Source organism: Rhinoderma darwinii, chromosome 3 (assembly GCF_050947455.1).
Source record: "Rhinoderma darwinii isolate aRhiDar2 chromosome 3, aRhiDar2.hap1, whole genome shotgun sequence".
In the NCBI taxonomy this organism is placed as follows: Eukaryota; Metazoa; Chordata; class Amphibia; order Anura; family Rhinodermatidae; genus Rhinoderma; species Rhinoderma darwinii.
Window position 1 is genome coordinate 161586493 of NC_134689.1, and position 72089 is coordinate 161658581.

The following is a 72089-nucleotide window of genomic DNA, read 5'->3' on the forward strand; positions in this document are numbered from 1 at the left end:
ATTAACGTGCAAAATGACCCGGTCATTAAGGGGTTAAAGAGAACCTTTCACCTGCCCATACATGTGCAGCTGAGTGCACCATGTAATAGGCAGGACTGCACAAATCCTGAGGCACCTTACATTTTTTTCCTATCCTCCTCCGTTATTTAGATATTGGCACAGTTATATTTGGCGCCCGATATTTACATACCCCACTTGACTGTCAATGGGGCATATAATTGGCAAGAGGGCTTGTTACTATTGCTGTGACACTGTCCAATCAGCTACGTACAGTGTCACAGCAAGAGCTGGAGAGAGGAGCTCCGTCGCCACCACTGAACAGAAGAGGAGAAGAGGAATGTGAATCTTGGAATATCGTCAGCTGAGCTCGCGAGAGATCACACAGTTTTGTCGTCCTTGTCTGCTGAGAGCTGAGGAGTGAGAGCATGCGCGCACAGCTCCGACGCCGCTGCTGACCCGCGTACACGCTCTCCTCTCTCTAGCTCTTGCTGTGACACTGTCCGTAGCTGATAGGCCAGTGTCACAGCAATGTTACACGCCCCTTTGCCAATTACACACCCCATTGACAGTTCAGGGGGTTATTTAAATATTGGGCGCCAAATATAATGGCACCGATATCTAAATAATAGAATTTTTTTTAAAGTGCCCCAGGATTTGTGCAGCCCTGCCTATTACATGAATACCCATAACTGTACGTGTGGACTTATCACACATCCAAACCGGAATAAATACGACAACATGTACAAAATTGTGCCTTGTAATAATAACAATACTTTATTCAAATGCACATAAAAACATTCAGCACTCAGCTGCACATGTATGGGCAGGTGAAAGTTTCTCTTTATGTAGCAGATGATTATGAACCCCTCAGGCACCAGGGACCAAACTGGCAGTTTGTAGTAATTACCTATAATGACCTTTCATGTTTTTATGTGATTTATATGAGTTAAGAAAACCTTGACAATGTAAAGCTGTCACATTCAGAAAGTGAAGGGGCAGCTATACATATAGAACTCTAGTGCTGGCTGTAGTGTATATATTTTCTCAGTGAGCAGTTTTAGTACTAAAAGTGGGACAAGCTCTCTTGGTGTTTCAGAATGCGCGCCCCAACCCTTAGGTCCCTGAAGTTGAGTATGAAAGATGTTGGATGAATTTTTGTTCAGTTGAAAGCTATCAGCCCTAATTCACCCAGTTACTGGCATGTTAGGCTCTGCTGAGTATGCATGTTATGTCTGTGCATGTAACATTCATATATGTATGAATATTTATGGGAAAACAAGGATACATTTCTTTAATTCTATGTTTTGTGTGGTCCTGCCCAAAATCTATTTTTCTCCTTTACAAGAGTGTACAGCAGCAGCCCGGTGTTACTAAGCAAATGCACAAGATTAGTTACTCATCAAGAAATGTGACTACTTCTATAAAAGAAGAACTTTTGGCAGTTTGCTGCTGTGGAGCACTCAGGTGTGTTGCTACATAATGCCAATATGAAAGGACATCAACCATGACCTCAGAGAAGCAGTTGTAGCTGCTCATCAATCTGGCAAGGGGTACAAGGTCATCTCCATACAATTTGAAATTCACCATTCAGCAGTGAGAAGCATTGTTTACAAATGAAGAGCCTTCAAGACAGCTGCCAATCTTTCCAGGAGTGGGTGTCCCTGCAAATTCAGCCCAAGGTCAGACCATTATATTCTCAGAGATATAAGGAAAAATCTAAGAGCTACATTACGTGAACTACAGGCCCCTGAAAGCACATTAAATCTTTATATTCATGACAGCACAATTAGAAAAAGACTGAACAAGTATGGCTTTCGTGAAAGGGTGGCTAGGAAAATAGAAAATAACAGCACGACTTAGTTTAAGACAAATTAAGTCTTACCAATTCTTAATTTTATTTTACAAGTTACAAAAATACAGAAGGAAATAAGTTATTATCCATTTTAACTCCTTAACGCTATGTGATGTAATAGTATGTCACAGGCGTTGTCCTGTTAACGCAAACTGACGGACTATTACGTCATGGCATTAACTGGCACCTGTATCTCCAGACACAGGTTTAGAGCAGTGATAGCTGCTGTCCTGGACATCAGACTATCACTGTTTGATGCTGAGGGACCCATCACAGTGGTCCCTCAGCGGTGATCATCGCGACAGGTCAGTAATTACTGACTGACTGTCGCCATGTTGGAGGCGGTGATCGGGTCTCGGGGGGAATGAAGCGAAGTGATTAGCTATATAGCCAATCACTATACATCACCGAGGGACCAATCAGACTGGTCCATCATTGGCGATTGCTATGATTGGTCTCTCTGTTGTAACAGACCAATCATGTTATACTGGTGGCCATTTTCATTATGAACCCGCTCTGTACCCTTATTGCAGTTGTTCAGAGGGAGCAGAGCGGGTGTGTCATAGAGAGCTGTATGCATATATATATATACTACTGTGTTCATATCTATACTACATACCACTATCCCCATCCTCCACACTTTACCCCCTGATCACCCCCCCTAGTGATCACTTTCACTGGATGTTTGTTGCTCCAGTTGATCAGTAACTGAATAAGTTGCTGATCACTGTTCAAAACCCTTGCTACAGGTTTTTTCTCCCACTTTCTTTTTTGCCATTTATAATATATAACTTTTATTTATTTTGTAAACACCTGGAACGAGTATTGCTGTTCTGTGTTCTGATCAGTGACTTCGTCATCACTGATCGCCTAATACAAGACTTGCTCTAGCAGTTTTTTTTCTTTTCGTATAAAAAAAACAAACCTCACAAAAGCGACGAAAAAAAATTGAAAAAATATAAAACTCAAAAAAAAAATAGGATTTTAGTTAGGTGGTTTTGCTAGTGACGCAAACTCGCCTTCTGCGTCCCCTGGTGGATCAGTGACATTGCCATAGCTGATTGTGTAATACAAACCTTGCTGTAATGACAGGGATAGGGAAACAGACAAGTGAGCCCTAATCTACCCGCCACTCAGTCCCTGCCTACTTGCAACGACCCGCCCTAGGCGACGGGGTACAACTGGGCGACGGTCCCTACACTCAGTAAGTGCACGACAGGCAACCAGACAAGGAAACACAGAACAAAGGGAAACAGGGCAGTTGCCCACGGCAACACTGTGAGCAACAAGAGAAGTAAACGAGCCGAGTCAAACCAGGAGAGTACGAGGTGCCAAACGCAGAGCAGGAGAGTAGTGAACAAGTCGAGTCAAACCAGGAGTGTACGAGGTACCAAACGCAGAGCAGAAGAGTAATCAGTAAGCCAGGGTCATATGAAGCAGGGTCAAATAGTACAGAAGCTGCAGCAGGGCCAGGAAACCAGCAGAGAAGAATCACAAGCAAAGGAGGAACAGGAAAGGCAGGTATAAATAGACAGAGGGTGGGAGCTAGCTCCGTCTGGCCAGGCTGTGATAGGCTCTCCCACTCCTAAGCCTGCCATCCTGAGTGGTGGAAGATAGAGTCAGTCTCACAGACATAGAAGCAGGTGCAGACTGATTACCTATGGGCGTGGATACAGAAGCTGTGCCTGGCAGATCCTTAACACTTGCTCTAGGTTTTTTCTGAGCACCTGGTTTTTTCTTTTGTTATAAAAAATTACAAAAAAATTTAAAGAATATAAAACTCCAAAAACAATTAGATCTGTTTAGTTAGGCAGGTTTTGCACAACATACCTATCTGATAAAGAGCATAATGTCCTGTAGAGTATGTACGGCTGAGGAGGCATATGCCATTATTACTTTGGACATCGAGTCCGGAAGTGACATAGAAACCCTCTTCTATCTCTCCTCTTCATCCTCATTAAGTGGAGATGAGGAACCGCCAAGACGTAGCCCCTGGACGTCTACTACACCAGCCCCCCAAGAGTAGTTAGCCCCTGTGGACGCCAATCCCCGAGAACTACGAACCCCAGGTCCCTGGGCTTATGGGCACCCCAGGGAGTCAATTTCAAATGGCAGGGTTACAGGAAATATACTTTTTTAAAGTTTATTTCACTGACGAATGTATTGACTTAATCGTGACCCAAACTAACCTATATGCCCAACAGTTTATCGCCCAGAATACCTCATCAACAGATGTAGCCGTCTTTACCTTGACTTTTAACGCATTAAATAAACAATGGCTAGTTCACCTATCTTGACTTTTTCAATGACTTTTCAATGGCTTTTGTTGCGTGATATCACGCTGCAGCAAGTTATCAAAGTCAAGTTAAAGATGGCTACATCTGTAGTTACACTAAGCCCAACAGGTGGACCCCTGTAGAAACCATGGAAATTAGAAAGTTCTGGGATATTGTGCTCAGTATGGGGCTTCTGAAAAGGCCATCCATAACAACATACTGGAGCAGAGATATACTGTACCACATCCCCATGTACCGCATGGCGATGGCCAGGACTCGTTTTGAGATAATTCTCTGATTTTTTAATTACAGCGATAATGCACAGTGCCCACCCCAAGGTGACCCCAACTTTGACCGCCTATTTAAAATTAGACCCCTATTAAACCATTTCAGTGCCTAATTTGCACAGGTATACACCCCCAAGAAGTGCATTGCTGTTGTCGAGTCCCTAGTTCAGATTTTAAAGGGAGTCTTCGATTTCACCAGTACCTGCCGAATAAGAGGGCAAGGACTGGCGTAAAGATATACAAGCTGTGTGAAAGTACATAAATGTACACCTACAAATTAAAATTATATGAAGGGAAGGACATCACTATTCCTCCCCCAGAATGCCCCCCCCTTAATGGGAGTTAACGGCAAGATAGTGTGGGATTGGGTGCATCCACTGCTGGACAAGGGCTACCCTACCACCTCTAACTGGATAATTACTATTCTAGCGTACTACTTTTCAAGAGCCTCGCTTCCAGTAGTACAGTGGCATGCGGCACAGTTCGCAAGAACCAGGGAAGCCTCCCTAGGTCGTGGCTCGGGCAAATGCTCAGAAGAGGTGAGAGTAGGGCACAATGCAGCGTCAAACTATTGTGTGCCCAGTATAAGGACAAGAGGGATGTCCTTGTATTGACAACAATACATGACTATGGCAGCACCCCCGTTCCTATACGAGGTACTAGTACACAGTCCTTCAAACCCAATTGCATTCTTGACTACAATAAATACATGGGAGGGTTTGATCTCTCAGATCAAGTGCTGCAGCAATACAATGCAGAAATCAAGGGTGTGGTACATGAAGCTGGCCGTGCACATCATGCAATGATTACATGCTGTTCAGATCTTCAGGCCAGCAGGGAACTTTTCTGGAATTTCAAGAGGTGGTAATAAAGTCCCTTATATTTGGAGATCAGGAAGGGAAGGGCCCCAGAACGTCTGGAAGCGAGGCCACACGCATTGTGCCAGGGCAACATTTCCCCAGTGAAGTTCCCTAAACTGACAAGAAGGGAAAGAGTCAAAAACGGTGCAAGGTATGCTTTAAAAACAGCATAAGAAAAGATACCATCTATCAGTGCGACACGTGCTCCGAGAAGCCAGGACTGTGCATGAAGGAGTGTTTTAAAATATACCATACGTTGCTGAAATTCTGATCTTGTTGATGAACCGCCTTTTATATTTAGCCTGAGGTACTTCACACAGCTACAGTAATATTATTCCGCATGCCACTCTTTCCCTTCTTAGCACTGCCATGTGCTCAAGCTGTACCCGGCAAGGCCAGCTTCACACAGTTGCACATATATCAGTTCTGCATCCCTCTGGCTTATCAGAGACATTGCCATGACTGATTTATAATCCAGAACTTTCTCCCCAAAACTTTCTAATAAAATTTCTTCTTAGCCCTGCCGTGTGCCTAGGCCGAACCCGGGAAGACCAGCTGAATACAGCTGCACATATTTTAGTCCTGTATTCCTGTGGCTGATCAGTGACTTTCATCCAAACATTATCCAAACTATCTAGATTTCGAACTTTATTCAAATTTTCAGCAAATTTATACAAAGCTATATAAACTTTTCAGTATATATTTTATACAAATTGTTATACTGAAAACCATTCCAGCATAATCTAAGCTCTAAAAGCTAACTGGTGCTCCTTCCATTCGAAGCCCTGCCATGTGTCCAGGCAGCAGATAATGTCCACATGTGGGGTATTGCTGTACTCAGGAGAACCTGTGTAACAAATTATGGTGAGAGTATATCCGATAACACAAGCCGGGCACAACATATTGGGAACTGAAATGGCATAATTGTGAAAAATTTGTAATTTTTTATTCTTTGCATCAAATTCTGAAAAACTTCTGTGGGGTCAAAATAATCACTACACCCCTAGATAAATTCCTTGAGGGGTGCAGTCTCCAAAAATTGTGTCACTTCTTGGAGGTTTCCACTGTATTGATACCTCAGGGGCTCTACAAATACAACATGGCGCTTGCAAAATATTCCAGCAAAATCTGTGCTCAAAAGCCAAATGGTGCTCCTTCCCTTCTGAGCCCTACCATGTACCCAAACAGCATTTTAGGAACACATATGGGGTATTTCTGTACTCTGGAGAAGTTGCTTTACAAATGTTGGGGGGCTTTTTCTTCTTTATTCCTTGTGGAAATTGTTGGTTTTTTTCGTTAAAATTACATCTTATTGGGAAAAATTAAAATTTTTCACTTTCACGTGCAAATTCTATTAAAATCTATGAAACAGCTGTGGGGTCAAAAACTACACCCCTAGATGAATTCCACAAGGGGAATAGTTTCCAAAATGGGGTATTTTTTGGGGTGTTTCCTTTATTTTGGTACCACAAGACCACTTCAAACCTGACATGGCGCCTACAATATACTCTAATGAAAAAGGAGTCCCCAAAATCCTCTAGTTGCTGAGGTCTGTGTTTCAGTTCATTAGCACACAAGGGCCACATGTGGGATATTTCTAAAAACGGCAGAATATGGACAATAAATATTGAGTTGTGTTTCGTTGGTAAAACTTTCTGTGTTACAGAAAAATAGGATTAAATGTTAATTTCTGCAATAAAAATGAATTTGGAAATTTCACCCATACTTTGGCTTTAATTCTTGTGAAACGCCTGAAGTGTTCAGAAACGTTCTAAATGCTGTTTTGAATACTTTGAGGGTGAAATTTTTAAAATGGGGTGACTTATGGGGGTTTGTATTGTACGGGCCTCTCAAAGCCACTTCAGAACTGAACTGGTCCTTGTAAAAATAGCCTTTTGTAATTTTCTTGAAAATGTGAGAAATTGCTGCTAAAGTTCTAAGCCTTGTAATGTCCTAGAAAAATAAAAGGATGTTGGAAAAAATGATGCCTATCTAAAGTAGACATATGGTAAATGGTAATTAGCAACTATTTTGTGTGGTATAACCAAGCAGATACATTTAAATTTAGAAAAATGCAAATTTTTGCAACTTTCTTTTACATTTTTGTGTTTTTCACAATTAAATACTGAATGTATTGACCAAATTTTACCAGTAACATAAAGTCCAATGTGTCATAAGAAAACAGTCTCAGAATTGCTTGGATAGGTAAAAGCATTCCAAAACTATTACCACATAAAGTGACACATGTCAGATTTGAAAAATGGGACTGCGTCCTGAACGTGCCAACTAGTTCACGTCCTTAAGGAGTTAATCCCCCAAAGCAGAGGGGAAAAAAAGAGCATTTTATTCCAAAATATTCTTGAGACAAAGGTCTAACATCAATGGATTAAGGCAATGCTATAAAGAACGTGGACTAAATTTCTTGAAAACAATGTGAGAGACTGATAAACTTCTACAGAAACTTCAAATTATTGTTCTAAAGGTGGTTCTACATGTTACTGAATTATAGGGTGTGAAAAAAAAAAAAAAAAACATCCAGGATATATCAAGCACTCAGATGGGTATGTAATGATAAGAATATATAGTTTATTAATTAAATAGTAAAAAGGGAAAGTCATATCGCAGGCCAATTCCCATGAGGAAATACCAAAAAGTTATATAAAGAGAGCACAATTAAAAAAGCTACCTGGCCAGGAAAAATATTATATAAAGCATAAGGGAACATTGGTATTACAGTTCATGAAAATGTAACCAGTGAATGCAATAACCAGACAATATATGGAAACAAGGTCATATAAATTAAGGAAATCCCCCGTTACGTACGGTTAAATAGTAATGTGATCACTAAAAGAATTGCATCAACATATCGAATGAAAACATATGCGGTACATAGATAGGGGATACATATATCACCCTTTAGGAACTAGAAGAACGTAAGCACACTGAACCTGTCAGTCATATTTGAGGGTTAGATGAGTAGAGGAGCCAAATTATAGCCAGCAAGCAAGAGTTGAAGAGAAGCGTATATGTAATCCAGATTAAATTGAATATACTCATCTGGTTATGAGATCATAAGTCCAGAGTCCATCTGTTAACACTCTCAAAACTTGCTGTGGCTACATGAAGATATCGGTCTTCAATAGGATTTCCTGACCCATAGCAGGGCTCCCAGTTGTTTAAGGAGTAAATCTCCCTCCTCACTTCAACTCAGTAATGAAGTGGATCAACTCCGGTGCTCAAGATACAGGTGGATGGGATTGTCATTACCGCATGCATGCTGGTCCGTTCCCTCAAAGTATGGAACCACGGGTTAATACCCTTTTAGCAATGGTGCCTCGTTCTTTGTAGTATCAAAGCATCAATTTCCCTCAGGTTCAAAGGCAGAGTGTATATCGTAAAGGCCAGTAGTAGCTTGACTCTAACAAACCAAGCATGGTTTGTGGCATGGCGCTACAAGCAGCCACTTCGGAAGTGGACGCAGGTCAAAGTCTATAGTTCGTATAGGGTACCTGTGGCAGCTCAGGTAGTAGCGAGGCAGGCTAGGCAGGAACTTGGTAGCAGGTGGACGATAGGTGTGGAGAGGCAGGTCAGGCGTAGAATACAGCACGGCTACAGCAAGCACAACACTAGTTTCAGGATACAGGAACAGGAAACAGGAACACACTGGGAGCAGGAAACACTAGGGGGCCATTTGCAAGACAGACTAGGGATACAACAACAAAGCTCAGGCACAGAACTAGGGGTCTGGACCCCTCTTATAGTCCAGAGTACTCACAGGTCAGAGGTCAGGAACGAGGTCCGGTGCGCGCGCTGCCCCTTTAAGAGCGGGCACAAGCGTGCACGCGCACCCTACGGGATCCGGCATTGGTGAGTAGACGCGAGCGCTGGCTTCTCCTGAGGAGGAGGCTGGGGCCAGCGCTCGCCGACTCGTGGCCGCGGAAGGCAGGGGAGGAACGGAGCTGACAGCCCGCAGCCACGGACATGACATGTACTTATATTTTACATCTGATTTTTGAATGGTCTTTTTTATCTTTTTGATGTAATGACTATCTATTGAAATCAGTTGTTTTTTGGGGGTTTTTTTCACCGAATCTTAGCCACTCATATCATAACATTGCATGTTCTCCTTGAGGGAATTTTAATAAATACATCCTTTCTCATACAATTCTTTAGGCACAGTATTTGATTGGGTCCATCAACTACTCTCTTTCTTGCTTTGTATATATAGCGTCCAAGAAATCCCCTATTGAGTATGAAATCCCTTGAAATAACAAATCCTTTTTCTCCACTTTTACTGTTTCTTAAATGTAAGTGAGGACCACACAATAGTTATTTAGACCTTGATAAATAAAACCAGTACTAAATGTGGGTGTATTTTCTTTTTCCCATTATTGTATGGTTGTGTCCCATCTCTGTGTACAATGGTCAAGCAAGACTGATTTTTATTCTATTTATTTATTCTTGTTAATCCCACTTTTCCGTCAACGGTGCCCAAGACCACTGCCTACTCCATCTATCCTGCATCCGATGCTCTGACTAAAAGTGCTTTTGTCTTGAATCAAAGACACTTTAAATAACATGATAAGTGCTCAAAGCTCCCACTATACAGCTCCCAAACCATAATTTGAGGTATTGTGATCTTCCTCAAAAAGTCAACTGCTCTTAACAATCAACACTAGTAAGAGTGTACTCCTATTAACAGGGTTTGCCTTACAATATTCCTCCAAAAATTAGTACTATTTATCCAGGTCCTAGAAAGATAAATAATTGGCAGAGCGGAGACATTCAGGGTATGTGCACACGACCTCTTTTCAGACGTAATGGAGGCGTTTTACGCCTCGAATTACGCCTGAAAAGACGGCTCCAATATGTCGGCAAACATCTGCCCATTGCTTGCAATGGTTCTTACGATGTTCTGTGCAGACGAGCTGTCATTTTACGCGTCGCTGTCAAAATACGGCGCGTCAAAAGAAGTGCAGGACACTTCTTGGGACGTATTTGGAGCCGTTTTCTCATAGACTATTGAAAACCTCCAAAAACGGCCTTAAAAAACGCTGCGAAAAACGCAAGTTGCTCGAAAAACATCTGAAAATCAGGGGCTGTATTTTGAGACGTTTTTGATTCTGTGTGTGGACATACCCTCAATGTGCAGAGAATGGCAGGTTCAGTCCCCTAAAGATGCCAAATCTCTCAATAAAAGCAGACAACGACATATATCACAAATGGGTCCACCCTGGACGTAGATGCTATTGGATATGTATTTCTTCCACAGTTTAGAACACGCCTACAAGTGCAACATGTAAAACCTGTGGTGTAAATGAAATATTACCTAATAACACCAATTCCTAATACTTATTAAACTACTGGCCATAAATCAAGCAGTGCAAAAAATAAATTAGGTAAGGTAGAAAGAAGTTGGCCCTACTAGTCAATCTTTGAGGCAGGGAAACGCATATGCAGAACAAGTGGAACAGGAGTTCTTATAAAAGTCTTGGGTGGTGCTCAGTAATAAACAGTAAGAGCAATCTTTTATGTAACAAGTAGTAAGGAAGGTGAAATTACGGCATTCACCTGTATGGTAATATTTCTTTCTTTTATTGTGGCATCCAGCAAAAAGTTAAAAGCGAGTCAAGGGAAGAAGTAGCAGATAGCATGGCAGGTTACAGCCTGTTTCGCGCTAGGAATAAAAAGCAGCATTTTAAATGTATTAAGATTGGCGTTTCATACGCCTTAATCTAAAAAGCACTTGAGTAAAATGTGCCTCTTAATAAAGTACACATCTCTGGCCGTCTGTGCACTAGAATGTCAAATCTACGCCAGTTATGAGCCGGTGTAGATTTGCGCTATAATTTATGCCAATTGCTGGCTTTAAGGTGTTATGCGACTTAAAATGTTTTAGAAACATCTGCAAGTGTCATAAAAGAAAAAAATAATCAGTACTCACCTATTCTTTCCCCCCATCGATACAGCGCTGACCCTCCGGCGGTCCTCCCAGGGTTTATAAACATGTGGCCAGCATGAGGCCACTGCAACCAATCAAGAATTCATGTGCCATATTTCTGGCACCATGGCATCCATTGTTGAGCCTTCATACGTATATGAAATGTGTGCGTTAATTTTTTTTTATGCGTGGAGTAGTATTGACTGTTTCTTTTATATGGACTTGATAACGCCGATGTAAGCCAAATCCGTCACTGAGTCTAACTGACTGATGGATTTGCATTACAGCAGCGTTATGCTGTGTCACGATGTGTGGGTATGTGGACCCACTGGGCCGTACCGCCATAGCGGGATAGCAGCTGTCCAACAGGATACAAAGTCAATGTCTATAGTTCGAATAAGGCTAGCTGTGGTACTTCAGAAAGTAGCGATGGTAGGCTCGGATGGGACCTTTGGAAGCAGGCAGCCACCAGGTGCGTTGTAACACAGAAGGCGTAGTATACGGCACAACATGACTCCAACTCTCTGTGGACCAGGAACACAGTAGCACGGGATACAGGATACAGGATACAGGTAGTAGGTACAGGAACACTGGGAACTGGAAAACACTAAGGGGCCATTTGCAAAGACTAACATGGGTAAACACAAAAATGCTCAGGTAATGAAGGAAGGGGCCGGGCCCCTCTTATAGTCCAGGGTGATCATGGGCTAATCTAACATACTTTTCAGGTGCACGCGCTGGCCCTGCTGGACGCAGCAGGGTGAAGCGGAAGTGAGCGCTGGCGTCTCCTGAGGAGGAGATGCGGGCCAGCGCTCACTGATCCATGGCTGCTGACAACGGGGGTGAGTAATCCTGATGGACCGCGGCCATGGGTGTCACATGCTGCTTCTATGTATTGTGGATACATAGAAGCTGCAGCGCTAAAACTAAATACAATTTGTAAGAAATCTCTATGATTAAAATGTTAAGGAAAACGAAACACATACATTACATTAAAAAAGATATTTAACCCCTTAATGACCAGGCCTACTTTGGCCTTGAAGACGAAGCTTTTGTTTTATTTTTCACATCTTCACATTCCAGGAGTTAGAACTTTTTTATTTTTTCGTTGACATAGCCGTATGAGGGCTTGTTTTTTGCGGGATGAGTTGTATTTTTCAATGGCACTATTTTCTGGTGCATATATTATATTGATTAACTTGTATTAACTTTTTTGGGAAGAGAATCGCTATCCCAGCATTTTTTTCACATTTTAAATTGACGCTGTTTACTATGTGGTATAAATAATATGTTACCTTTATTCTATTGGTCGGTATGCTTACTACGAGCCCCCATACATATAGGTTTTTTAATGTTTTTCACAATAAAAAACCTTTTAGCGAGATGAGGTGTAGTTTTCATCGCTACTATTTTGGGGTACATTAATTTTTATTATATTTTGGGGGGGTGAAAAATTTGAGGTAGTTTTTTGTGATTAAATGTGTACTTTACGTTTTTTTACACTTTTATTAAATAAAACCACTTTTTTATGGAAAACCGTGGTTTTGTTTTATTTTTACTGTTCAGCTTTTTTTTTTTTTTTTTAACAACTGTATTTCAGGCCTCGTGCACACTTCCGACACATTTTTCACGTCCGTTTGTGACGGATCCGTGTGCCCATTTTAGTGGCCGTGTGCACTCCGTGTTTCCGTTTCCGTGCGCCGAGCATGGTACTGTCCAGGGTGCTGAAAGAGTTAATGGGCTGCACTGATCGGCGGTAACTCTTTTAGCACCCTGGACAGCACCATGCTCGGCGCTTGGAAAATGCAATTTTAATGTAATAAAAAAATAAAATAAAAAATGTCATACTTTCTTTCCTCCTGTCTGGCCTCCAGCAATGAAGTTTCATCCATGTCGCCGCTGCGGCCAATCACAGGCTGCAGCGGCCTCTGCAGCCAATCACAGGCTGCAGAGGCGGCCACGCGCGTCAGGATGACGTCAGAAGGCCGGCCTCCAGGGATGACGCTTCATCCCACGTGACCGCCTCTGCAGCCAATCACAGGCTGCAGTGGCCTCTGCAGCCAATCACAGGCTGCCGCGTCATTCAGGATAGGTCGGACTGGAGGAGGAAGAGGGACTCATCACCATGACAACGACTGGGTACGTATGAACTGATTTTTATTTTATTTTTAATCAGCAGCCTCTTTTCTCTATCAGTGATTTATAGAGACAAGTGGCTGCCGATTACTGTAATATTTCTGTTATGTTTTTCTGCCCGCCTGGCCGTTGCTAGGCAACGGCTCTGTCACACACGGACGGCACACGGATGCCTTCCGTGTGCCTTCAGTTTTTTTGACGGCCCCATTGACTTGCATGGGCCTCACGGTCACGGAATCTCGGCCCAAAGTAGGACATGCTCTACTTTGGATAGGAACGGAGCAACGGGACCGTCAAAAAAACTGAAGTGTGCATGGCCCCATTGAAATAAATGGGTCAGTGTGCTAGCCGTCAGAAAAACTGCTAGCACCCTGAAGGAAAAAACTGAAGTGGGCATCGGGCATAACTGTTTCTAATTATTGTTTTTTAGTCCCACTAGGGGACTACTGATCGCTTATATAAAGCTTTGGTATACTTAGTATACCAAAGCATTATTGCCTGTCAGTGTAAAACTGACAGGCAATCTATTAGGCCATGCCTCTGGCACCGCATAATAGGCATATAGCCAAGGCAGGTCTGGGGGCTTTTGTTAGGCCCCCGGGCTGACATGGCAACCCATTGGCAGCCAGCGACTGCATTTGCGGGCTTGCCGATGGGTGACAGAGGGTGTCCCCTCCTTCCCTCAAAAGATTTAAATGCCGCAGTCGCTAAGGGGTTAAATGGCTGAGATAGAAGGTTTCATCAATCTCAGCCGTTGCAGCCGGGCTTCCATGGTGCTCATGCAGGCACAGATTCTGGGCCCACGCGATCACCATCACGTACGTGAACATCATAATGCGGGAAGTTGCCACTTCCCATGACATGCATGCATGTGAAAATGCGGGAAGGGGGTAAATGTTTACATAGCCCTTAACTAAAGGAGCTAATAAGGAGTAAGGGTGTCTTTCAATTGCTTTCGAGCATTGCAGCATATTAACATTCCTGTGTGACTAGTTCAAATAGTCGAAAAAATTATTGAAAATTTTGATGGTAAGTTTCTAAAATTATTTTGTCTATACACAATGACTCAATAGTCTTGACAAGGAACCACTGTGTGGACATGTTGCTGAACATTACAAACCACCTATATTTCATCCCCATGCTGATGGAGCCATGCGATTGTGATGTCGTTTGGGTGGCCAAATCTGATAATTCCTAGATGTAAATACTTGCCATATGGCTTCTTCATGTTTGGACTATGTCCTAGAGCAAACAACCATGTTGCAGAATCATGTAAAACAACCCTAAGTGCTAAAAGTTCCAGTCCTTATCGATTACAGGTATATTTTGAGAATAGGGGTCCTGTGATGGTTTTAACATCTGCATAGAGTTTGAATACCCTCTATGTTTGAGTGGGTTTTATTTTGGTCCCCCAGTTTTCTCCCACACCCCAAAAACATAATGAAAGGTTAATTGACTTTCTATGAAACTGGCCCTAGTGTGTGTGTATATCTAAATTAGGGAAAATAGACTGTAAGCCTCATTGGAGACAGGGACTCATATGAATGGTTGTTTTACAGAGCAGTGGAATACGTTGATGCCATATATGCCCACCTCACCTATAAGATATCCACAGGCGTACTTGCACCTGTTCACATTTTTTTTTTTTTTTCATTTTTCTGGAATGCGCTGATCAAACTTTTTTGTGTATTGTATACATGTGGGGGTAGTGACTGCCACCATTTTTGATCTTGCACTCCTCCCATTCTGCCCTAGGGTGATTTTAATTAGTTTAAAGGTTCTTACCTTCCCCAAGTATATTCTGAAGGCTCAGACCCAGAATAGGGTGTATGTTCAGTTTAGGGTCCAACCTTATAGATGTCATCTTGTCGTGGCAGGTGGGCTCACACAATTTGATCAAAATGTGTGCTAAGAACCTCACGATGGTAAGTAGATTCAACAGCAATAAATATTTATTTACATATAATGTTTTAGGTGGCATTGGTGTTCGCAAAGTGCTGTCGCCATTTTCTTGTATATTGTTTTGCAGTCACAGACGTACTTGCACCTGTTCACGTTTATTTTATTTTTTTTCATTTTGCTGGAATGTACTGATCAAACTTTCTTTTGTATTGTAGGTGCTATATAAGCAACAAGAAATAAATATTGTAAATAGTACCACTTCAAACTGCAAAATATGTTTTTCGTAAGAAGTTTTGTATGTCACATAAAAACCTTAGGCTTAGAATGAACAACATAAAGTATATATCAATAGTCATCAAGCTCCTCATTAAAACAATGACATATACTGTTAAAATGTGTTTTAAAACATATCCGTATACAGATTATGAAAATGAGTAAATAATTATCTTTCAGAACCACAGAAGCTCATCTAACTAGCAATGAAAAAAAAAAATAGTATATTAAAAATCTGTCTTAAGGCTTTTACCGTCTGAAGAAGAGCGACAATAATGCAGGAAAGGTGTGAATTTGGAAATAAATGGAGGAAATAACTTTAAAGTGCAATTTTCATTAGCTTTTATATGTTCCCTAAACACATCTGCTTCACAACTTGATAACCCTAAAGGCATAGTACAAGATTTTCTAGTGGATTGTGCAGCAGGGAGAAAACACAAAACAAAATAAAAAGTGTTAGCTTCAGACACATATCAAAAGGTAAAATCAATCATACCACAGAAACAAGTGACAATAGCGACACTCAGACATTTGGAGTATTGATGGCTTCAGTCAGTTATCATCATTCGCAGAAGTCATTTATTTATTTGTTCCCAAAAAAATACAATTACAAATAACACAAGGGAATCTATTTTCTATTTCTCATAAATAAAAGAGCACAATTGTATCGTCTCAATACAATCTTAGGTTGTTTGCCATCAAATGTAAGTGCTTACAGAAGTAGGTTGCATTTTACAAGAATTTAATTATTTTATAGTGTTCTGCTTATAAATGTACAAATAAATTGCTCATATTGCATTTCACAAGTTATTCAGAATGTAATTTCCACTGTAGTAGACCATGACCATTTCATTAAACCTATAATGTAAATATATATAATTAATTAAAAATATTAAAGATAGATAAAAATAAATAGATGAATAGAAAGATAATAGATAGAAGGTAAATGATAGAGATAGATAGGTAGATAAATTGTAGGGTGTTGCCTGGCAGCTCAGCAGGGGAAACCCGTTCTGTATGTTGTAATTTTTCCCCCATCGTCCCCTTGTGTTTCCCATTGTCTTTTGCATAATATCCCCTTTTTTTGTATGTCCTGTTATGTCCCCCTTGTCTATCCTGGGTCGCCCTGAGTGTTCAGTAGCTTGTGATCTGGTGAAGCATTCGTACTGAGGCATGCACTGGCTTCTTCTTACGATTGTCCCCAGTTGTAACAAAACTGGGTTGTCTGGTGATGGCAGAAGGAGCCAGATGTCAGTGCGGGCCATTAGACAAGCTTGCTGCAAATCCAACGGAGAAAAAATGGACCAAAACGGCGCTGCTCAGAATGGATACCAGATGAAAGGAAATTGTGAATAAATAAATTTATTAGGAATAAGGTAGGCTACGCGTTTCGACGCCGGACTGGCGTCTTCATCAGGCCAATGCACACAGTGCGGTAGTTGCACCTTTATATACATGGAGTAATTGACAAAAGGTTGGCTAAAAATTAGTGAAAAAAACCGCCAAACATAGGCGGGTCAGAGGTCAGACAGAGCGTTTACCTGATATTTGCAAACATATTTTAAGATTTACATAAAACATAAAAACATCATGACATAAATGTATTAAAAGATGCCTCTATAGAGAAAGACACAAATTGAACCTTTTATGAACCGTTAACAATTCTAAGGAGAATGTGTATCTCAAGAGCGGCTGGTGACACGCAGGGTTTGAAACGCACAACAGTTCAACATGTGGGAAGTGAGCCGCACAATGGAACGCAACGAGTAGGTAGGGTCGATTTGTGAATGAATGCACTCTGGAACACAACAGGACCGCAAACAGTGGGTCACGTAGGGCAAGGAAAATGACCACAAAACATCAGGGACATGCATCGTATCATGGGCTGCAAGACTGCAAGGGCGATTGAACCGGAGCAGGGTAAGTAATTCAAAAGAATTTTTAATTTGTATTTCGGACCGTATTTTGGGCGTGGATGGTACTGTGATAAAAAAGAAAAAGAAAAAAGAAGAAAAGAACCTGAGGGTGTAAGCATACTAGCATTTGATAGTCAAAAAACATGGAAACATGACAGGGACATGAGGCATTTTAATCTAAGGACGTTTCTATAAGGTCATTAAGGCCATTAGGGTGCAGGGTTTCCAATTTGAAAATCCAAAAATTCTCTCTCTGTTTGAGTTTTAAAAACCTATTAGGGATATCCACTGGGATCTGTTCGATCGGGGTAACGACTAAATCATCAAATTTGCAGTTATGTTTGAGGGCACAATGACGTGACACACTCTGTTTTAAAAAACCTTGTTTGACATTGGATCTATGTTTGTTAATTCGGTTTCTTAACGTTTGGGTGGTACGGCCTACATATTGCAGGTTGCATGTACACTGCAGTAGGTATACAACATAAGTGCTGCCACAATCTAAATGACTTTTGATAGGATAGTTTATATTGGTTTTTAGGGAATAAAATTGTATAGATTTCTTTGCGATATTTTTGCAGCATAGGCACCTAACATGATTACATGAAAAAGAGCCATTTTTTGTTAAAAGATCCACTGCCTTCTTTTTGTTACTATGTAGCTTGCTGGGGGCTAATAAATTCTTCAATGTTTTCGCTCTTCTAAAGGTGATTAAAGGTTTCGCAGGGAGTAATGTTTTTAAAAAAGGGTCGTTGGTTAAGACGTGCCAATGTCTTCCAAAAATGGACAAAATATTCTTACTACTTTTGTTAAATGAGGTAATGAAATTTACATTCTGTTTATTATATTTGTTTTTTATAGTTTTTTCAACAACATCAATATTGGCCGGTATTACTTTTTTAATGCATTCGGATTGGGTCATACCCCTTGCTCTTATCTCCGCACCCTTGATTAGGCTCCTAGGGAAACCCTTTTCTAAAAACCTCTTATTAAGAATGTTACATTCTTCGTCAAAAATAGCATCATCAGAACAATTTTTTCTTATCCTCCGATATTGTCCAAACGGGGGAGATGGCAAAATGACGTAACAAGGTTAATTTACGTAAAAATTTATTAAGGTCCATGAAAATTTCGAAATCGTCTGGAGACGAAGTGGGACAAAAGGACAAACCTTTTGAAAGTAAGCTTAATTCATTGGTATTAAATGTATATTTGGACAGATTGAAATTTTTTATTTTGTCAACCTGTATTTCCTCTTTGGTGAAAGGGGTAGGGTCCTTGGAACGACCTCTACCCCCTCTGCAACCTCTAGGTCTATTTCTAGTTTTCTTTTTGACGGTAATTTGTGTATTTTTTGAAAATAAGTACTGATGTTGTGGGATTTTGGGCTTTTGGGAAAAGGTAGAGCGGTTGGGAAAACCGGGGGCATGGTTGGCTGAACGGGAAGACATAAAAAAGGACTTAAAGGGATTGTTTGGTCAGGGAAAGAGGAACAATCATCAAAAATAGGAGCGATGGTACAAGGGGCATGACTAATAAGGACGGTGGAAAGAGGAGTATGTTCAAATGAGGATGAGAGGTTGGTAGAACAAATAGTGAGATCCATAGAATTGTTAAAAATAGAGAGATCTGAAGGAGAGCCAGGAGGTGTGTCTGGTAGGAGATTGATTAATTTTAGATGTGCATCCAAATCGTGAGACTTAAATGCAAACTGTGGGATAATGCCTAAAGGCTTTGGACAAGATATATGATTGGCCTGGGTCCCAAGAGCAATAGGAAAAGAAATATTGTTTTTTGGAGTGGTATTAACGATATTTGGAGCAGACGGGCCACATTTAGATGTGTTCATAGCAGGTAATGGTAAAAAATCTTGATGGGATAATTCAATGTGGGGTTTGTTTGGGGGTTTTTTTGAGGATAAAAAAGTGGACATGGTTCTTCTAGATAGTTTAGGAGAATTAATTGGAGGAAAATATTTGGTGGTTGTGGGACGTGCAGAGGACCAGTCTCCCAATGCATTGTTTGTATAATCTTCCCTATCCCTTGTTAATTTACGCATTTTTTTAGAGATGATGTTTTTTTCAAAGACCTTTAAGTGATCTATTGTGGATAGTTCAAGTTTAGTAAAGTCAGGATGTTGAAGGAAGGGTTCAAATTGGCCAATCAAACCCTCAATGGTGGTTGCAAGGGCTAGACATAGTTCAGATCTTTTGTAAACTAGACGATCAATAAAACCTAAACTACAGTGTTCGATGTAGTTAGACCAGTTGATACTAAAGTCTTTATCAGCAGGATAAGGTGAGTTGAAAAGAAGTCTGAGGCCTCTCGGGGCTATTTTTTCAGAAATATACAGATTAAGAAAATAGCAATCGATGCTGTGAAAGGCTTCTTCCTTCAGCAAATCTTCCAGACGCAGAAACAGTTCTGTCATAGCTTTAGTTAGTTCCAGATTTATGGGACTGTCCAAAGGTGCCATATCAACAAATCTTCCATTTGTATTCAACATTTGTGTTAGCAGGGAGTCCCGGGATATACCCCTCAAACCAACTGATTCCAACATGATTGAATCAATGTGAGATGAGATCAAAAGAAAAGAGAGGGCACCCACAGTCGGTGGTGGCGACAAACCAGTAAGATGTTAACAGTACTAAACGGTGATATCCAAGAGATTTTCAAAGGCAGCCTGTGTCCGAGGTCCTACACAGTGGTGGCTGTATCCAAAATAGGGATCCTCGATAACCCGAGACGAAACACCTGAGGACTTAGGTGTGGGGCGTCCGGCACGATAAGCTAGAAACAGATAAAACAGACACGGCGCCACATGGTGCAAAATAAAAGCGATAAAAACCAAGGGGCAAATAGATGGGAATTTGCTCACCTAGGGTCGTGGACACCGGTTAGGATGTCGTAAACGTATGAGAGCTGCTGCCAGGTCCGTGCACAAACAAAGCAAGTTTGTTGTCAAGAGATACTGCAAATCCAACGGAGAAAAAATGGACCAAAACGGCGCTGCTCAGAATGGATACCAGATGAAAGGAAATTGTGAATAAATAAATTTATTAGGAATAAGGTAGGCTACGTTGGATTTGCAGTATCTCTTGACAACAAACTTGCTTTGTTTGTGCACGGACCTGGCAGCAGCTCTCATACGTTTACGACATCCTAACCGGTGTCCACGACCCTAGGTGAGCAAATTCCCATCTATTTGCCCCTTGGTTTTTATCGCTTTTATTTTGCACCATGTGGCGCCGTGTCTGTTTTATCTGTTTCTAGCTTATCGTGCCGGACGCCCCACACCTAAGTCCTCAGGTGTTTCGTCTCGGGTTATCGAGGATCCCTATTTTGGATACAGCCACCACTGTGTAGGACCTCGGACACAGGCTGCCTTTGAAAATCTCTTGGATATCACCGTTTAGTACTGTTAACATCTTACTGGTTTGTCGCCACCACCGACTGTGGGTGCCCTCTCTTTTCTTTTGATCTCATCTCACATTGATTCAATCATGTTGGAATCAGTTGGTTTGAGGGGTATATCCCGGGACTCCCTGCTAACACAAATGTTGAATACAAATGGAAGATTTGTTGATATGGCACCTTTGGACAGTCCCATAAATCTGGAACTAACTAAAGCTATGACAGAACTGTTTCTGCATCTGGAAGATTTGCTGAAGGAAGAAGCCTTTCACAGCATCGATTGCTATTTTCTTAATCTGTATATTTCTGAAAAAATAGCCCCGAGAGGCCTCAGACTTCTTTTCAACTCACCTTATCCTGCTGATAAAGACTTTAGTATCAACTGGTCTAACTACATCGAACACTGTAGTTTAGGTTTTATTGATCGTCTAGTTTACAAAAGATCTGAACTATGTCTAGCCCTTGCAACCACCATTGAGGGTTTGATTGGCCAATTTGAACCCTTCCTTCAACATCCTGACTTTACTAAACTTGAACTATCCACATTAGATCACTTAAAGGTCTTTGAAAAAAACATCATCTCTAAAAAAATGCGTAAATTAACAAGGGATAGGGAAGATTATACAAACAATGCATTGGGAGACTGGTCCTCTGCACGTCCCACAACCACCAAATATTTTCCTCCAATTAATTCTCCTAAACTATCTAGAAGAACCATGTCCACTTTTTTATCCTCAAAAAAACCCCCAAACAAACCCCACATTGAATTATCCCATCAAGATTTTTTACCATTACCTGCTATGAACACATCTAAATGTGGCCCGTCTGCTCCAAATATCGTTAATACCACTCCAAAAAACAATATTTCTTTTCCTATTGCTCTTGGGACCCAGGCCAATCATATATCTTGTCCAAAGCCTTTAGGCATTATCCCACAGTTTGCATTTAAGTCTCACGATTTGGATGCACATCTAAAATTAATCAATCTCCTACCAGACACACCTCCTGGCTCTCCTTCAGATCTCTCTATTTTTAACAATTCTATGGATCTCACTATTTGTTCTACCAACCTCTCATCCTCATTTGAACATACTCCTCTTTCCACCGTCCTTATTAGTCATGCCCCTTGTACCATCGCTCCTATTTTTGATGATTGTTCCTCTTTCCCTGACCAAACAATCCCTTTAAGTCCTTTTTTATGTCTTCCCGTTCAGCCAACCATGCCCCCGGTTTTCCCAACCGCTCTACCTTTTCCCAAAAGCCCAAAATCCCACAACATCAGTACTTATTTTCAAAAAATACACAAATTACCGTCAAAAAGAAAACTAGAAATAGACCTAGAGGTTGCAGAGGGGGTAGAGGTCGTTCCAAGGACCCTACCCCTTTCACCAAAGAGGAAATACAGGTTGACAAAATAAAAAATTTCAATCTGTCCAAATATACATTTAATACCAATGAATTAAGCTTACTTTCAAAAGGTTTGTCCTTTTGTCCCACTTCGTCTCCAGACGATTTCGAAATTTTCATGGACCTTAATAAATTTTTACGTAAATTAACCTTGTTACGTCATTTTGCCATCTCCCCCTCTGCGGTCCCTACGGCTTCCCTTCCAGTGGACTTCCCCATGCCTGTAAGGACTAATGTGCAGCCCAAGTCCTATTTTTACCCCCTCCATCATCGTGGCCCTGCAATTGAAACTTTTTCTAATTTAATAAGTAATGATTTTAAGACGATAGAGCAATCTATCCCATTTTCAGACAACTTATCTTACTCTCAACGTAAAGGGCTTAAAAATATACAAAAGAATTTCAACATAGTAATACGGTCCGCGGATAAAGGGGGGGGTATCGTGGTACAGGACAGAGCAGACTATGTCAATGAAGCATTAAGACTACTTTCCGATACATCATTTTATGAGAAATTAACTTTCAACCCCATTCCGAAATATGAAACTGAATACAAATCCCTTATTGAGTCTGCTTTTAATGAAAATTTGTTATGTAAAAAAGAAAAAGTTTTTCTTACGGTCCCTTTCCCTGCAACCCCTTTCATGTATCATCTGCCAAAAATACATAAAAATCTGTCTAACCCCCCGGGCCGACCCATTATTTCGGGGATAGGGTCTTTAACTAATAACCTATCACATTTTATTGATATCCATCTCCAACCGTTTGTTTTAAAATTACCTTCTTACCTGAAAGACTCAACACAGTTAATTAGGGAATTACTAGAACTACAATCCTTATATAATTTATCCGATTTGAGTTTTCTCACTGCAGACGTGTCCTCGTTATATACAAATATTCCACACACACAGGGTATGGAGGCTGTTTCCTCTTTCCTTGTGTTAGACCCCCGCTTTCCAAATAGTCAACTGAATTTTATTATCGATTGTATCGATTTTATTTTAACACATAACGTTTTTACTTTTGAGGACAATTTTTATAAACAGATTAAGGGTTGCGCGATGGGGACCCGTTTTGCACCATCATATGCAAACCTCTATATGGGGTCTTTTGAGGAATCTTTTATCTTGAACGAACATATATTCACAAACCATATTATTTACTTTAAACGTTATATTGACGATCTGTTTTTTATCTGGAGAGGGGACAAATCTGCTGCCAATGCTTTTATTGATTTTTTAAACAAAAATACATTTGGCCTCACCTTCACACATACATACTCAGCTACTACCATTGACTTTTTAGACATAACTATTAAAAACAATGGGAACCATTTTTCTACTAGTACCCATTTTAAAAGCGTGGATGTAAATAGTTATTTGAATTTTAAAAGTGCACACCACACACCATGGTTGAAAAATGTCCCGTTTGGACAATATCGGAGGATAAGAAAAAATTGTTCTGATGATGCTATTTTTGACGAAGAATGTAACATTCTTAATAAGAGGTTTTTAGAAAAGGGTTTCCCTAGGAGCCTAATCAAGGGTGCGGAGATAAGAGCAAGGGGTATGACCCAATCCGAATGCATTAAAAAAGTAATACCGGCCAATATTGATGTTGTTGAAAAAACTATAAAAAACAAATATAATAAACAGAATGTAAATTTCATTACCTCATTTAACAAAAGTAGTAAGAATATTTTGTCCATTTTTAGAAGACATTGGCACGTCTTAACCAACGACCCTTTTTTAAAAACATTACTCCCTGCGAAACCTTTAATCACCTTTAGAAGAGCGAAAACATTGAAGAATTTATTAGCCCCCAGCAAGCTACATAGTAACAAAAAGAAGGCAGTGGATCTTTTAACAAAAAATGGCTCTTTTTCATGTAATCATGTTAGGTGCCTATGCTGCAAAAATATCGCAAAGAAATCTATACAATTTTATTCCCTAAAAACCAATATAAACTATCCTATCAAAAGTCATTTAGATTGTGGCAGCACTTATGTTGTATACCTACTGCAGTGTACATGCAACCTGCAATATGTAGGCCGTACCACCCAAACGTTAAGAAACCGAATTAACAAACATAGATCCAATGTCAAACAAGGTTTTTTAAAACAGAGTGTGTCACGTCATTGTGCCCTCAAACATAACTGCAAATTTGATGATTTAGTCGTTACCCCGATCGAACAGATCCCAGTGGATATCCCTAATAGGTTTTTAAAACTCAAACAGAGAGAGAATTTTTGGATTTTCAAATTGGAAACCCTGCACCCTAATGGCCTTAATGACCTTATAGAAACGTCCTTAGATTAAAATGCCTCATGTCCCTGTCATGTTTCCATGTTTTTTGACTATCAAATGCTAGTATGCTTACACCCTCAGGTTCTTTTCTTCTTTTTTCTTTTTCTTTTTTATCACAGTACCATCCACGCCCAAAATACGGTCCGAAATACAAATTAAAAATTCTTTTGAATTACTTACCCTGCTCCGGTTCAATCGCCCTTGCAGTCTTGCAGCCCATGATACGATGCATGTCCCTGATGTTTTGTGGTCATTTTCCTTGCCCTACGTGACCCACTGTTTGCGGTCCTGTTGTGTTCCAGAGTGCATTCATTCACAAATCGACCCTACCTACTCGTTGCGTTCCATTGTGCGGCTCACTTCCCACATGTTGAACTGTTGTGCGTTTCAAACCCTGCGTGTCACCAGCCGCTCTTGAGATACACATTCTCCTTAGAATTGTTAACGGTTCATAAAAGGTTCAATTTGTGTCTTTCTCTATAGAGGCATCTTTTAATACATTTATGTCATGATGTTTTTATGTTTTATGTAAATCTTAAAATATGTTTGCAAATATCAGGTAAACGCTCTGTCTGACCTCTGACCCGCCTATGTTTGGCGGTTTTTTTCACTAATTTTTAGCCAACTTTTTGTCAATTACTCCATGTATATAAAGGTGCAACTACCGCACTGTGTGCATTGGCCTGATGAAGACGCCAGTCCGGCGTCGAAACGCGTAGCCTACCTTATTCCTAATAAATTTATTTATTCACAATTTCCTTTCATCTGGTATCCATTCTGAGCAGCGCCGTTTTGGTCCATTTTTTCTCCGTTGGATTTGCAGTATCTCTTGACAACAAACTTGCTTTGTTTGTGCACGGACCTGGCAGCAGCTCTCATACGTTTACGACATCCTAACCGGTGTCCACGACCCTAGGTGAGCAAATTCCCATCTATTTGCCCCTTGGTTTTATCGCTTTTATTTTGCACCATGTGGCGCCGTGTCTGTTTTATCTGTTTCGAGATTAGACAAGCTTGACACTGATGTGCTAGTCAGGTGAACAGATCAATCGATTCCAATTCATACTGCGCCTACAGGAGTGAAAGGATGAAGGGGAAAGGCAGTGGTGCGGTATGTGTGTGGCGGAGAAAATCAAAAGAGGAAGGAGCCTGACTACCTGTAAAGAGAGAGACAGAGTGGCTGTAGCATGGATACAGCCTGTATGGTGAACCAGAGGAAGAGGCAGAAGTTGATACCCTGAAAGTGGTGGTGAGAAACGATTAGTGAGATATTCTGGGCCGGACTTTGAAATACTCTTCCCCACCTCCACCAGGTAAGTTATATCTGTTCATTTGTTGGATCTTTACTGTAAAATTGTACCAATTGCATCAGGGCTATGTTGCTACAAGTTCAAATTAATCTTCTATTACTGTGAAAGTTGTAGCGTTTCTTAAAGGTACTGAATGACGTTTTGTCCTTACAAGAACTGAAGACCTACCGAGACTTTCATTAGAGCCTAGAGACGGTTAACCTGCTGTCGAGTGCACATACTGGCCCTGAAAGGTAGCTGTATGCCACTGCTAGAACCCATGGAAGTGTGAAGTTTTAAAAAGCACCTTGTGCGGAGTGTGAGATGCAATTTAGAGCAATTTCGCTTAGCTCTGGGTAGACCGTTCAATGAAGGGTGGCTCCTAAATTACCCATGAGGGCACGGGTGGTTGATAGGGTATACTATTCAACACATATTGTGCGGAGTGTGCAGTTCACAGTAGCACTCCTTAGTGGTTGAGGTCCCTGAGCCTGAGTTAAGGACCGTTCCTTGTTGTCGTGCAACAAAACCGGTATTCCACTACATCGCAGTGGAAGTACTGTTACAGGGCAGGCTGTTGATTAAGCAGTGAACTGTAAAATCGATATATGCAATTCAGTATTCAGGGATTTGTACAGATATATTGTAGCAATTTTTACCTTAACTCTTTAACAGCAAACTTTGACTTTTTCAATGGCTTTTCAATGGCATAAGTGGTAAGTTATTACACTGCAGAAAGTTATCAGAGTCAAGATAAGGTTTGCCACTTCTGCATGTATTAATTTGTAGTGGTGGGGAAACAGAAAAATGACAACAATAAAAAAGAATCTTTGTCCCAGATGAAAGAAAGTCAAGCTTTATCCTTCCCTAAGATGTGGTTTATTTTTGTTCCTGTCATCAAATTATAGCCCTGATAAAGTTTTGGGGCACTAGTTGCTTGTATATATTTTCTAGATATTGCTAACATCTATGGAGGAGACCCTTTACTTCCTCCTCTATTGTCCCAATAAGTGTGAGCATCTTGTGTCCTTTGTTAAATTATATTTGTTAAAAAGTAAACAAGTCCTTAAAGAGGTTTCCTACCTTAAACATTTATGGCATATCTACATTTTCCTTTTGTTCTCCTGGTGCAAAAAAGGCTTTGAGTGTAATGACAGGGATAGGGAAGCAGACAAGTGAGCCCTAATCTACCCGCCACTCAGTCCCTGCCTACTTGCAATGACCCGCCCTAGGCGACAGGGTACAACTGGGTGACGGTCCCTACACTCAATAAGTGCACGACAGACAACAGACAAGGAAACACAGAACAAAGGGAAACGGGGCAGTTGCCCACGGCAACACAATGAGCAACAAGAGTAGTAAACGAGCCGAGTCAAATCAGGAGAGTACGAGGTGCCAAACGTAGAGCAGGAGAGTAGTGAACAAGCCGAGTCAAACCAGGAGTGTACGAGGTACCAAACGCAGAGCAGAAGAGTAGTCAGTAAGCCAGGGTCAATACGAAGCAGGGACAAGTAGTTCAAGAAGCTGCAGCAGGGCCAGGAAACCAACAGAGAAGAATCACAAGCAAGGAGGAACAGGAAAGGCAGGTATAAATAGAGAAAGGGCGGGAGCTAGCTCGTCTGGCCAGGCTGTGATAGGCTCTCCCACTCCTAAGCCTACCATCCTGAGTGGTGGAAGATGGAGTCAGTCTCACAGACATAGAAGCAGGTGCAGACTGATTACCTATGGGCGTAGATAAAGAAGCTGTGCTTGGCAGATCCTTAACAGTACCCCCCCCTTTTATGAGGGGCCACCGGACCCTTTCTAGATGGACCTGGTTTATTGGGGAAACTAAGGTGGAACCTCCTTACCAATACCCCAGAGTGAACATCCCGGGCGGGTACCCAAGTCCTCTCCTCAGGCCCGTATCCTCTCCAATGGACCAGGTACTGGAGGGAGCCTTGGACCATCTTGCTGTCCACAATCTTGGCCACCTCGAATTCTACCCCCTCAGGGGTGAGAACAGGGACAGGAGGTTTCCTCGAGGGAGCCAAGGACGGGGAGCAGTGTTTAAGGAGGGAGGCATGAAACACGTCGTGTACTCGAAAAGATGGGGGCAACTCCAGTCGGAAGGAGACAGGATTGAGGACTTCAATGACCTTGTACGGCCCTATAAATCGGGGAGCACACTTCTTGGACGGGACTTTAAGGTGCAAGTTCTTTGACGATAGCCACACCAGATCCCCGACCATAAACAAGGGGTTAGCAGAACGTCTTCTATCTGCCTGAGTTTTTTGTATGCTCTGGGATGCCTCTAGGTTCTTCTGAACCTGGGCCCAGACTGTGCACAGTTCCCGATGAACGACCTCTACCTTGGGATTGTTGGAACTACCAGGTGAAACGGAGGAGAACCGTGGATTAAACCCAAAATTACAGAAAAAGGGGGAGACCCCTGACGAGTTACTGACCCGGTTATTAAGGGAAAATTCGGCGAGGGGAATAAATGAGACCCAATCATATTGACAGTCAAGATAAAACACCTTAAATATTGTACTAGAGACTGATTGGTCCTCTCGGTTTGGCCATTAGTTTCAGGATGGAAGGCAGAGGAGAAGGACAGATCAATCTCCAACTTTTTACAGAAGGCTCTCCAAAACAAAGAAACAAATTGTACCCCTCTGTCAGAAACAATATTGACAGGGACCCCATGGAGACGCAGGATGTGTTTGACAAACAAGGTAGCTAACGTCTTAGCATTGGGTAGTTTTTTGAGGGGCACAAAGTGGCACATCTTACTGAAGCGGTCTACTACAACCCACACCACCGACTTGTCTTGAGATGGAGGCAAATCAGTGATAAAATCCATGGAGATATGGGTCCAAGGTCTCTGGGGAATGGGCAAAGAACGTAGTAAGCCCGCTGGTTGGGACCTGGGAGTCTTGGACCTAGCACAAACCTCACAAGCGGCGACGTAGGCCTTAACGTCTTTAGGCAACCCAGGCCACCAATAGTTTCTGGCAATGAGGTGCTTGGTACCCAGGATGCCTGGATGACCAGATAGTGCGGAGTCATAATTTTCCCTAAGTACCCTTAGCCGGAATTGCAGCTGAACAAACAGATTGTTCTCAGGAAGGTTCCCGAGAGCTGAACCTTGATCAGCAGCAATTTCAGAGACTAAATCAGACTCAATAGAGGAAATGATTATACCTGGAGGCAAAATACAAGCAGGATCTTCCTCCGAAGGAGCGCTGGCCATGAAGCTACGCAACAGTGCATCAGCCTTAATATTTTTAGACCCAACCCTATAGGTAACCAAAAAATGTAATCTGGTAAAAAATAACGCCCATCGAGCTTGTCTCGGATTTAGCCTCCGGGCCGATTCTAGGAAAACCAGATTCTTGTGGTCGGTAAGGACCGTTACCTGGTGCCTAGCCCCCTCCAGGAAGTGGCGCCACTCTTCAAATGCCCATTTAATGGCTAAGAGTTTGCGGTCGCCAATATCATAGTTACGCTCAGTGGGTGAAAACTTCCTGGAGAAGTAGGCACAGGGACGGAGATGGGTGAGGGACCTGGTACCCTGGGACAAGACAGCCCCCACTCCCACCTCGGACGCGTCAACCTCCACGATAAATGGCTCCAATTGGTTGGGCTGAACCAACACCGGGGCCGAGATAAAGCACTTCTTAAGGACCTCAAAAGCCTGGACAGCCTCAGGAGGCCAGCGGAGGAGATCAGCACCCTTGCTAGTGAGGTCCGTAAAAGGCTTAGCGATGACCAAGAAGTTAGCAATAAATCTCCTGTAATAATTAGCGAACCCCAAGAAGCACTGTAACGCCTTCAGGGAGGCAGGTTGGACCCATTCCGCCACAGCCTGGACCTTGGCGGGGTCCATGCGGAATTCATGAGGAGTGAGGATTTGACCCAAAAATGGTATCTCCTGCACCCCAAACACATATTTTTCGGTTTTCGCAAACAGTTTGTTTTCCCGAAGGACCTGGAGCACCTTCCTGACATGCTCAATGTGGGAGGACCAGTCCTTGGAATACACAAGTATGTCATCAAGGTACACTACAAGAAATACCCCCAGGTAATCTCTTAAAATCTCATTTATGAAATTCTGGAAGGCCGCGGGAGCATTACACAACCCAAAGGGCATGACGAGGTATTCGAAATGACCTTCGGGCGTGTTAAATGCAGTCTTCCACTCATCCCCCTCTTTGATGCGGATAAGGTTATACGCCCCCCGTAGATCAAACTTAGAGAACCATTGGGCCCCCTGAACCTGATTAAAGAGATCAGGAATCAAAGGAAGGGGATACTGGTTCCTTACAGTGACCTTATTCAAGTTAGGGTAGTCAATGCATGGCCTAAGACCACCATCCTTCTTCCCTACGAAGAAGAAGCCAGCACCTACCGGAGAAGTAGAGGGGCGAATGTAACCCTTGGCCAGGCATTCCTGGATATACTCTCTCATGGCTTCTGGACAAGAGAGATTAAATATCCTACCCTTAGGGAGCTTAGCTCCTGGTACCAAATCGATAGCGCAATCGTATTCTCTATGAGGAGGTAACACTTCGGAGGCCTCCTTAGAGAAAACATCAGTGAAGTCCTGAACAAACTCAGGTAGCGTGTTCACCTCCTCAGGGGGAGAAATAGAGTTAACAGAAAAACATGACGTCAAGCATTCATTACCCCATTTGGTAAGATCCCCAGTATTCCAGTCAAACGTGGGATTATGCAACTTCAACCAGGGAAGGCCTAAAACCAAATCGGACGATAATCCCTGCATCAACAGTACAGAGCACTGCTCCAAATGCATGGAGCCAACAAGGAGTTCAAAAACAGGGGTATGCTGTGTAAAATAATCATGAGCAAGAGGAGTGGAGTCGATACCCACTACCGGGACAGGTTTAGGCAAATCAATCAAAGGCATAGCTAAAAACATAGCAAATTCCACAGACATGATATTAGCAGATGACCCTGAATCCACGAAGGCACTGCCGGTAGCAGACCTACCACCAAAAGAGACCTGAAAGGGAAGCAAGATTTTATTACGTTTCATATTTACGGGAAATACCTGTGCGCCCAAGTGACCTCCCCGATGATCACTTAGGCGCGGAAGATTTCCGGCTGCTTATTCTTACGCCTAGGACAGGTGTTCACTTGATGCTTGTCATCCCCACAATAGAAGCAGAGACCATTCTTCCTGTGGAACTCTATACGCTGTCGGGGGGACACGGAGGCCCCGAGTTGCATAGGTACCTCCGAGTCTTCCGTGGAAGAACGAAGCAACGGAACCTCGGGAGGCATCATGCGGGAGTCAGAGGAGAAAACACATAAACGTTCACGTTGTCGTTCCCGGAGACGTCGGTCAAGTCGTACCGCTAAAGCCATAACCTGCTCTAGGGAGTCAGAAGAGGGATAGCTAACTAGCAGGTCTTTCAGGGCGTTCGACAGACCCAACCTAAACTGGCACCTTAAGGCAGGGTCATTCCACCGAGAAGCTACGCACCACTTCCTAAAGTCAGAGCAATACTCCTCAACAGGTCTCTTACCCTGACGTAAGGTCACCAGCTGACTCTCAGCAAAGGCAGTCCTGTCAGTCTCGTCATAAATGAGTCCGAGAGCAGAAAAGAAAAGATCAACAGAGGAAAGTTCAGGGGCGTCAGGAGCCAAGGAGAAGGCCCATTCTTGGGGCCCTTCCTGGAGCCGGGACATAATTATACCCACCCGCTGGCTCTCAAAACCTGAGGAGTGGGGCTTTAAACGAAAATAGAGCCTAAAACTCTCCCGAAAGGAGAGAAAAGTCTTCCGGTCCCCTGAGAACCGGTCAGGCAACTTGAGGTGGGGTTCAAGAGGTGAGGTGAGGGGTACTACCATGGTAGCATCAGGCTGGTTGACCCTCTGAGCCAGGGCCTGGACCTGTAGGGAGAGACCCTGCATTTGCTGAACCAGGGTCTCAAGGGGGTCCATAGTGGTGTAAGGGACCAGGGTAGACTAGGTATATGGGCTTGTGATTATGTAATGACAGGGATAGGGAAACAGACAAGTGAGTCCTAATCTACCCGCCACTCAGTCCCTGCCTACTTGCAAAGACCCGCCCTAGGCGACGGGGTACAACTGGGCGACGGTCCCTACACTCAATAAGTGCACGACAGACAACAGACAAGGAAACACAGAACAAAAGGAAACGGGGCAGTTGCCCACGGCAACACCGTGAGCAACAAGAGTAGTAAACGAGCCGAGTCAAACCAGGAGAGTACGAGGTGCCAAACGTAGAGCAGGAGAGTAGTGAACAAGCCGAGTCAAAGCAGGAGTGTACGAGGTACCAAACGCAGAGCAAAAGAGTAGTCAGTAAGCCAGGGTCAATACGAAGCAGGGACAAGTAGTTCAAGAAGCTGCAGTAGGGCCAGGAAACCAAATGAGAAGAATCACAAGCAAGGAGGAACAGGAAAGGCAGGTATAAATAGACAGAGGGCGAGAGCTAGCTCCGTCTGGCCAGGCTGTGATAGGCTCTCCCACTCCTAAGCCTGCCATCCTGAGTGGTGGAAGATGGAATCAGTCTCACAGACATAGAAGCAGGTGCAGACTGATTACCTATGGGCGTGGATACAGAAGCTGTGCCTGGCAGATCCTTAACATTGAGATTTAGATTCTCCTAATAGGTTTGGATCCTAGAGGTGGGACCCCTACCTATCAAATATTTATGGCATATACTGTGGAAATGCCAAAAAAACTATAATAATTCAAACAATAGATCTAATGCAAATAACAGGGCAGGTAGAAGTTTAAAAGTTAGGAGTCCCCACAACTTTTCAAGGTCAATCCACAAATATATACTTCACCGCTTTATGTTTTCTGGCTCCAAACAGTTCTACACCTGTTTTATATGGGGAGGTTCCAAATGTTTGTCCATATAAAGTCATTGCAGTAGATGTTCTGAGGCCAGTATTTTTCCCTCTCACTACTCCTGCCCTGCATATGTCAGGCACCAGCAGTGGAGCAAAATTAAACCTACTTAGGCCAATACAGAGTGCCATAGTATAATACTGCAAAACAATTCACAAGGAAGCAAGGATAATTTATTATACTCCCCAATTTTTTTTATTTTTTTTAAAACGCACATAAATAAAACCTGCGTTTCGCCTTATTCTGGATTATACCTGGCCGTACAAATCAAGTCCGTCAAGCAAAACAGTCGTACTCAAGTATAGCAATTAACATAAATGTTTCAATATTCAAAGTTTTAATATTAAAAATACATCAATATGCTTCACCCAATTGTATTGTATCTATTCCACTTACATAACTTGATAATAGAACTTTGCACAATATAGAAGACACCATAAAAAATACATACGTATCCAAATATAATAGCCCGTCCTCATCCAAAATGGGTAAAAATAAAAAACATTCGGTCCCCTTCTCCATTTTTTCCACTATTCAGAGCATACAGAGTCACATCAGATACGACGAAAATAATTTACAAAAAAAGCAATTTAGAAAGTATTATCTTGCATATTTAACACCTTCCCGACCGCCCACTGTCTTTTGACGTCAGGCGGTGCAGGTGCTTAGTTTACAGCGACGTCTTTTGGCGTCGCTGTAGGAGAGGCTGATGAGCGCCTCTAAGCAGGAGCTGTAACTAACAGCTCCTGATCTTAGAGCAGCCTCCTGAACACAGCTGGGGTCGGAAAACATTCGGACCCCAGCTGTTTAACCCTTTAATTTTTGCGGTCCATGACCGCGACATGATCAAAGGGAATTCCCCTGTTTGATCGCATGACCGGGATTCCGGTGATGCGATCAAACACCAGGGAATCCCTCTGCACTCAGCCCTGGGGACCAACAAACGACCCCAGGGCTGTCTGTTCCGTTTGCCTGCTGTTCGGGCACACTATGTGCTGCCTGATCAGCAGCCTGTGTCATAGTGACGCAGTGTAATGCATTAGCATACAGGAGTATGCTAATACATTACAAGTTAAAAAAAAAAGTTCGAAATAAAGTTATCCCTTGATGAGATTAAAAAAAAAGTAACAAAAAAATAAATAAATAAAAAAATTCCCCAAAAAGTCATTATTTTGCATAAAATACATTTTATTGCCCCTACACTAAATAAAAACAAAAAAAATGAAACATATTAGATATCTACACGATTGTAATAACCTGAGGAATGAATCTAATGGGTTATTTAGCGTGAAACCTGAACCTGAAAAAAAATAAACAAGAAAAACAATGTCGAGAATCGCTTTTTCCTATATTCACAAAATGTTTTACCCCCCAAACTGTGGAAAAAAATACTATTACTCTCGCATAAAACAAGGCCTCATATAGCCACGTCAATGAAAAAATAAAAAAAGTTATGGCTGCTGAAAGCCAGAGAGGCAAAACCAGAAAAATGTAGCTGGTCATTAAGGTCTTTTCAGGCCTGGTCAATAAGGGGTTAAACCACTGGAACTGAAAGGTCACTTGTTTACATACTTTCAGTGGAAGACTCCACAGGCTCTCATTTATAAAAGGATCCAAGGATTACTCTAGATTCTAACATTAAAGGTGTAATATATCTTCAAATGCTTATAGAGGTGAATGTCAAGCATGAGAGTGTTTATAATTTTGAAAGGAGAAAATTTAAAATGAGGCAAAAAGGATATCAGAAAAGCGGGACTGATGGAGGTGTAGAGGGATCCAGAGAACCCTAAAAAAAACAACTTAATAATATTAACCCCTTAGTGTCTAAGCCTGTTTTGGCCTTCAGGACCAGCCCCATTTTTGCAAATCTGACATGTGTCACTTTATGTGGTAATAACTCCAGAATGCTTTTACCTATCCAAGCGATTCTGGGATTGTTTTCTCGTGACATGTTGTACTTTATGATACTGAAAAAATTTTGTCATTAAATTCAATATTTATTTGTAAGAAACGCCAAATTTTAGAGAAAATTAGCAAAAATTAGCATTTTTCTAAATTTTAATGTATTTACTTGTAAAACAGATAGTAATACAACACAAAATACATACTAGTTTATATTTCCCATATGTCTACTTTATGTTTGCGTCATTTTTTGAACATTCTTTTATTTTTCTAGGACGTTACAACGCTTAGAACTTTAGCAGCAATTTCTCATATTTTCAAGAACATTTCAAAAGGCTATTTTTTCAGGGACCAGTTCAGTTCTGAAATGGCTTTGAGGGCCTTATATATTAGAAAGTCCCCATAAATCACCCCATTTTGAAAACTGCACCCATCAAAGTATTCAAAACAGCATTCACAAAGTATTTTAGCCCTTTAGGCATTTCACAGGAATTAAAGCAAAGTAGAGGTGAAATTTACAAATTTCATTTTTTTTCTTCAAAAATTCATTTGTAATAAATTTTTTCTGTACCACAGAAGGTTATACCCAAGAAATGCAACTCAATATTTATTGCCCAGATTCTGCAGTTTTTAGAAATACCCCACATGTGGCCCTAGCGCGGTCATGGACTGAAACACAGGCCTCAGAAGCAAAGGAGCACCTAGTGGATTTTGGGCCTCTATTTTATTAGAATATATTTTAGGTACCATGTCAGGTGTGAGGAGGCCTTGTGCTGCCAAAACAGTGGAAACACCCCAAAAGTGACCCCATTTTTTAAACTATACCCCTCAAGGAATTTATCTATGGGTATAGTTAGCATTTTGAACCCACAGTTTTTTTGCTAAATTTATTTGAATTAGTATGTGAAGGTGAAAATCTACTTTTTTTGTGAAAAAATTAGGAAATGTTAAATTTTTACAAGGAATAAAGTAGAAAAAACACCCCAACATATGTAAAGCAATGTCTTCCGATTATAGCAATACCCCATATGTGGTAATAAATTGCTGTTTGGACCCACAGCAGGCCTCAGAAGAGAAGGAGCACCATTTGGATTTTGGATTTCTGATTTTGCTGGAATAGTTTTCAGTGCCGTGTCGCGTTTGCAATGCATTGAAGGGAAGAAAACCGTGGAAACCCCCCAATAGTGACCCCATTTTGGAAACTATACCCCTCAAGGAATTTATCTATGGGTATAGTTAGCATTTTGAACCCACAGTTTTTTTGCTAAATTTGTTTGAATTAGTATGTGAAGATGAAAATCTACTTTTTTTCTGAAAAAAGGTAGCCATTTTTAATTTTTACAAGTAATAAAGGAGAAAAAGCGCCCCAACATTTGTAAAACAATTTCTCCTGATTACGTAAATACCCCATATGTGGTAATAAACTACTGTTTGGACCCACACCGGGGCTTAGAAGGGAAGGAGCGCTATTTGGCTTTTGGAGCTCAAATTTTGCTGGAATGTTTTTGGGTGTCATGTCAAATTTGCAAAGCCCCTGAGAGACAGAAACAGTGGAAGCCCCCCAAAAGTAACCCCATTTGGGAAACTACACCACTTAAGGAATCTATCTAGGGGTATAGTGAGCATTTAGGCCCCACACGTCTTTTGCAGAATTTATTAGAATTAGGCCGTGAAAATGAATATCAACATTATTTCCACTAAAATGTTGAATTTTTTCAATTTCACAAAGGATAAACGAGAAAATGCACCCCAACGTTTGTAAAGCAATTTCTCCCGAGTACGGCAATACCCCACATGTGGTCATAAATGTTTTTTCATTAGAAAGTAATTAACCCTTTACGAACTGATTCATGTTTTGCTTTTTCGTTTTTCCTCCCCGCTTTCCAAGAGCCACTACTTTTTTATTTTTCTGTCAATAGAGCGGTGTGGGGGCTTATTTTTTGCGGGACGAGCTGTCGTTTTTATTGGTACCATTTTTTGGTACGATGCCATATCGGTGGACATAAACGGCTGTTTGGGCACGCTGTAGGGCTCAGAAGGGAGGGACGCCATTTGGCTTTTGGAGCGCATATTTTGCTTGGTAGTAGCTCTGGCGTTTTGCTGGTATTTCAGTTTATAATGTTGGGGCACATGTAGGCTGGGCAGAGTAAATCAGGGGCATAATAAAAGGGTATAATAATGGGGTAAATAAATAATAATCCACAGATATGTGGCCGGTGTCGCACTGATAAATGGTGCCCGATCTTATCCACTTTTGGAACACTCTGCACATTTTGCATCGCCATAATCTGGGAGCCGGAACTTTTTTTATTTTTTCACCACCGGAGCCGTGTGAGGGCTTATTTGTTGCAGGACAATCTGTATTTTTCATTGGTACCATTTTGGGGTACATGCGATTTTGTTGATCACTTTTTATTAAATTTTTCGGCAAGCCAGGTGACCAAAAACCATCAATTCTGACAATGATTTTTATTTATTTTTGACGGTGTTTACCCTGGGCTATAAATGACTATTATACTTTATTCTGCGGGTCGGTACGATTACGGCGATACCATTTGTATATACGTTTTTTTATGTTTTGCAGCGTTTGAGCAATAAAATAACTTATTTAGAAAATAATGTATTTTCTGTGTCACCATATTCTGAGAGCCATAACTTTTTTATTTTTCAGTCAAAAAAGCTGTGTAAGGGCTTGTTTTTTGCGGGACGGGTTGTAGTTTGTATCGGTACTATTTTGGCGTACATGCGACTTTTTGATCACTTTTTATTACATATTTTGTGAGGGGTGGTGACCAAAAAATAGTGATTCTGGCATTGTGTTTCGTTTATTTTTTTTGCGGCGTTCACTGTGCGGGAAAAATAATATTATAGTTTTATAGTTGGGGTCGTTACGAACGCGGTGATACCAAATATGTATACTTTTTTTTACGTGTTCATTTTTTTTCCTATAATGAAAGACTTATTATAGGAAAAAAAGAAGTTCTTGTTTATGTCACTTATAACTTTTATTTTTACACTTTTTTTAAAACATTTTTATTCTTTTTTTTACTTTTTTCACTTGTCCCACTAGGGGACACTTAGACCTGCAGCTCTGATCGCTGCTGGAATACATTACACTACACACGTAGTGTAATGCATTTCAACTGTCATTGTGACGAGACAGTCACACTGACAGGAAGCCTACGACGACCACCCTCGGGGTGGTCCTCATAGGCTTCTGTACATGGCAACCCGGAAGCCATTGTCTGGCGTCCGGTTGCCATGGGTACCATCGCCAGCCCCCGTGATTTCACATGGGGGCTGCCGATCGGCGCTAAAGACCTTAATTGTGGCGTTCAAAAGCGAGCACCGCAATTAACGGGTTAACTGCCGATTTCAGCGGCGACAGGCCGCTGATTGGCAACGGGGAGAGCAGGGCTGACACCCTGCACAGTTAACCGCCGCTGCGGTGTAGCGCCGCGCGGCGATTAACTGTCAAAGCACTGCCGTAACTGTACGTCAAGGTGCGCGAACTTACTGCTCACCATGACGTACAGTTACGTCATGGTGCGTTAAGGGGTTAAACGAATCTCTTATTTAACCCCTTTATCAAACTACAGTGGTAGTGACAAGTGACAAGTGCTATTTAATCTTTAAATATATTATAACAATAAACTATAAATTGTACAGTACCTTTTCAATGACCGGAAAAGTATAATGTTATTTACACCCTACCGTGACTACAGAAAGGTGGGTGGAACTGGCTTTCCAAGTGCTTGCATATCTTACCAGATGATAAACATATTTATTAAAAAGTGTGATAATGAAGTCTCCCTAGAAAAATTTGCTTATTGGAAAGAGCATTTAAATCAAAATCTATGTTTAATACAAAAGGTACTAAAAAATTGAGTCGCTAAATCCAGGAAACCTTTCCTTTGGCTAATTTTCTTAGTAAAATTTTTCCCTCTCCAATTAGATGTCAAAACTACCACCACATAGAACTTTGTACCCACAGAGTCCTTCTTATGTTTTAAAACATAATGTGCTGACACACTATGGTCTATTTTCCCATCTTTAATGTTATTAAAATGTTCATATATACGTTTCTTACGTTTTCTACATGTTCTGCCTACATAGTGATACCCACAGGGGAACTCCAATACATAGATAACCGCCTGAGCATCACAAGTAGCAAAGTTCTTAATTTTAAATGTTTCTCCTTTTTCTTTAGATATTACTGCAGTGGTTCTATTTAGGTTGCTTTGGAGTGTAGCCACATGACATGGTTTTCACTTGTGATAAGTAAAAAACTCTTACGCCACCTATTATATTGCCCTTTCCTTTTAATAAAACTATTAGTCATTCTATATTTCAGGTTACTAACATAACAATGTAAGATATTTGGCCTTTCAGGTAACATCTTTTTCAACACCAGATATTTTTTAAGAATATACTAGTTATTCCTAATGATCTTTTGTTCATATATAAATTGGTAGACTAGCTAGTTATAAATGGTATATTCAATATATTATCATATTTTTTGTCATGAAACTTTTGTTTCTATAAATTCAATTGGGCAACAAAATCAAGTCTGTTTGTACAGTTTTTCTTAATTATATTAAATTTGTTATCTGTCTTGAAAATCTGCAAATCTAAAAAAAAATTACTGTGTCACTACTATATTCTGAAGTACAGTAGGTTGTGGGGAATTTGCATTCATATAATGAACCGTTAGTTAATCTGTGCATGTAAACCTCCCAGACAATAGTCATCTATATACTGTAACACCCATGGCCATAGCCCGTCGGGAATACTCACCTCCCGACGGCCGCAGCCATGGATTTGTGAGCGCTGGCCCGCATCTCCTCCTCAGGAGATGCCAGCGCTCACTTCCGCTTCACTCTGCGGTGTCCCGTAGGGTGCGTGTGCAGGCTCGTGCCCGGCCTTAAAGAGCCAGCACGCGCACATGAATTAAATATGTAATTAGCCCATACTCACCCTGGACTATAAGAAGAGCCCTGCCCCTTCCCTCATTGCCTGAGCGCTTTTGTGTTTATCAATGTTAGTCTTTGCAAATGGTCCCTTAGTGTTTTCCAGTTCCCAGTGTTCCTATCCCGTGCTACCTTGATCCTGTGCTACAGAGTTGGAGTCATGTTGTGCTGTATACTATGCCTTCTGTGTTTACACCGCACCTGGTGTCTGCCTGCTGCCAAGGTCCCTTCCAAGCCTACCATCGCTACTTTCTGAAGTACCACAGGTACCCTTATTCGAAATATAGACATTGACTTGGTATCCTGTTGGCCAGCTGCTTTTCCGCTACGGCGGTACGACCCAGTGGGTCCACATATTCACAGATTGTGGCATATACCTTTTATATGCTCTGATATTGGATAGGAAAGGTTTACAAACATTGAAAATAAACATGTCCTCCTAGACTCTAATGTATAAATTTGCATAATTTAGTGTGAGTTTCGCACCTATCCATCTACCAGCAGTCTGGAGGTATTAGTGGTCATCAAACCAGAAATAGTTTTTCTCTAACCCAAAATTAATCAACTCCAAAATAAATATGGCATGTTCCGATGGCAGATTAGTATCTTTATTTAAAGGGTAACTAAACATTCAACAAACTTCTGACATGTCATAGTGACATGTCAGAAGTCTTGATTGGTGGGGCTCCAAGAACTGAGACCCCCACCAATTGCTAAAATGAAGCAGCAAAAGCGCTCAACTGCATAGTTTCTGCTCTTCTTTTTCTGAAAATCTATGTAGCGGTGTACCGACTCAATAGAAAGCATTTGAGCCTGTACAACGCTAAAACGGCTTTCCAGAAATAGCCGAACAGAAACTAAGTGGCTCAGCACTCACTCGAGCCCTTCTGCAGCTTCGTTTTAGCGATTGGTGGGGGTCTCAGTGCTCTGACCCCCACCAATCAGTGCCACACCTGCCATGAGACGAGGTGAGCCGACAGCCTCAGGCGAAAACAGGGGGAGGCATTTTCAGCCAGGGACGGACTGGATACACAGCAGACGTGCCGCATGATGGGCACGTGTGTAACACTCCTCCTCGCTGTACACAGCACGCACCGCCAGAGAGGAGCAGGTCTGCAGGAGGAGCGGTCGAGCGACGAGAAGTGACGAGACGCACGAGGTACGTTCCTGCCTTAACTCGGTCGGCCGAAGCAGCTGGGACCGGAACTCGGGAGTATACTGCAAGGGGGGGTCTGGGCATTTTACTGACAGCAAAGGGCTTATTTATGGCTGCAATAATCCACCCCATAGAGGCCTCACATTACTATAATAAAAGGGAAGTGTGGGGTTCTGAGCATCTGACTTACTGCAGAGGGCTCTATAGGGGGGGGGATTCTGCCGCCCTTTAGAGCAGTTAGTCAGATGCTCAGACCCCCCTAACCTTGCCGTATAGTAACTAGTCAGGGCTCTATGGGGGGGATAGGGCCCCTATAGAGCCCTCTGCTGTCAGTAAAACGCCCAGACCCCCCCTTTCCATATACTCCCGGCCCCCCAGCGTTGGCCGACCCCTTTTAAATTAGTAGGGGCAGGAAGCTGAGCGCAGTATAAGGGCCTGTTCACATCAACGTTGGCTTTCCGTTCCGGGGTTCTGTCGGAGATTTCCATCGGGTGAACCCCGCAACGGAAAGTCAAACTGAAACCACAGCTTCTGTTTCCGTCACCATTAGCACAGTCGACTGTGCTATTGATTCCGTTGGAAAAGCGGAAACCTGCCGGGATGGTGACGAACGGAAACCGTTAGCAATGTTTCCGTCACCATTGATATCAATGGTGACAGAAACGAAAGCTGTGGTTTCAGTTTGACTTTCCGTTGCGGGGTTCACTCGACGGAAACCTCTGACGGAACCCTGGAACAGAAAGCCAACGCTGATGTGAACAGGCCCTAATCCTTCCCCATAAACCTGCCCCCGCTAATTCAAATATATAAATATGTATATATATAATGTATATAGCGCTGAATCCTGTATCCGTCAGGTCAGCGGGACTGACGGATTCAGTGTCAGCGGGTGCTGCAGGTTCGAGCTGTTACCGATCACATCTAAGTTCATAACTTATATGTTATCGATAATAGGCGATCAAATGGATTCAGGTCTCAGCACTATATACAGCTGCTCTGTATACAGGATACAAAGCAGCTGTATCTCAAAAAGGAACAATAATTTTCAATAAAAAGTAATTAAAACTTGCACCAATCTTTATATATATATATATATATATATATATATATATATATATATATATATACAGTCCAGAGTAGATGAACACAGCACTCCAATGCTATAACAAATCAGGCCATGTGCACGTTACCTGGGGGTGAATCAATTCCCCAAAATCCAATAGAGAAAAATATAGAGCGCAGTAACGGCACCAGGACTTCAAGATAGATGAAAGCAAAAGTGGATTTATTTCACCTCAACACAGCAACGTTTCGGTTCAACAGGAACCTTTCTCAAGCCATAACAAACTGAATAAAGTGTCAAGCATTTATAGGAGGAGCATACATCAATCGATAATAAAGCAATTATATGTATAAATCCATCAAAACATGTATAGAGCATATGTAAATATTAAAAAAAAGCATTTTATACAGTGCACATCACTCTACCACTGTGAAATATATAGGAAAAATGCAATATATATACAAAATGTGGTAAAAATTACAAGAAATACTGTAAATGAGGGCAATTTCGGATAATTGGAAGCAGGCAGAGGCTAATTGCAATATAGCACACATGTACTCACTGTAAATCAATCTGTAGAGAGAATGGAAAGTGCGCCCGACACACACATGTGTGTGTCTAATGCGCATGTTCCAAGATGGCGCCCAAACCGGATGTTATATCCGGTGGACCGCATCAGACAACAGGTTCCCACTGCGCACGCGCCACAGCGGAGCTTGCGTTCCACCGCTCCTGCGCATGCGCCAGCCGGGATACAGCTAATTAATTAAGAACCTATGAATATCTGTATATACCATAATGTCCAAATTTGGATTGGAACAGAAACTAGGACACACTTGTCCATCCACATAAAAGCATATCGATATAAGTCCATAAAAATAGAACGACTATACCAAATGCATATGTGTACATAGATGCAGTGCTGTTAATGCAGTATATGGCCCCCTAGTGGTAAAAAACCAAATCTACACGTTATGTTCTCTCAATATGATGTGATTATAATCACTTAATGGGACTGCTACGTATAATATATAAAAGGAAAAATACACACTCCAAACATGGATATCAAATAATCCCAGTAGAATAGTGTAGCAAAGAGAAACACATTGGACCCATATTTAAATGGAGAAATGAACTAACGTTTATTAGAATTATCTGGGAGGAATTACATACATGAACCGCATTGCAACAGTATGGTCCGGATACACAGTACTTCTAGGTTATAGTTGAATTTAGCTATCTCAAAAGAGCCCTACAAAAATATATTCCAAGTGTAACGTTGGTGCTTTTCAAAGAGAGAAGAGAAGAACTTCTGCCGCTTTCCAATATCTCTCAAAATTGCTTAACACACAGTTATGTATCTAAAACGTGGAAAAAAGAAGAGAAAAAGTGCATTAATATACAAAATATGCAAGTTTAAAAAGAAATATATAAAATATATAATATAGTATGTATATTCAAGGAAGGTCAACATAGGACCTCACTTGAACTATACATAACAGACACAAATTATACCTTTGAGAACGCCAACCCATCCTATCTTTATAGGTCCACGGGAGAAAATGAAAACATAGTCACTAACTCAAATATGTGGGCCACAAGGATATTCTATGTTCAACCCCTTAGGAGACATGGTTTCTAATCTAAAAATCCACTCGAGCTCTTTTCTTTTGAGCATTAACCCCCTGTCACCACCACGTCTAAGCTGAGGCACCGAGTCAATGATTTTAAATTTCAGTTGTGATAAACTATGCTTCTTCTCAACAAAATGTCTCGATACTGGTAGATCTTGTCTCTTAGTTTTGATGTTTGATTTGTGATTTCTTATCCTGAGGCGTACCTCTGTAGTGGTCTCACCAACATAGTGAAGACCACAGGGGCAGCTGAGCAGATAAATTACATACGATGATTGGCACGTAAAAAAACCTTTGATATTTATAGGTTGGTCATTATGTGGGTGATTAAAAATGCCACCCTTGATCATCATATCACAGATGTTACAACCAAGACATGGGAAGCACCCATATTTCGGGGGGGCCAGAAACATCTGGTTTCTCCGATGCGACCCAATATCGGCCTTAACCACACTGTTTTTAAGTGTTTTACCTCTCCTATAAGCCATCATAGGCCTCTCCCGGAATTCGGTAACCCTCGGAAGAGCTCTTTCCAACATCTTCCAATCCCTCCTCAGAATCCCACCAATCTGTGGGCTTAATGAGGAGAAAGTGGAGATAAATGGCAACCGAACATTCTTTTTAGTAGCAGTCTGACCACTAAGAAGGTCTTGCCTATCCAACAAATCCACCTTTCGTCTATTGAGATCCAATACATAGTCTGGATAACCCCGATCTGAAAATTTCTTACACATTTGGTTGAGTCTTGAGGATAACTTATCCTCCTGACTCACCACCCTTTTAACTCTGATAAGCTGACTATAGGGTAATGACTTTAACAGCATACTTGGATGCCCACTAGTGAAATGTAAGAGATTATTTCTGTCAGTTTTTTTAGAGAACAGATCAGAAACCAATCTATTGTTAATAATGGAAATTCGAGTATCCAAAAATTCAATAGAACTTGTAGAGAAAGACATGGTAAATATTATTGTGGGATTTAAATCATTTAGAAATGTAACAAACTCCTGTAATTGATTCATTGAACCGGTCCATATGAGGAAGACATCGTCTATGTATCTCCACCACCGCAGTACTGAACTGAAGTGGTGGGACACATAGACAAGGCCCTCCTCAATACTCCGCATAAAAATATTGCCGTATGTAGGGGCCACATTGGACCCCATTGCCGTTCCTCTTTTCTGTAGATAAAAGGTATCTCCTACCAAAAAGTAATTTTTCACAAGAATAAATTCCAATAACGATCGAATAAACCCAATTTTATCGTCAGAAAAGCCAGATCTCTCTAGATAGAAGAGTGAGGCATCAATACCCTCCTGATGGGTAATTGAGGTATACAGACTCCCTACATCAAGGGTAACCAGAACCGACCGGTCAGGAATCACCAAATCCTGAATCCTGACCAGGAAGTCCGAGGTGTCCCTGATATAGGAGTCTGCACCAATAGCAAATTCCCTAAGAATTTTATCCAAAAATGTTGCAGCTGGGACAAATAGGGAATCACTCCCCGAGACAATAGGTCGTCCAGGGGGCCGAGTGGAATCCTTGTGAATTTTAGGCAGTAAATAAAGGACAGGGGTATCTTTCTGTCCAAATAACCCTGTAGATTGGTTTGGATTGAATTTAGATCTTGAATGTTTTTTTAGATCATTAAGGCTTAAAGCGTATTTCTCTGAACAGCCTCAATCGGCTGATGCTGTTTCCATAACTTCAGCTAGTGAAATGCTCCATCTTAAGGATTATGGGTTATTTAATAAAAGCAAATTTCAACCTCCCCAAAATATCCATGCTGTTGAAACGTATATCTTACTTGTTAGAGAACAGATAAATTCATTGAGGAAAGTGCAGAGTGGTCAGTATATTCAGAGAAATTTGACACACTCAGAGAATATGGCGCTTAAAGAATTGATATGTAACAGGGATCTTACCATTAAACCGGCAGATAAGGGGGGTGCCATAGTTGTTATGAACACCTCCCTTTATCTGGAAGAAATGACCAGACAACTGAATGATAATAATGTCTATGCTGTTCTTTTGGGTGACCCTAAGTTCGCGTATTTACGTGAGTTAGATATCCTGATCGGCAATGCATTTAAGAACAAAACCATTGACAGGAATTTACATGATTTTTTACAGGTGAAATTCCCTGTGACCCCTGTCCTTTATTTACTGCCTAAAATTCACAAGGATTCCACTCGGCCCCCTGGACGACCTATTGTCTCGGGGAGTGATTCCCTATTTGTCCCAGCTGCAACATTTTTGGATAAAATTCTTAGGGAATTTGCTATTGGTGCAGACTCCTATATCAGGGACACCTCGGACTTCCTGGTCAGGATTCAGGATTTGGTGATTCCTGACCGGTCGGTTCTGGTTACCCTTGATGTAGGGAGTCTGTATACCTCAATTACCCATCAGGAGGGTATTGATGCCTCACTCTTCTATCTAGAGAGATCTGGCTTTTCTGACGATAAAATTGGGTTTATTCGATCGTTATTGGAATTTATTCTTGTGAAAAATTACTTTTTGGTAGGAGATACCTTTTATCTACAGAAAAGAGGAACGGCAATGGGGTCCAATGTGGCCCCTACATACGCCAATATTTTTATGCGGAGTATTGAGGAGGGCCTTGTCTATGTGTCCCACCACTTCAGTTCAGTACTGCGGTGGTGGAGATACATAGACGATGTCTTCCTCATATGGACCGGTTCAATGAATCAATTACAGGAGTTTGTTACATTTCTAAATGATTTAAATCCCACAATAATATTTACCATGTCTTTCTCTACAAGTTCTATTGAATTTTTGGATACTCGAATTTCCATTATTAACAATAGATTGGTTTCTGATCTGTTCTCTAAAAAAACTGACAGAAATAATCTCTTACATTTCACTAGTGGGCATCCAAGTATGCTGTTAAAGTCATTACCCTATAGTCAGCTTATCAGAGTTAAAAGGGTGGTGAGTCAGGAGGATAAGTTATCCTCAAGACTCAACCAAATGTGTAAGAAATTTTCAGATCGGGGTTATCCAGACTATGTATTGGATCTCAATAGACGAAAGGTGGATTTGTTGGATAGGCAAGACCTTCTTAGTGGTCAGACTGCTACTAAAAAGAATGTTCGGTTGCCATTTATCTCCACTTTCTCCTCATTAAGCCCACAGATTGGTGGGATTCTGAGGAGGGATTGGAAGATGTTGGAAAGAGCTCTTCCGAGGGTTACCGAATTCCGGGAGAGGCCTATGATGGCTTATAGGAGAGGTAAAACACTTAAAAACAGTGTGGTTAAGGCCGATATTGGGTCGCATCGGAGAAACCAGATGTTTCTGGCCCCCCCGAAATATGGGTGCTTCCCATGTCTTGGTTGTAACATCTGTGATATGATGATCAAGGGTGGCATTTTTAATCACCCACATAATGACCAACCTATAAATATCAAAGGTTTTTTACGTGCCAATCATCGTATGTAATTTATCTGCTCAGCTGCCCCTGTGGTCTTCACTATGTTGGTGAGACCACTACAGAGGTACGCCTCAGGATAAGAAATCACAAATCAAACATCAAAACTAAGAGACAAGATCTACCAGTATCGAGACATTTTGTTGAGAAGAAGCATAGTTTATCACAACTGAAATTTAGAATCATTGACTCGGTGCCTCAGCTTAGACGTGGTGGTGACAGGGGGTTAATGCTCAAAAGAAAAGAGCTCGAGTGGATTTTTAGATTAGAAACCATGTCTCCTAAGGGGTTGAACATAGAATATCCTTGTGGCCCACATATTTGAGTTAGTGACTATGTTTTCATTTTCTCCCGTGGACCTATAAAGATAGGATGGGTTGGCGTTCTCAAAGGTATAATTTGTGTCTGTTATGTATAGTTCAAGTGAGGTCCTATGTTGACCTTCCTTGAATATACATACTATATTATATATTTTATATATTTCTTTTTAAACTTGCATATTTTGTATATTAATGCACTTTTTCTCTTCTTTTTTCCACGTTTTAGATACATAACTGTGTGTTAAGCAATTTTGAGAGATATTGGAAAGCGGCAGAAGTTCTTCTCTTCTCTCTTTGAAAAGCACCAACGTTACACTTGGAATATATTTTTGTAGGGCTCTTTTGAGATAGCTAAATTCAACTATAACCTAGAAGTACTGTGTATCCGGACCATACTGTTGCAATGCGGTTCATGTATGTAATTCCTCCCAGATAATTCTAATAAACGTTAGTTCATTTCTCCATTTAAATATGGGTCCAATGTGTTTCTCTTTGCTACACTATTCTACTGGGATTATTTGATATCCATGTTTGGAGTGTGTATTTTTCCTTTTATATATTATACGTAGCAGTCCCATTAAGTGATTATAATCACATCATATTGAGAGAACATAACGTGTAGATTTGGTTTTTTACCACTAGGGGGCCATATACTGCATTAACAGCACTGCATCTATGTACACATATGCATTTGGTATAGTCGTTCTATTTTTATGGACTTATATCGATATGCTTTTATGTGGATGGACAAGTGTGTCCTAGTTTCTGTTCCAATCCAAATTTGGACATTATGGTATATACAGATATTCATAGGTTCTTAATTAATTAGCTGTATCCCGGCTGGCGCATGCGCAGGAGCGGTGGAACGCAAGCTCCGCTGTGGCGCGTGCGCAGTGGGAACCTGTTGTCTGATGCGGTCCACCGGATATAACATCCGGTTTGGGCGCCATCTTGGAACATGCGCATTAGACACACACATGTGTGTGTCGGGCGCACTTTCCATTCTCTCTACAGATTGATTTACAGTGAGTACATGTGTGCTATATTGCAATTAGCCTCTGCCTGCTTCCAATTATCCGAAATTGCCCTCATTTACAGTATTTCTTGTAATTTTTACCACATTTTGTATATATATTGCATTTTTCCTATATATTTCACAGTGGTAGAGTGATGTGCACTGTATAAAATGCTTTTATTTAATATTTACATATGCTCTATACATGTTTTGATGGATTTATACATATAATTGCTTTATTATCGATTGATGTATGCTCCTCCTATAAATGCTTGACACTTTATTCAGTTTGTTATGGCTTGAGAAAGGTTCCTGTTGAACCGAAACGTTGCTGTGTTGAGGTGAAATAAATCCACTTTTGCTTTCATCTATCTTGAAGTCCTGGTGCCGTTACTGCGCTCTATATTTTTCTCTATATATATATATATATATATATATATATATAAAATAAGCTTTCAAAGGTGTACATAGCCTTTAAACTCTAACTAAACTTTTATCATCTCATAGTGACATGTCCGAAGTTTTCATCGGTGGGGGATCGAGCACTGAGACCCCCACCGATCGCGAAAATGAAGCAGCAGAAGTGCTCGGGTGAGTGCTGTGCCACTTCATTTATGATCGACTTGCGGCCGAGTGAGCGGTGTACGGACTCATAGACTTTCTATTGAGCCCGTACACTGCTCCAAGGAAAGCCAAACAGAATTGAAGCGGCACACCGCTCACCCGAGCACTTCTGATGCTTAGTTTTAGCAACTAGTGGGGAGTCTCAGTGTTCGGACCCCACTGATCAAAACTTCTGACATGTCAAAGTTTTAAAAAAAGTTGTTACACTTTAAAGAGAACCTTTCACCTGCCCATAGATGTGTATTTGAGTGCAGCATGTAATGGTGAGGGCTGCACAAAATCTGTACTTACTTGGATATCGGTGCCGTAATATTCGGCGCCCGATATTTAAATAACCCTATGAACTGCCAATGGTGCGATATTTGTCAAGGGGGTGTGTAACATCGCTGTGACACTGACCAATCCGCTACGGACAATGTCAACAGCAAGAGCTGGAGAGAGGAGTGTATGTGCGTGCGCACGCTCTCACTCTTCAGCTCTCGGCAGGCAAGTACAAGACTGTGATCTCTCACCAGAGATCAGTCTTGTCGTCCTTGTCTGCCGAAAGCTGAAGTGTGAGAGTGTGTGTGCGCGCACAGCTCCGATGCCATCGAACAGAAGAAGAAGAATTCACACTCTTCTTCTCCTCTTCTTTTCCATAGTGGCAGCAGAGTAGCGCGCCCGCGCTCTCTCTCCAGCTCTTGCTGTGACGCTGTCCGTAGCTGATTGGACAGTGGCACAGCGATGTTACACGCCCCCTTGCCAATTACCTCCCCATTGACAGTTCATGGGGTTATTTAAATATCGGGCGCAAAATATTACAGCATCGATATCTAAATAACGAAGGAGGGTAGGAAAAAAATGTAAAGCGCCCCAGAGTTTGTGCAGCCCGAGTCATTACATGCTGCACTCAGCTGCACATGTATGGGCAGGTGAAAGGTTCTCTTTAAAAGAAAGGTGTTATAATTTTTTATTTGATGTTTTATTTTATGGGCCTAATTTTTCTAATTATTTAAATATGTTCCCTAAAGTAACTATTTATTCATATGTTTGTACTTTTGTGGGGGCAGCCATCTTTATTTTCATTGTTCATACTTCTAATTTTTGTTTTGCAGTATTCGCTGGACCATTTGGACTACGTCGTAGATTCGTTGGACTACTCTTCTGATTTAAGCTTTTTTTCTTATTTTTTTTATAAAATGGTTAAAGTTAAAAAAAAATTTTTTTTATGTCTCTGTTTTTTAATACTTCATTACCGCCTTAGTAATGGCAGCTGTCTGATTGACAGCGTCGATTACTAAGAAGGGGCTTAGTGTTAGCCAGTAATAAGGCTAGCACTAACCCCCTATTATTACCCCGGTACCCACCGCCACCAGGAGTACCGGGAAGAGCTGGGTACGATCCAGCACCCGACCGTCTGAAGTGAAAGGTACCGGGGTGGCCGCAGGCTGGTAATATCAGGCTCGGAATGGCAAAAAATCGTGACCCTTCCCACCCTGGTAATGCTAGGCTGATGCTGCTTTATTGTATCTGGCTGGTTATGAAAAATGGAGGGGATCTCACATAATTTTTTATCTACTTATTTTTTTTAAATGACGTGGGGTTCCCGCTATTTTTCATAACCAGCCAGATACAATAAAGCAGCAGCAGCCTAGCATTACCAGGGTGGGAAGGGCCACGGTTTTTGTCCCTTCCCAGCCTGGTAAAACCAGCCTGCGGCCGCCCTGCTGCCTTACCGTCGCTTCAGATGGTCGGGTATTTGATCGTACTCCCCTCGCGTCAGAGAGAACCGGGGTAATAATAGGGGTTAGTGATAGCCTTTTTACTGGCTAACACTAAGCCCCTTCTTAGTAAGGGACGCTCTCAATCAGACAGCAGCCATTACTAAGGCCATAATAAAGTATTAAAAAAAAAGACATAAGAATTTTTTTTTTTTTATTGAAATCTAAACTCCTCCATGCAACCCTCTTCCACCATTTTTTTTTTTTTTTTAAAAGTATATCATCGAAGCAGTCCAATGAATCTACGATGTAGTCCAAATGGTCCAGCGGAACCTACCAAAAAAAAGTTAGCCGTACAAATATTTAAAAAACTGAAATTTGCCACAATAGAAACTAGAGGTCAAGGAAAAATAATTCCTCTTCATGTAACTCTGCTTCCTGTCAACAGAAAAGTCATCCGCCAGAGGGAAAAATATTTCCCCATGGCGGAGTACAAAAAAGTCTAATTCCCAGATCAGGCTTTCTTGTACTCCGCCATCAAGAAACATTTTTACTCCTGGCGGATAATCTTTACGTTGATAGGTAGCAGAGTTCTTCCGCAGCATTGTTAGGGGGACAAGCAGACTAAAATTTGCCAGCCAATCCCTGGCAATTGGATCCCTGCTCTGCGATTTGCGCTTGTAGGCCACAGCCTGGTTTACACCTGAGGGCTACAAGAGATCGGGAGCACGCTGATGACGTCAACTGCCCGGCACAATGACGTCACTGCATCATGCCGTCCACACCGTGCCACTGAACTCAGTTAAATTTCATAAGTCTATTATGTAATAAAAAGGGAGCATAAAAAAGTGGCATACAAAAGGGAGCATCCTTATTGTGGGGGCATAAAGCAGGCATTTGAGTGTGGCAGAAAAACTGGCATTACTACTGAGTGGAGACACTATTTCTGTGGGGACATAAAGGGGATATTAGTACTGAGTGGGAATTCTAATACTGTGTGAGGGCCCTAAAAGTGGCTCTATCACTGAGTAAGGTATAAATGGGACACTAACACTGTGTAGGGGAACAAAAGTAGCACCTACTGTGTGGGGCCTTTGGGGGAACAAACGGGTGTATGTACTATTACTGTGTGGGGCACCTAGTATAGTATGTATAGGGAGTTTGTGTAGAGGTAGGGAATAGTTAGGGAGTGCGCTAGAAAAGCAAGGAGCCAAAGATATCGGTGTCATATTCTGCAAGGCTTAGGAAATCGTGTCCTGAGAAGTTGTCATTGTGGTCTTGGCTGGATGAAGAAGAAAAGTTTAAAGTGAGCAACTTCAGTCTGAAAAGACATCACCTGTGAGTCACTCAATTTAACTATACTGTAATCACTTATATGGTCTGCAGATTTCCTGTGTATAACTGGCATCTACCTTTATATGGTCACTGTATGGTGGTAATATTGGTCTATATATAGTGTGTTTTATTCACTAACTGTATGGTGGGTTTTTTCTGACACTGTGTTGTAGTAATATGTGATCTTGAGTGTTTTCAGTATCAATATGGGGGTATTACTCAGTCACTATATGGTAATGGTGTGGCGGTATTATTTAGTAACAGTATGGGGGTATTATTCAGTCACTATGTAGTTATGGTGTGGTGGTATTGTTCAGTAACAATATGGGGGTATTATTCAGTCACTATGTGGTTATGGTGTGGCGGTATTATTCAGTAACAGTATGCAGTATTATTCAGTCACTATGCGGTTATGGTGTGGTGGTATTATTCAGTAACAATATGGGGGTATTATTCAGTCACTATATGGTTATGGTGTGGTGGTATTATTCAGTATCAGTATGGGGTATTATTCAGTCACTATGTGGTTATGGTGTGGTTGTATTATTCAGTAACAGTATGGGGGTATTATTCAGTCACTGTGTGGATATGGTGTGGCGGTATTATTCAGTAACAGTACGGGGGTATTATTCAGTCACTATATGGTTATGATGTGGCAGTATTATTCATTAACAGTATGGGGTATTATTCAGTCACTATGGTTATGGTGTGGCGGTATTATTCAGTCACTTTGTAGTTATGGTGTGGCGGTATTATTCAGTAACAGTACGGGGGTATTATTCAGTCACTATATGGTTATGGTGTGGTAGTATTATTCAGTAACAGTATGGGGGTATTATTCAGTAACAGTATGGGGTATTATTCAGTCAGTATGTGGTTATGATGTGGTGGTATTATTCAGTAACAGTATGGGGGTATTATTCAGTCACTATGTGGTTATGGTGTGGTGGTATTATTCAGTCACTATGTGGTTATGGTGTTGGTGTATTATTCAGAAATGGTATGGTGGTATTATTCAGTAACGGTATGGTGGTATTAATCAGTAACAGTATGGAGGTATTATTCAGTAACAGTATGGCGGTATTATTGGTAATGTTGGTCTTACAATCTATGTAAATTACTGTGGTGGGGGCTGTGGGGAAGTGTGAGTGTGGCAGCAGATGATCAGGCTAAGGGACAGTCTGCAGAGTGGCATGTGATGTACTTTGACATGTAGGTGATACTTACATGTGGGATGTGGGCCCATAACTTGTGAACAGCCCAGGGCCTAAGATCATAATAATCCACCACTTTCATCAAGCCAGCACAGGCAGACCACTACAATACAGCAGGTAGAGAAAGGAAACCAGCCCAGGTCGCGCCGCTTCAAAACATCGCTAAGCGTGATCCGTCCTGGACTGGCCTGAATGTAATTGCAGAGAGTGACGCCGCAAATGAGACTGGTTGCCGAGGAAAGATATGAGACTGTGCAGTGCAGACTGTACTATTTACACTGCACTGATTGGTAGTAAGAAGAATACTTTAAATCTTTTCTATACTTCAAACAACACTGTAACAAATAAACATCAAATGTTTTCCTATTTAAAAAATTTATATATTGCATGTTTGATGTGTAAAGCTAGTAATGAAAAAATTCTGATAGATTTTTTTTTTTTTTTTTTTTGGGGGGGGGGGCACCATTTCATAGTTCGCCTCAGGCAGCAGAGGGGATAGGTCAACCCCTGCCACCAATCAAAACTTCTTACATGTCTCTATGACATGTCAGAATTTGTTGAAAGTTTAGTTACCCTTTAATACCCTCGCTATTGATTTTAAGCCCTGTACATGAGGGATGCATGCATATAGTGAGGTGACGTCACATATGCATAAAATAGTATCATTTCCAACCGCAAGTCTACCAACAAAGTTAATGACCACTCCCCAATCTTTTAAATATGATTTACTTTGTACAACAGATGTTTTCAAATATTTATCAATGTAGTCCGAAATATGACTAGTGGGAGAATTTATTCCTGCTGCTAATGGACGTCCTGGAGTGTTTTTCAAGTTTTTCTTTTCTTTAGGGAGAACAAAGTTAACTGGGTTCTACATTTCACATACATATTCTTTATTGTTAATAATCTCTGTATGTTTTGCAGCATTTAAAATTGTATTTATTTTAGCTTTGAATTTTTCTACAGGATTATTTTTATGTTTCTTGTGTGTAGCAGTTTCTGATAATAATCTATACATTTCATTGTTATAGTCAATTAATGTTCATTATAACACCCCCCTCCTTTGTCTGCTGACTTAACTACTATCTCCTTATCTGTTCATATGTCTTTAAAAGCAATGTATTCTTCCCTAACCATATTCTTAAAGGAACAGTGTCAGGACCAACTTTTTTTTTAATATGTTATGTGTTTTAGTGTGATAGATCAATAAACTTTATTAATGTATGTTGCTGTGTTGTACTTTTTACGTTTTTACTTCATTTACTTCTCTATGGGGGCTGCCATTTTAGTTTCCATTACTGTGTGTGTCGATTAACGACACATACAGTGATGGAATACGGCACACACATCCCCATAGAGAATGGGGACGGGAGCCGTCCCATCCACTATAGCGTACGCGGTCTATGTGTGAGCGGCGCTTGCGCCGCTCACACACAGACCAAAACTGAGGCTTTTACTAGAGCGAAATCCTGCGCCATGTTCATGTCGACCGGAAGCCGCGGCCGGACTGTGAGATGACGAGTTCCGGCCGCGGCTTCCGGTCATGTGTTCGCAGCGAGGCGAAGGCGCAAGAAGACCAGTCTGAAGAAGTTGGAGAGAGCGGAGGTCGCGTCAGGAGCAGGTAAGTTCTGTTCATGTGCGTTAGTGTGAGCAGCCTTTGGCATCATACCAGGGAGGCCTGTGGCATCATAACAGGGAGGCCTGCGGCATCATAACAGGGAGGACTGCGGCATCATAACAGCGGAGGCCTGCGGCATCATAACAGCGGAGGCCTGCGGCATCATAACAGCGGAGGACTGCGGCATCATAACAGCGGAGGCCTGCGGCATCATACGAAGGGAGGCCTGTGGCAGCATACAAGCAGAGGCCTGTGGCAGCATACAAGCAGAGGCCTGTGGCAGCATACCAGCGTAGGCCTGTGGCATCATACCAGCGGAGGCCTGTGGCATCATATCAAGGGAGGCCTCTGCTAGTATTTACAGTGTGGCAGCATTTACAGTGTGGCAGCATTTACGTTGTGGCAGCGTTTACGGTGTTGCAGCATTTACGGTGTGGCAGCTTTTACGGTGTGGCAGCGTTTACAGTGTGGCAGCGTTTACGGTGTGGCAGCGTTTACGGTGTGGCAGCGTTTACGGTGTGGCAGCTTTTACGGTGTGGCAGCGTTTACGGTGTGTCAGCGTTTACGGTGTCAGCGTTTACGGTGTGGCATCGTTTACGGTGTGGCAGCGTTTACGGTGTGAAAGCGTTTACGGTGTGGCAGCGTTTACGGTGTGGCAGCGTTTACGGTGTGGTAGCGTTTACGTTGTGGTAGCGTTTACGGTGTGGCTGCATTTACGGTGTGGTAGCATTTATGGTGTGACAGCATGTACGGTGTGGCATCAAACCAGCAGAGGCCTGTGGCAGCATTTGCAGTGTGGCAGCATTTACAGAGTGGCAGCATTTACAGAGTGGCAGCATTTACAGAGTGGCAGCATTTACAGAGTGGCAGCATTTACAGAGTGGCAGCATTTACAGAGTGGCAGCATTTACAGAGTGGCAGCATTTACAGAGTGGCAGCATTTACGGTGTGGCAGCATTTAGAATGTGGCAGCATTTACAGAGTGGCTGCATGTACGGTGTGGCTGCATGTACGGTGTGGCATCATACCAGCGGAGCCCTGTGTCATCATACCAGCGGAGGGCTGTGGCAGCATTTACAGTGTGGCAGCGTTTACGGTGTGACAGCATGTACGGTGTGACAGCATGTACGGTGTGACAGCATGTACGGTGTGGCTGCATGTACGCTGTGGCTGCATGTATGGTGTGGCTGCTTGTACAGTGTGGCATCAAACCAGCGGAGCCCTGTGTCATCATACCAGCGGAGGCCTGTGGCAGCATTTGCAGTGTGGCAGCATTTATAGTGTGGCAGCATTTACATTGTGGCAGCATTTACAGTGTGGCAGCATTTACGGTGTGGTAGCTTTTACGGTGTGACAGCATTTACGCTGTGGCTGCATGTATGGTGTGGCTGCTTGTACAGTGTGGCATCAAACCAGCGGAGCCCTGTGTCATCATACCAGCGGAGGCCTGTGGCAGCATTTGCAGTGTGGCAGCATTTGCAGTGTGGCAGCATTTACAGTGTGGCAGCATTTACGGTGTGGTAGCATTTATAATGTGGCATCATTTACAGAGTGGCTGCATGTACGGTGTGGCTGCATGTACGGTGTGGCATCATACCAGCGGAGCCCTGTGTCATCATACCAGCGGAGGGCTGTGGCAGCATTTACAGTGTGGCAGCGTTTACGGTGTGACAGCATGTACGGTGTGACAGCATGTACGGTGTGACAGCATGTACGGTGTGACAGCATTTACGCTGTGGCTGCATGTATGGTGTGGCTGCTTGTACAGTGTGGCATCAAACCAGCGGAGCCCTGTGTCATCATACCAGCGGAGGCCTGTGGCAGCATTTGCAGTGTGGCAGCATTTGCAGTGTGGCAGTATTTACAGTGTGGCAGCATTTACGGTGTGGTAGCATTTATAATGTGGCATCATTTACAGAGTGGCTGCATGTACGGTGTGGCTGCATGTACGGTGTGGCATCATACCAGCGGAGCCCTGTGTCATCATACCAGCGGAGGGCTGTGGCAGCATTTACAGTGTGGCAGCGTTTACGGTGTGACAGCATGTACGGTGTGACAGCATGTACGGTGTGACAGCATGTACGGTGTGGCTGCATGTACGGTGTGGCCGCATGTACGGTGTGACCGCATGTACGGTGTGACCGCATGTACGGTGTGACAGCATGTACGGTGTGGCAGCATTTACGGTGTGGCAGCATTTCTAGTGTGTCCGCATTTCTAGTGTGGCAACATTTACAGGGATATTGTCTGTCATCCGATCAAATGAGCTTGTGTGGCATCCTATACTGGGATATTGGGTGGCATCATATACAGGGATAGTGTGTGGCATGTTATCAAATGAGCTTGTGTGGCATCCTATATAGGGATATTGTGTGGCATCATACCAAGTAAGGTGGTGTGGCATTCTATCAAAGGAAGTTGTGTGGCAGCATATGCAGGGAGGCATGTGGCAGCGTATACTGTTTTTTATTTGACGTCTTGGGAGAGATATGTATCAACTTTTGTTTCAAATTGTCAGTTATGGCGCCCAAGAGAAGTCGGAAATCCATTGATGACAAGAAACCAATAGCAAAACGAATACCACCAACATTTACCCCAGAGGAGAAAGCAAAAAGAGCCCAGGAGGTAAGACTTTGTGCAGTTGATGTATGTGAAATGCTTCACTGTGCTGTGGGATAGCACGCTGACTCTTGCATTTGGGGGGGGGCAAGCACACCCCCATATACTTGTTTGAATGGAAATCAAACCGGTAGAAAAGTTAAATTTGTAAGCCAACTTTTTGACCTCCATCCCATTCCGAATATTGGTTCCTATACTTTTATTGTCTTTTCACTCACCTTCAACATTGACGTTAGTGGAGCGCACACTATGGAATATACCTATGTTTGGGGTCTCTTTTTTAGCTTGAAAAATGTAATTATTAGATGTACATGTCCACTCCAAAAATCTTTGAAAAATAAGTCAATGTCCATCTGTTCCTTTCTGTACTGTTGTCACAATCTGTATAATCTTCAGTTGGATCGGATTTTATTGTGCCAATTTATTTTTTGTTTTTAGAGAGCGATATTAGAGCAGGAACTACGAGCAAGGTGTCCCAAATATCAGGATCCAAATCTAATTCTTGTACAACAGCCAATGAGAAAACGGCCAGAACAGAGTGCGAGACAAACTCCTTCAGCGTCCGTGCAACCGGTGGAATCGTGGTGTCAATGTGGGAACTGCGTTAATTTGCCGACAGAAGAGGAATGTGTCTGTTGCAAAGTTATCCGTAATGTGCTAAACAAAATGGAGGAAGATGAGCCGATTAGTTGCATTACAGAGCATCATACTTTTATTGGCACATGTCTGGACAAGGAACAACTGACCCTATGTGAAAGCTATAGATGTTTTGGTCCAACACGTCAAGCACCGCTAAATAACAGGTAAGGAAATTAGTTTGTGTTCCAGTAAAGTTTCAATGATGGTATTGTGATCCTATCCTTATTGCTCAAATAAATATTATTATGTGTGGTTTCAGCAGCATGCATGTGTCTAATATGTGTCTGACAAATGTTAATTGGTCCCTGTAACACTAGAAGTAAATTTTGATCTTGTTCCAGGCACCAATTAAACAATGTCTGTCGCTACAGCGTTTGTGAGCCGTTATGTATTTTTGTAAATTATATTACCATGTCAGGGGTGACAGTATACGATTGTGGTCTGTATAGTGTGCAAATATGATTGCCTAAACATTTTTTTTTTCTGATGTATAGGTCCTTACGGATGGTTGCATACAGAATGTTCACCGTGTGGGTTCACGGTTACCTTGGACGAAAAAACAGGCGTACTATTCCAGCGTGTGCAGTTCAGAAAGTCAGAGCAATGTTTCCTGAAGAAAATCAAGTATATGTTGGTTTCAAGCTAGCCACTGACAATAATGCTTCTGAAATGGCCGATTTTTGAAATGTATGTTTACTTTACTATGCTATTTTTTTCAATAAAAAAAAATTCAAATACAAACTTTTGATGTTTATTTATTGTAATATATTAACACAGCATAATTATTGTACATAACAAAACCAAATATACAGGATATAAACTGCTAGTGTTGATTGTGAGGAAGGCGAAAACCCATGGTTATTTATGTTTTGTTCTTCATTAGTGGGGGAAATTCCTTCCCGACTCCAAATATGGCAATCAGAATAAATCCCAGAATCAACACACAATATCCACAGATAGTTTGCTTACAAATTATTACAGTATCAGGCAATATAAATAGTGGAAAATAGTAGTACACTTTTTTTGGAGAAGGGCAAACACAACATAGTTCAGTACATTAAAAACGTGACTTGTGAGCTAGAACAGTTGATGCTTTATCCGGACGTGGTTCTGTGGCTATGTTTGGTGGTAGGGTCAATGTACGTGTTTGCCAACTATGTTCTATTTCTTGTTTTGACAATTTGATCACATTTACAAACATAGGAAAGAGGTGTGAGAAAGACATTGGTACGTACTCTTTCTTTGCAGTCCATTTTTTGCTTAGTTTAGAGAAAACTACATTATACCTCATGCTACCAAGCCGATCCGACTTTGCGGTCTGTCGGTGGACTCTAGATTGTTCCCGTTTTGTATTATGATTATGGGCCAATACAGCAAGTTTTGTCCGTGCTTCCATTCCGTCTAAATAAAAATGTATTCTTTTCGGTCTGTATTTTAGAATAAAGCTGTGGAATACCTCGATTTTTCCAGTATGACAGAAAGATGTCAAGTGGGGCAAGTCTTTCAATAATTGTTTATCTTTGACAATCTTTTCAAGCTCCAGATAGGCTGCCGATGTTGTTGACATCCAATTGTGTTTGCGATCGTCATCAATGTCTAAACATCTGTGATCACATTGTGTGAGAATGTCCCCCGGGAATTCATGTACATTACAAATATGTTGAAGTACAGAGAGCCATTTTTCACGCAGCACATCCACATTACCGCAACTAGTACTACAGCAGTACCAAAAATGATTGGTTATTGACGTGATCCAATCAACAATTTGTGAACAGTTTTTTTTTTTACTTGCAGCCTTCAGCTTCTTCCGAATGGACTTAGCATAATGCCATATATCAAATTGATGTCCAATCTCTGGGTATTGTTCACGTATTTTTTTGCGTATGGAGACATGACGGTCTGTTGCAAGAACATACACATTCAGGCCATCTTGAATAACACGGTTCAGACAGTTTTGAAAGGCCAAACTTTCCATAGCCACAGAAGATGTGGTTTGTGTAACCTGAACGATTTCAAAGTCAACAATCTTGTCGCTCTTGTAATCCATCAATGTGTACACACAATATTTTGCATTATGCCCAGGGCTATCACATTGTCCGTCACCAAGGAGACACAATGGTGTTTCTTTGATTTCTTTATGAAGTTCCATTTTTTCTTGTTTCCAGTGAATGTCCACCACTGGAAATAATAATTTTCTTTGGTGACGAAAGAAAGTGGAATGTGAAATAAATTGCATCCCAATCGATTTACAAATGTCAGACATCTTGGCATAGTTCCCACCATTAAATAAAATGGCCGCTGCAATCAGAACATTCCCAACCGGGATATGATTACACTTGGGTTGACTTTCCCAAAAATAATCATGTCCATTGGGACATTTCCCTTTTAGCGAAATATAGGTACCTTGAAGGAATTTGACTGTGTTTTCTATTTTGTGGCCACAGAAACACGAGCACTGAGCAACCAGTACATCTAAAGCCGATTCAAAAACCAAAAATTTACGCTCTTTTACTATATCTTCATCTGCTCGTTCGGAAAACAAATTTGTTGTCACGTTGTCAAATGATAAACTAGAATCTGGTGGTTCGTAGTCCAGATCTGTTGGATCATTTATGACAGTAGAAGAAACAAAGCTTTCCTCTGGATCCTCAAATATGACTTTGCTTAATTTTTTTCTTTGTAAGCGGGGGGTTGAGAACGTTGATGGGTAAAAATGATCCAACTTCATTGTTAATTGGTTATCATACGAAAGTTCTTCCTCTGGAAACTGGCATCCTGTATCCACTGTGAAGATGTGTGATTGAGTGGTTGCATCTCTTATTCTTTTGAAAGGTGTGTTGGTGGCTCTCGTTGACAATGTCGTATGTCGTGTGTTTGTTGATGCATTTCTTTAGAAAAATTTCCTCTTGACACCAATTTTTACATGTTTCACTCCCATGACTTTGGACATTGACGTTGGTGGATCGTTTTGCATTGAGGTACCGGTCGAAGCGTATGTAATTCTGTTGGTGGATGTAGTAGGCAAAGGCAAGTGCTTGCATTGTGTTGCACAAGAATAAGTGTGTTCCTCTTCTGTACGTTTCCGTTTAGATGGTGGAGACTCTGTTTCCTGATAAGGGAATATCGTGGGAATTGCACTTTCCTTCAGCCATCGTATCTTCTTTTCCGACTTAAAAACATAACAGTCTTCTGCAAAGTGTTTTGAACATAGTCTAAATAAATCTTGTTTTTTCCCATCCAAAATTCTTTGTGACAGTGCATCTAGATTGTCCAACGATTGTCTGGCCTGTTGGAGCCAAACTTTTATCTTGTCAATGTTGCCTGGAAAAACATGCAGGGTCACTCCTTGAGAGTAAGTAGCTCGATTAGACCGACTGTCACAACCAGAGACAATGCACGACGGCATTTCTATCAAAAAAGTAAATGTAAATATTATGTCATGAGAAAAGATCATTACGGTAATAACGATGGATTACATAAAGATAGTTGATACCCCGAATGAGGTGTATTTGTGTAATTACATACTTTGTATTCCAATTTACATGTGTGAGTTTGCCTTTTCTAAGTGCAAGAGTAAAACTAGCGACTTTGTCTAAAATTATATTGCCCACAGCGTTTTTTGGAATACATAACATCACATTTGTGGCAGTTCTTGGGTCACCGCGTGCGAAGTCACACATATTTATCACACAAATGTGGCCTATGGTGTGTTGTAGATTGTCATGTGGAGAAGTGAGTATTCAACATGTTACATTGTTTATAGGTAACTGTTTGGCACTGGGAATTTACGGTTGACCAAGGCACAAAATAGTGTGTCGTTTTAGACGATCATTGTCAAACCGTCAATGATCTCTGTGCCAGACAGTTTCACCATGTCAATGTTTGAGTATAGCTTTTTTTGGCTGACCAACCCATATGTTATTTTTTTTGTTTTTATGTAATAGAGACAGTGAATTAAAGAGAATAGCATTTCTAAAACAATGTTTTTTTTATTGATGAAGCCATAACTGCCTTCCACACTAACACAGAAGAAGGGTTCCATCATAAACACAAATATAAACTTTACATGCAGAACAAAAAAAGGTTTTGTTACATAGTCACAAAAAATTAGTTCAGTTAAAAAGTCAACATTGACGGATAGGGAGCAACATATAAAAGTAGAAATTGGAAGACGAAAATGTAAAAGAGATTTACATTTAAAATACACACATGTCAACGACAATCACAAAGAAGTTATCAGCAGATGAAAAAACCTTGCTTCGTCACATCATGTTTATGGACCTTCACCAGCAGATGGAAAAAACTTTTTTTCCTCATCTTATCATCAAACCGGAGCCTTTAGCAGCAGGTGAAAAGACCTTGCTTTGTCACATCATCAAACTGGACCTTCATCAGCAGATGAAAACAACTTTTTTTTTCTCATCTCATCATCCAACCGGACCTTTAGCAGCTTGTGAAAACACCTTGCTTTGTCAGATATTACCAGCGTACCTTCACATTGTATTACAGAACGTTTCAGCCAATCATGCGGCATGTCAAAGTTATATTTCCTACAGAAGAATAAAATAAAAAATGTATGAATGGATTGATCAACTTCAAGCGTTGCACTATGCGCAACATGGTCGCTTTGGAAGAATGACATCCCTGTCTGGTCACTCTGCATAGTTTGGCTCCTCTGGTGAACTTGTGTGTTATGTATGTTTATATGAACTCCCTATGTTAGGGATTACTTACTTTCTAAAATTTGTTACTTATGCTGCTCAGAATGGCCTGTTCGTCTCCACGTTGGTAATCCGCTCTGGTTGCTGCTGTCGTCGTGTGTATCTGATAGCGTTGCTTTGCCCCCTGTTAAAAAAAGTACAATAATATATATAAAAAACCATAATTTTTAATTATTGTACGTTTAGGGTAGTCCCCTCGCTCCCGCACCTGTTCAAAGTATCTATGCTCCTCGAATACACTCCTCACGATTGTGTTTTCACTGGCGCGCTCGCTCTCCTCCTGGTAAACTGCTGTTCAAAAAGTCACACACATTGTGGGATTAGATAAAGTGATGTACAAATAGCTGCCACACTCTAAATGCTGCCACACTGGCTATACTGACACACTGGCAATGCTGACACACTGGCAATGCAGCCACAAGGTAGACGCTGCCACAAGGTATACGCAGCCACAAGGTATACGCAGCCACAAGGTATACGCAGCCACAAGGTATACGCAGCCACAAGGTATACGCTGACACAACCTATACTCCGTACATGCACCCACTCTGTAAATGCTGCCACTCTGTAAATGCTGCCACTCTGTAAATGATGCCACTCTGTAAATGCTGCCACTCTGTATATGCTGCCACTCTGTATATGATGCCACTCTGTATATGATGCCACTCTGTATATGATGCCACTCTGTATATGCTGCCACTCTGTAAATGATGCCACTCTGTAAATGATGCCACTCTGTAAATGATGCCACTCTGTATATGATGCCACTCTGTATATGCTGCCACTCTGTATATGCTGCCACTCTGTATATGCTGCCACTCTGTAAATGATGCCACTCTGTAAATGATGCCACTCTGTATATGCTGCCACTCTGTATATGCTGCCACTCTGTATATGCTGCCACTCTGTAAATGCTGCCACTCTGTATATGCTGCCACCCTGTATAAAATCTGTATATGCTGCCACTCTGTATATGCTGCCAGTCTGTATATGCTGCCACTCTGTATATGCTGCCACTCTGTATATGCTGCCACTCTGTATATGCTGCCACTCTGTATATGCTGCCACTCTGTATATGCTGCCACTCTGTATATGCTGCCACTCTGTAAATGCTGCCACTGCCCTCCCTTGGTATGATGACACAGGCCTCCAATGTTATGATGCCACAACCTATACGCTGACACAACCTATACGCTGACACAACCTATACGCTGACACAACCTATACGCTGACACAACCTATACGCTGCCACAAGGCATACGCTGCCACAACGTATAAGCTGCCACAACCTATACGCTGCCACAAGGCATACGCTGCCACAACGTATAAGCTGACACAACGTATACGCTGCCACAAGGTATACGCTGCCACAAGGTATACGCTGCCACAAGGTATACGCTGCCACAACGTATAAGCTGACACAACGTATACGCTGCCACAAGGTATACGCTGCCACAAGGTATACGCTGCCACAAGGTATACGCTGACACAAGGTATACGCTGACACAAGGTATACGCTGCCACAAGGTATACGCTGCCACAAGGTATACGCTGACACAAGGTATACGCTGACACAAGGTATACGCTGACACAAGGTATACGCTGACACAACGTATACGCTGACACAACCTATACGCTGCCACAAGGTATACGCTGCCACAAGGTATACGCTGCCACAACGTATACGCTGACACAACCTATACGCTGACACAACCTATACGCTGAAACAACCTATACGCTGCCACAAAGTATACGCTGACACAACGTATACGCTGACACAACGTATACGCTGACACAACGTATACGCTGACACAACCTATACGCTGACACAACCTATACGCTGACACAACCTATACGCTGACACAACCTATACGCTGCCACAACCTATACGCTGCCACAAGGCATACGCTGACACAACCTATACGCTGACACAACCTATACGCTGCCACAAGGCATACGCTGCCACAACGTATAAGCTGCCACAACCTATACGCTGCCACAAGGCATACGCTGCCACAACGTATAAGCTGACACAACGTATACGCTGCCACAAGGTATACGCTGCCACAAGGTATACGCTGCCACAAGGTATACGCTGCCACAACGTATACGCTGCCACAAGGTATACGCTGCCACAAGGTATACGCTGCCACAAGGTATACGCTGCCACAAGGTATACGCTGACACAAGGTATACGCTGACACAAGGTATACGCTGCCACAAGGTATACGCTGCCACAAGGTATACGCTGCCACAAGGTATACGCTGACACAAGGTATACGCTGACACAAGGTATACGCTGACACAAGGTATACGCTGACACAAGGTATACGCTGACACAACGTATACGCTGACACAACCTATACGCTGCCACAAGGTATACGCTGCCACAAGGTATACGCTGCCACAACGTATACGCTGACACAACCTATACGCTGACACAACCTATACGCTGAAACAACCTATACGCTGCCACAAAGTATACGCTGACACAACGTATACGCTGACACAACGTATACGCTGACACAACGTATACGCTGACACAACCTATACGCTGACACAACCTATACGCTGACACAACCTATACGCTGACACAACCTATACGCTGCCACAACCTATACGCTGCCACAAGGCATACGCTGCCACAACGTATAAGCTGCCACAACCTATACGCTGCCACAAGGCATACGCTGCCACAACGTATAAGCTGACGCAACGTATACGCTGCCACAAGGTATACGCTGCCACAAGGTATACGCTGACACAAGGTATACGCTGACACAAGGTATACGCTGACACAAGGTATACGCTGACACAAGGTATACGCTGACACAAGGTATACGCTGCCACAAGGTATACGCTGCCACAAGGTATACGCTGACACAAGGTATACGCTGACACAAGGTATACGCTGACACAAGGTATACGCTGACACAAGGTATACGCTGACACAAGGTATACGCTGACACAAGGTATACGCTGACACAAGGTATACGCTGACACAACGTATACGCTGACACAACGTATACGCTGACACAACCTATACGCTGCCACAACGTATACGCTGCCACAACCTATACGCTGACACAACCTATACGCTGACACAACCTATACGCTGAAACAACCTGTACGCTGCCACAAGGTATACGCTGACACAACGTATACGCTGACACAACGTATACGCTGACACAACCTATACGCTGACACAACCTATACGCTGACACAACCTATACGCTGCCACAACCTATACGCTGCCACAAGGCATACGCTGCCACAACGTATAAGCTGCCACAACCTATACGCTGCCACAAGGCATACGCTGCCACAACGTATAAGCTGACACAAGGTATACGCTGCCACAAGGTATACGCTGACACAAGGTATACGCTGACACAAGGTATACGCTGACACAAGGTATACGCTGACACAAGGTATACGCTGACACAAGGTATACGCTGACACAAGGTATACGCTGACACAAGGTATACGCTGACACAACGTATACGCTGACACAACGTATACGCTGACACAACCTATACGCTGCCACAACGTATACGCTGCCACAACGTATACGCTGACACAACCTATACGCTGACACAAGGTATACGCTGACACAAGGTATACGCTGACACAAGGTATACGCTGACACAAGGTATACGCTTACCCAAGGTATACGCTACAACACTGGAAATGATGACACTCTGCTTTCGCTGCCACAGACCTCCCTGATATGATGCCACAGACCTCCCTGATATGATGCCACAGACCTCCCTGATATGATGCCACAGGCCTCCCCTATATGATGCCACAGGCCTCCCTGATATGATGCCACAGACCTCCCTGATATGATGCCACAGGCCTCCCCTATATGATGCCACAGGCCTCCCTGATATGATGCCACAGACCTCCCTGATATGATGCCACAGGCCTCCCCTATATGATGCCACAGACCTCCCTGATATGATGCCACAGACCTCCCTGATATGATGCCACAGACCTCCCTGATATGATGCCACAGACCTCCCTGATATGATGCCACAGGCCTCCCCTATATGATGCCACAGGCCTCCCTGATATGATGCCACAGGCCTCCCTGATATGGCTCCACGGTATGATGCCACAGGCCTCCCGTATGATGACACAGGCCTCCCCTCCTATATGATGCCACAGGCCTCCCCTATATGATGCCACAGGCCTCCCTGATATGATGGCACAGGCCTCCCGTATGATGGCACAGGCCTCCCGTATATGGCTAATAGGCCTCCCTTATATGATGCCACACATGATGCCTATTTCGGCGTTACTTACCGCCTCGCTGTTCCCCCACGGTGGTCCTCCCAAGTCGCCTCGCTCGTCCTCCACCGTCGCCTCGCTCGTCCTTCCACGTCCGATTCCCTGGTACACCTCGTCCTTCCTTGTCCTCCTCGTCCGACTCGCTGCTCCTCCACCGTCGCCTCGCTCGTCCTTCCACGTCCGATTCCCTGGTACACCTCGTCCTTCCTTGTCCTCCTCGTCCGACTCGCTGCTCCTCCTCCGTCGCCTCGCTCGTCCTTCCACGTCCGATTCCCTGGGTACACCTCGTCCTTCCTTGTCCTCCTCGTCCGACTCGCTGCTCCTCCTCCGTCGCCTCGCTCGTCCTTCCACGTCCGACACACCTCGTCCTTCCTTGGCCGCCTCGTCCTCGAAGTGTCCCCTCGCTGGTCCTGGTCCGCCTCGATGGTCCTGGTCCTCCTCAGAGAGTCTCCTCGCAGGTATGCTCGCAGTACAACCTCCTTCCACTGTGTGGTCGCTAAGAAAATGGCGGCACACAATGTAAGGAGGTTTGAAGACATTGAAACCCCTCCCTCTCCTGGCACTTGCCAGGATAAGGGAGGGGGGATTCTGTGAGCTCACTAGAGCGAGTCACTTTTCCCAAAATTTGCAGCAGAAAAGCTATGTGGTTGCTTTACCACATGCAATGCTGCAATTTTGGAAATGGCTCCATCTAGTGACCAGAAATGGTAAATACTATAAAATTGAATTCAATTGAATCCAATTTATAATATTTCCGTACTCGTGAAAAAAAAATTAAAAATTGGAACAATGTTTAATCACCCACACACTCAATGTTTAATTAAAATAAAAAAAAAATGTTTTTCGACCAACACCATGCCTTTAATACAATTTTTCTAAATAGCTTTTTCATTAGTCTAATTCATTAAAAGAGATTCTTTTAAAAGTTTCTTCATAGTCATTATTGTTAATCTTATGTATTAAGACTTCATTTTCTTTTAAGCCTCTTGGTGCATACTTAGTATTCTAATTTATTTATTTTTATAAAAGGATGGCTAATATAGTATTTCTTTAGATTAATAGTTCTAATGAGTTGTTGAATATCAACATGGTTTGGTGTTTGGATCCAGATAAGTGGTGAAGTATACATATTTGTGGATATGCCATAAATGCCTAATGTGGGACAACCCCCTTAAATGTTTGATACATTTATTTATCTCATGGCTTTCTCTCTATTTTTCTTCTTTGAATGTACAGTATGGTTATAGAATAATATAAAACCAGAGCTTAATTGTACAAATTCTAACACGCGTATTTTGTTTAGCAGATAAAACATTGCAATACAAGCCAACGGAAAGACATTTTATACATAATATGTTAAAAATCTGGAAAATTCGTAACCTTTCATGCTGGGAATAAAGAACTCATGTCCAAAGAAACTTATTTTTTAATCATTCATATCATATTGGAAAGCTGCATAGTACATTATATGCATTTCATTGACTGTCATATATTCTCCTGTAATATATAATTGCATTTTGCAATTTCTCTCTAAATGATTAGCAGACATAAGATAAAAATTGTTCATACTTCAGTTAAATAAAAAAATATCATACCCCTTAAGAAAAAGACAGTGAAAATTATAGCATTGTAAAATAAAGCCATGATAGGTTAAAAAGCAATTAACACTACATGATGAATTGGTAACTGTGAGGTGGTGATATCACACAAAGTATAAGTGTATGATTTTCATATTAATTACTATCCTTTTCAATGTCTTTCAAGAGGTCTTATCAACTAACATAATGCTTTAGAGATAGCCATCTATCATTAACCTAAAATGCTGAAGAATATAAATGAGCACTAGAACAGAACAATATTTGAATATTTTCAACTCTGGTGTCTTCAGTATTTTTGTCTGCATTTTGTGTATTTAACATGTTTTGTATCTTCTGCTAATTAATTACTGTAAACAGGTTCAGACTGACTAATTAGAAGATGGTGGGCCTAGATGCTAGTTGTGGTAATAGAGATAGATGTAATAAACGGACAATAAGATCTAGCATAAAATGAGCTCATGATGCCCCGCAGCGTAGATCCCCTATTCAATCCATCTCAATTCATGTTAAGCCATGTATTCCCCCACCCACTCCTTTAGAATGCGTCTTTTGTTTCAGTCACCATATAGTTAAAGGGCTACATTCATCTCAGACATTTATGGCATATCCATAGCATATCTCATTAATGTGTGCTCGATGCGGATACCAGCTCTGGGACCTATCTTGAGATCAGGGGTCCTCCGAAACCATCCTCATCTGGTGAGATGGCTGCTGGCCACCATATCCAAGCCAAGACTCAATGGCAATGTGGCCTGGAGAACAAAAACATGTGTTTATATTACATACGTATAATGATAATACTTGTCTTTCAAAATAAAAAGAAATGTATAATATATTGTTAATTGTGCATGTCCATGCTTGTTTTTCTTCAGTCAAAGAGAGCCTGTTTATTAATCTACATTTTACACTGGTGCTGTGTGTGTTTTCTTCTAAAGCAATGAAGGCAACAACAAAAAAACATTATCAGTAAAGTAGTGACTGACAAACCATCATTATCAAGAGATCAAGATCTCAATTTAAAATACATTTGGTGTGCCTTAAAAATATGTTTTCTGTTAATACTATGTACTTAGTACTATGCTGATATATAATTGCTGGTAGTCCTGCCAGGTTGACATTATTTTATTGGTTGATTTCATTTGCATTATAATAAAAAAAAATAAGTAATGTAAACACAAACAGCATTACACATTGAGCAAATGTCAACCGGTATACCAAATATGACAGTGACAATAACAAAGTCGGTCAGGTATATAACACCATATGGGCAAATACATTTATCATGTATACCCAGAATTGATAAGAAACCATGCCTAGGGACAGATATAGGCAAAGACCTATAGAGATATAACAGTTTAGGAATGATAGTCATGCAGACAGCAGATAGTGTCTCCAGCAAATATATGTAATATATGGACTATTCCTCAAGACCTTTTCGGATTCCTGAGAATAATTCGGGGAAATAACATGGGTAGAGGAAGGCAGGGATTTTGGGATGTCACCCCTAAGTACTGTATGACATATGGACCTGTTTCCACTTAAAACCATAACACAAAACCATTTTGTGAGATAAGTCATTCCATGTCAGGGGACATATGCATGCCCATTTGACTTAGAAGGATTAACTTAAAGTCCCGAACAAGACTCAAATTGATTTAAATTTGACATGAACTGGGAAGAGAGAAAAGTGGAGATTTAATGAATAAAAACATTTTATCTGCATAAATACTAAGTTTGAAGGTAGATAATTCCAAACTGAAACACTGGATGGCAGCATTTGGAGGGATTGCAAGGGAATGAGGCCCCATGGCTATGGCAAAAAGGAGAGGAGATAAAGGACATCCCTGACCCATACCATGTCCAATTGGGAAGGAGGAGAACAGTTGACCTTAAAATTTCACTCTGGCCCAGGGAGTAGAATAGAGGAAACGAAGGGCTTGCAAAAAAGGGCTTTGAAAATCCATCCTTCCCAACACCAGTGCCAGATATTCCCATTTTACAGAATCAAAAGCTTATTCTAGGTCTAAATTCAGCAGCATTATTTCCTGTTATTTGGAGATGATAAGATGGAGAATTTTGACTACTAAACAAATGTTGTGCATTGTTTGGAAGGGGATAAATCCAATTTGGTCTGGCAGGAATAAAATGTCATCAGGGGGGGTCAAACATTGAGAAAATATTTTTGTGAATAATTTATAATTAATTTTGAGAACTTATATTGGGCATAGACTTTGACAAAGTCAAACAGAGTCATGATTTCCAGGCTTAGGAATCATCGAGATGTTGGCATCCAAAAATTCCTGAGGTGCAGGATTTACTAATAGGAGAATCTGTAGTTATAGAATTTGGAAAGATGTAAGATTAATAGGGAGGCCCTTTTTTTTTTTATAACATAGAGGTGAAAAGCCATCGGGGCCAGAGCTATTAGAATTTGATATAGCTTTACTGCCTCCGAAACTTCCACTACTGCGATGGAGATTTTAATGGGGAAGCAGCTATCGAGGAACAGAGAGGGAAGGCCCAAAGCTGAGAGACAAAAAATTACCAATTAATTTGGTACTGGTGTAGACCCTTGATATAGGTTCGCACAAAATACACACTTGCTGACTAAGGTTAGTGTTGGTTCTGACGGAGTGTACTTTGGGGGGGTATGTATCTTTTACATTGGTTTGCCTCTAGTTTGCGCATTCAATTTCCTAGCAAATTATAGCGGATTTGACCTGCAATATTTTAGGAGATCTGTGTGATTCAATTAAAATTTCCTACCTAGACCAGTCGATTTGTTCAAAAGACTTAAAAATTCCACACTTTATTATTTCTTTTTGAGCCAAGCCAAATTGAATGCTATGACTTCTGACCTCTGACTTACAGTATGAGCAAACAAGATTGACTGAGGAAAGGTCTCTGGGGGGGGGGGGGGGGCGTTCATATAAAAATAGGATTTCAGGTGAGATTTCAATGAGGCTAAGATATGGGAGTGAGTAACCATTGTTCAACGAAGGCAAATTGTTTAATTGCCTGACAAAGGATCTCCTGAACTGTGTGGGGTTAATACTGGTTGAAAACCTGTCCCATTGGGAGCTCACGACTGTATTGAGGGGTTAGGGGCATGACTAGAGAGAATTGAATCCCTACCGTGAGGGTCAGTAACTTGTTCCTGGTTTATGACCATAAACATTATAACAACAGTTAAAAAACAACAATAACAGAGAATGAGGAACTAACCGCAATACTCCCATTAAAGAGAAACAAAGTAACCAGAAGCAACCTAGGCAGCAGCCGAGCTATATCAAGATGATGCATCAGTTTATAATGAAATAACTACACCAAATATCTATAATCAGCAGGAGGATCATTATAAGTAGGATGAATTACCATTCTGTTGTAATAGAAATATATTGATATGCATATCCCCTCTATCCTGAAATACTGGTAAACAGATGACATATAACCTATAGTAATAGT